The following is a 72,089-nucleotide window of genomic DNA, read 5'->3' as shown; positions in this document are numbered from 1 at the left end:
GACCCACTGGTCGGAAGGTCTGGATCCACCTGCCCATAATTTCAGCATTTTTAGAATGACGAAAATACCCTCCATTTTGGGAAGCATGTCATCATCTTATTTGGACCCGATCTGGGGTTTGGACGCTTCTCCTTCGCTGTCCGATTTGGTTCTCACATGGAGAGTTTTTGTCGCTTTCCGAATCGGGGCCGTGAATTATGGTGGTAGATGCTAACCTACGCATGTGGACAACGTGACCCACGTAGTATCTGTAACGGACTCGAATCCTCGGCAACCACCGTTCTGGAAAGTGCTGGCACCGTCACGACTACATGCGGTCCACCTCGATGCGTGTGTGAAATCCTATCCGTCCATCAGTTTATCCACCTTATTTTCGCCATACATGACAAAAATCGGTCCGAAATTCAGGTAGGCCTTATACCACGGGAAGAATGTAAAAACACGGCTATGTACTGTAATTTATATGGTGTGACCCACGTGAGTTTTTAATCAGGATTATTTTTGCGTTTCTCTTCATCCTGATGGGGATCACCGGATGAACGGGTAGGATCGCATATAAATAAGTCGGTGGGTCACAAGGTTTCTATCATGGGCATCCCCTTCTTCACTGTTCCTTGGGATGTGGACAATCTAAGTTTTGGATCTGCCACATTTTTGGGTTTGGGCAATGGCATGAGGTGTCACAAATGATGGACGGAGTGGATGTAGCACGCATGTCACGGTGGGGCCACGTAGCTCGGTTGTCGCAGTCTTCCTACAGCGGACTCGCACACAGCACCGACTCTGTGCTGGAAAAGCTCTGTGGGACTTACCATCATGTATGTGTATCATCCACGCCGTACACCCATTCTGCCAGCCCATTTTAGACGATGAGCCCAAAAATGAGGCAGACCCAAATCTCAGGTGGACCACACCACAGCAAAACAGCGGCGACTGAACACCCACCCTTAGAAACTTCCCAGGGCCCAAATCTTTATTTTTCATCCAACCTGTAGATTAACTGGATCAACCGATACCTTGGTAGGACCCAAGGGTTGGAAGGTCTGGATCCACTCCCTAAGGTAGGCCCCACTATGAATGGCCTAGCTCAAAATCAATAATACCCACTTATCAACTCCTTCACACGTGCATGAGGAAAAAAAGGGCCAGCCCAGGATTGCACACGTGGGACACATTGACACGTGTGGACCAAACTGTCATTTTTATTTTTGCATGGAAACAACCAAATGCATGAGTTTTGAACCTGACCACTGATTGCATCATACACGTTGGAAATGTAGGGTTACTGCCCAACGGCAACTTCGAGTATGGCCCAAAACCCTCACAGATGAAAGGAACGGTCGTGATTGGCTACAACTCCATACCCCAATGGGAGATCTCAGGCTTCGTTGAGTACATCGAATCAGGCCACAAGCAAGGCGACATGCTGCTGGTGGTGCCGGAAGGAGCCTTCGCCGTCCGGCTGGGGAACGAGGCATCGATCAAACAGAGAGTGAAGGTAGTGAAGGGGATGTACTATTCACTTACATTCAGCGCCGCCCGCACGTGCGCACAAGAGGAGCGGTTGAATGTGTCGGTGGCGCCGGACTCCGGCGTACTTCCCATGCAGACGTTGTACAGCAGTAATGGATGGGACTCGTATGCATGGGCTTTTCAGGCAGATTTTGATGTGGCGGAGGTGGTGATCCATAATCCTGGGGTGGAGGAGGATGCGGCATGTGGGCCCCTCATCGATTCGGTGGCGATGAAGGCTCTCTACCCACCCAGATTAACCAACAGTAAGTTTCATGGCCATTTGCTATTGTGATTAGGGCTGAAAATCCGGCTGGTTGGATAGCCCAACCCAAGTTTTCTATACCTCAACCCAACCTCAGGTTGGAAATTCTCAACCCAAGCCCAACCTAAGTGGGCTCGGTCGAATTGGCCGGGTTGGTATGGTGGATACATGTTAATATTTTCATTACTACATTAGTCTATTATATTTCAATACATGTCGTATTTTTTTACCTATAATTTTATTGATTATTTATAGTAAAGAACTTACATTTTTCTAAATAAACGAGTTAAAATATAGGATAATTATTTCTTTAAAAGTCGTGACGTAATCTATTTGGGAGAGAGAAATCCAGCTTATCTTGTTAGCTTGAGTCATCGGAAATGACATGGACCAATGAGACCCAACGGCATTGGAATTTCCCGTGCCTTCAACATAGATGATCCTTGGGTTGGGTCAGGCAACTGAAGACCTCGACTCGGGCCTGACCCAAGGTTTATTGGGTTGGTGTTTGTATAGCCCAAGCTTGAGACCGAACCCAATACATCCTGCCCGAGCCCAACCCAATGTCAGGTCGGTCGGGTTGAACCCGCCCGACTTTCAGCCTTAATTGTGATGTGATCGACATGTTGATGGGCCTGACCAAGCATTGTTGGCCTTGAATCATAATCAGATCACTAAATAAAGACAATCAATGGTGATCAGAGCTTCATGACCCACTACTGAGTTCCCAACCATTGATTTGGTGATCAGAGACAAAGACCCACCACTAGCTTTCGATTTTTGGTTCCCGCTTAATGAGTTTCATACGTATGATAGATGTTAAGCCCCTGGCCTGGTTTGGGCCCATATGTTGATTTGGGCGGGCTGGCCTTATAAAGCCCACTCTATTCAAATTTCTATTTGGCTTGAGCTGGGTCTGGCACATTGACTGTGATTGATGCCTGGATGGCTGGTAATCCAACACAATACACCATAGTTCGGTGTATAACAGTCAGTGCATATATTTTACTAACTAACACACATTTTAATCCAAATCAACAGAGAATTTGCTCAAAAATGGTGATTTTGAAGAAGGCCCATATTTGTTTCCAAACACAACATGGGGTGTCTTAATCCCACCCAACATAGAGGATGATCACTCCCCACTGCCCGGTTGGATGGTTGAATCACTCAAAGCTGTTAAATACATAGATTCAGACCACTTCACAGTTCCACAAGGCAAGAGAGCAGTTGAACTCGTCGGCGGCAAAGAGAGTGCGATCGCTCAGGTGGCTCGCACCGTCCCAGGAAAGGTTTACACACTCACATTCGCCGTCGGCGACGGAAGTAGCTCATGTGAAGGGACCATGACTGTAGAGGCATTCGCAGGGAGAGACACCGTCAAGATCCCGTACATCTCAACCGGCAAGGGCGGTTACAAGCGAGCAGTGCTTAAGTTCACTGCTGTATCCACACGAACCCGGATCATGTTCCTCAGCACATTCTACACCATGAGAACCGATGGGTCCCTCTGCGGGCCGGTTATCGACGACGTCAAGCTGTTGAGTCTTCGTAGGCCGTAAGAACTTGCACATGTGAGGTATTACTCATGCGAGATGTGTTGTACTTTTTCTTTTCTTTGGCTATATACATATATGGTGTGGTGTAATGCTAGTAAGAGGCTTTGCTTAAGCTTATCATGTCATAAGTATATACAGATGTGATAGAGAATATTGCAAGGAGTGGGATTCTTGTTATATTTCAATGTAACTTTGGGTAGAGAGAAATGCATAAGAGTGAAAGGGAAATTTCTATAAATAACTTCAAATTATTGCTTTGGTGCACCTTTTATACCTTTATAAAGCTCTTATCTCTTTGTAGTGGTTTTGGGGGACTAGGTCTCATGGCCTTTGGGCCCATTCATTGAAGAGGTGTTGTACAATGATAGGGAAACCATTCAGCAAGGTGTGGGTTTCTTTTATTACTGTTAGGTTTTATCTATTATAGTTCAAAAGCCCAAAATCTCGACGCCATTCGACGTTCGGCCGGGTCGGGTCGACCCGAATAATAGATTAGAACTAGTTTTCTCTTATTCTTTTCTTTGTGTATTTTTCATAATATACTGTCTATGATTTTATAACTTCTCTTTTACAATCAATTACTGAGATACGCCTCCCTTTCCTTGGGAGACAAACACGCGTGCAATGATGATGATTGGGATTCCTCAATATCTCAAAATTGGTGGGATATGGTTAACCCTATTACTGATTTTTTTAATGTTGTCTTGATGAGTTGTGAAAGAAGAGCTACCTTGTTTAGCCTTTATTCTTTCTAATGTTGTAGTGTTGTTATCTTCTAAATTGGATGCATTAATAGATGTCGTGATGCTAATCTTACTTTATGTTGGGCGTGGCTCGATGAGTAGGCTTGGCAATGTACATGTCTTGTCAATGAGTCTTGTTGAGTCAAGACCGAGTCTCGATGAATGAATTTATTAGTGACTCAGCTTGATATTTCATTTAGTGACTTGCTAAAGGTTCAAGTTGAGCCACCAAGTTTTAAAATTATAATATTTATTTCCTCCAACCAAGTAAAATTATGTTGGTCCACTACAAGGATGTAGGTAATTCTCTCAAGGTGAAATGAAAATTTGTGAACTGCGGGAAAGTAAATGAGGAATTATTGGGAACTTATTTACTCAACTAAGTGATGGTCCTTTTGGACATGATGCTTGGACCACTCGACGGTTGGCACTTGAATTCAAACTCACATGAATGCACCAGAAAAATAACTCTAGTATTCAGCATGGTACCATGTGTGTGTGTGTGTGTAACAAAAGGCTAACAATGAACTAACCACCAACTTGTACCTTATACTTGTATTGGAACTCAAAATAACAACAATTTCTAATATCAAAAGGCATTGGGAGAAAGCATTTTAGCCTAGCAACTCCCTAAATAATAAGACTCTACACACATCTTATGTGTGTATAACTAGAGGACTTTGCAAGAGACATCTGGTTTGTTAGTTTTATCATTAGCCGCAAAGATAACCAACTGGGTGTGCAGTTTCTTTGTAATTATCGACCACCCTTTTATGCATTGGAGTAAAACATTCAAATTGTATTCACTATAGTGACCCGTCTATGGTTGCTTCCAACATCTCAAACTCATTAGCCATCTTATACATATTGAGGATATAATCACTTACAAAAACATCATGTTTAGCTTCAAGTTATACATTTGTCTTTTTAAAGTTTAGACTTGGGCAACAATTACCAAATTGAACATTAATGGGTTTACTTTTTAAAATAGAATTCGGAACTTTTAAGAGCTTAAATCAGTTGTGAGAGACTAAAATAGTTACTTAAAAATTATTAGAATTGGTAGAAGTGATTAATACACATCAAAAGCCTTCTAAAAATTTTGTAATTGGAAGAATGGAATTGAAATTGTTGAGGTCAAAATCTAGATCACCCTCCACTCAATGCAGAGGACCTTCAACAAACCTTAGTCCTGCACAAAAGGGTAAGCAAAGGAGACCCTGGCTAAGTCGAGGGACCCTCCGATGCCTAAGTCAGACTAGGGAATCTGGGTTTAAGTTGTATGTAGAGAGAGGGTGTGAGATCTTATGTACCCTCTAGCAATGGGGTCCCCTGGTATTTATACCTGGGGGTTGAACAATCCACGTCCGTCAATCTCGGCGTGATTTGCTTAACAACAAGATATTGTGATCGTGGAGATATCATCCGTAATCTTTGGGTCGTACGGCGTATCGTGTCTTAAGGGCACGTATCATTGGGCAATATCTTTGGTCGCGTCCATATTTAAGTTAGTTTTCAGGCTTGACACATGGAGTATCTTCACCTAAGCTAGGCCTCAGACTGTGTAGACCAGAGACCGAATACTTAGTAGTTGGAGTTTGCTGAATGAAACGAAGGGCGAGGATCAGGGCTCTTCTCAGCCATCCTTCTTCAGATGAGGACGAGGGTTCGGATCGGCCAATTAGGACTACAGTCCCGAGTCGGGATCCATTAGTGGAGAGCTTGTCTCAACTAATCTGCAGTCGTAACTTAGGGGTCGGCTCATACTTGAAGTGGTATCCTCCTTCCAAGGCCTTATTAACTGATTCGGGTAGCTCAGACTGACTCCGATTATCCTTGCGCAAATTTCCCCATAACAGAAATTAAATTACCAAGAACTACACATGAAGAAAGAGAGAGAGAGAGAGAGAGAGAGAGAGAGAGAGAGAGAGAGACAGACCAAATGTGGAAATTATGAAAAGCATATTGAAAGGAAAAAGTGTACCTTTATATTTTTTTGGCAAAAGTCGTAGCCAGCGCCAAGTGTGTGTTGAACTGGTATCATACGAAAAGCCTTCATTCTGAGACACTAGGAGAAGTATAAAGTCAGAGAAAATCATATATTTTTTAATCTCTGTGTGTTTAATTTAATTAATAGCGCATAATCCTTTTTTTTTTAAAAGGAAGCTCGATAATAAAGAATTTGCGCGTGTTTTCAATAGAAGGCATAAAAACACTACAATTCGTTTACAAGTAAGGTAATTGTTAGTAAATATATAAAGTTTGATGACAAAACTGCTTAGAATTGAACCGAGAAAGAGAAGCAATCACATGGGATACATATAGATTTCGAATATAATGTGGTAGATCAGGGTAATTCGGTAGCCACTTCTCCAAGTTCATTTTATCAGATGCTCCTTAACCGTTGACATCATCATCTATATTATCTCCACTTACAAATATACTTCCATCTACTTATGTCAACTGTAGAAAAAATCTTCTCCATACATCTAACCAGTCCTCAAATATAAGAGATTTTAAAATTGCCTGTAATGATGATGGTGGTTCGATTAATTGTGTTATTCACAAATAATGATTTTATAAGGTTTATATAAGTGATCAAATGATAGGTGGGTAAGGGTGATGGATGAAGAAAATCAAAGCAAATTAGAAAATATTACACATGAGAGTTGACTAAACACCCAGAGAAGCACAAGGTAATTTGTGTGAGGTGGGTCTATAAGACCAAATACGGGACGGATGGATCCATTGATTGGTGCAAAGCAAGGCCAACAGTGAAAAACCCTAATATTGACTATCATAAGGTATTTATTCCTATTACTTGCATGGAATCAATTCAATTATTAATTACTTTGGCAACACAAAATCGATGAAAAGTCCATTAAATGGATGTGAAATTGATTTTTTAATGGCATCCTTAGAGAATAAGTTTATATTGAGATGACCGTTTGTTACATAAAAAAGAAACAAGATCACTTAATGTACTAACCTAAAAATGGCGCTTTACAATCTCAAGCAAGCTTTAAGAGCATGGTACACTCGCATCGACTCATATATTCACCATAGTGGGTCCATGAATGTCCCAATGAGCATGCTATTTATGTCAAGTGCAATCATTGTGATGATGTATTGCTAATATCCTTATACATTATGGTATAAGTTTCACAAGCAATAATAATGTTATGATTAGTAAATCTAGAAAAGCAATGGTTTGGAAATTCGAGATGACGGACATGTGTCTGATCACAACACATTATCTTGGAATTGAGGTCAATTAGGCAATTGATGGGATTTTTATATCTCAATAGAAGTATACTACTTGTGAAATTCGAGAAAGGTTCGAGATAAAGAATTCTAAGCCCGTACACATTCTTGTGAAAATTAAATTGAAATTGAGAAAAAAAAAGTGTTCTAATAAATCCCAAATACTTCAAATGATTAATCCGAAGTCTTCGATACTTAATCATAATCGGGCTTTAAATCATATGTGGTGTGAGGTTACTTAGTTGCTGCATGATGTCTTCAAGCCAGATTCATCTCCAGAAAAAAATAAAATAAAATTATATACACTACTAAAAATATACATTTGATCACGATATCCTTTATTCGCATGCTCAAGAATTTAAATTTTTTTTCAATTTACAGTTAGTAATTAGACCGGTAATATGAATGGCAAAAAGAGCATGCTAAGCTCCGTGTTTTGTACTAGAAGTGATGCATTTACATTGTCCTCCCGACTGTTGAGGATTAGTTCATTGCAATGACATTTTATACAAGTCAAGCCATTTTAGCTAAGGAGAATACTTGAGGAGATGTACAATATTAAAGATGGTTTCACAATTATTTGTTGTGATAAGAGTTCCATGATCTCTTTTATGAATAATATAGTATTCTATGGACAAAGCACGCACCTCAATATTTGTTATTACTTTATTTGAAGATCGTAAAGAATAATAATATTGAGTTTGAGTATTGTATGAATAGTAATTAAGTTGTCAACATTTTCATGAAGCTAATGAAGTTTGACACATTTGATAGGTTAAAGAAGAAGTTGAGCGCGAGTAACTTGGAAAGTCCAATTTAAAAAAAGACGTTTGAAATTTCAGTTAGCTATGGTGAACATATCATGATATCCATAAAAATTTTAATGCTTATTTATTTCACTTGATAAATATTATGAATCAGCTAATGCATTTCACTTGCTGAACATGACCTATTATTGATTTGTGGCCCATAAATGTTGACGGCATCCTCAATGTGATCTCATAGCTTCCACGGGATAGAAACAATGGAGTCAATCTATGAATTTTCCTTCCTTTTACCGTATTTTTCTAAAGCCTTGTTTAATAGAAACTTCCAATACTAAACACAATGTAAAGAAAAGTTAGTTGACCCATGGGAACCAAGCTCTACATTAATTATAGTGTGACTAAAAATATATATATATACACACACACATACATACCGTTGTTAAAAGGTAAAGTAATCACTCTCCGTATTTATAACTTTTGCAGGATAAAAACACACTTAATAATTGAGTATATTCTTTACTATTTGCAAATATTTAGTTACTTACATTTATTCATCACCTACCTATACACAGTGGAGCTCACCATGTTGCATGTCATTCAAACCGCACATTAAGTGGAGGCCACTATAATGGAAGGATTACCCACAAATCAAACCTATCAAATAATTATGTTAACTGCACCATAGAAAACAACATCCCCCTCCCCCTCCCCCCCAAAGAAACTTCCAAATTCATGTAGTCGTTTTATGATAGTTACATCTGTTGTTGATGTCTTAAATTTGTCAATAACAGGGTCAGTTGATGCCATTGACAAACCATTAGATGCCATCGATAGATGCTCAGTCCCATCGAAAAAATTTCGAAAAAAATCATGTTGGTTGCTGGAACGTTTTAGTATCGCTACTTGATGACATCGAAGGAATTCGATGCCATTGACAAATCCTCGATGTGGTTTCGATGCCATTGAAAGTCTCGTGGAAGATGTACACGGAATTGCATAGTGCATGAGCTGTTTCCTATTCCAGTTTGAATACTATATGTATCAAGTATAATTGAGTTTTTTTTTTTTTGGGGGAGAGAGAGAGAGAGAGAGAGATGTATTAGGGCTTTCTAATTCGTTTTTAAAGGTTTAAGGGCATAGCTAGGGATTGTGAAGTAGATTCGAGGCTTGTTCGAATTAGTAAGACTTTATCTCTTGTAATTTATGCTTTCATGGTGCATCTCTTATAGCTTTATGTCATGGTTTTTTCATGCAATGATTTTTCACATAGGGCCCACATGCAAGGTTGGATGCCATACATGTTACACATAAGGCCCACATGCAATCCTTGTAGAATAAACTTAATTAACTAAAATACCTTTAATAATTATTTTTTAAAAAAATTATTCACCTATTTGCAAATAGTTTTTTACGCATGTAATAATTTTCCATATTCGTCTACTTATAGATTGTTGTTTTCATAAATTTAAGGTGACACCAAATATAGTCAAACCATATCACACGTGTTCAAAAGAAGTCATAGCTATCAAAATCTACGACTAAGATTAATCTCATTACATTCACATGGCTAGTGGATCAGGGCGTGCATTGGTTTTCCAGGGCAAAACACCAACACTACTCGCATCCAACATGTGTTGCCACATATCAGGGTCAGCATCATGAGATGGTGTTGTGTGCCCTATAAAGCCAATGTGTTAATTTTAACTGTTGATTTGATTAATTTGATCATGGATTATTGTGATAAGAGGTCTTGCATAGACATGTCATTGATGTCACAAGTAAGATATGAGTATATCCTAAATCATGTATGTACATGGGTTTAAAAAAGGTCCTCTACGTATTAGAATTCTTTCATCCACACAAGGCACGCTAGATTACTAGATTAGATGGCATATACACACAACCAATGGCACTAAACAAAACCAATGACAGTGTCTCATTCCAACCTTTTATAGCCTATATGAGTTTCAAATGGTCATGATTTTTGGATTCTAAGCTGAACATGAGGCAACCTACCAAATGAAAAGGGTGAATCTCATAAAAGCTCCATCCATAGACTCTTGGCGAGCAAGGTACGATATTCAAAGTACTCTTGGACTTATTGTGTAGAACGTAACATTGACCTCCATGTGTATGCAAAAAAGCTCAATGAGCCTCACCATGATGTATGGTTTTTGTCCCCATTGTTTATCCATTTTTCCAAATAATTTTAGCACGCAAGCTCAAAAATGAGGCCGAGCCAAAGCTCAAGTGGACCACACTGCACAAAACAATGGGGATGAAATTTCTCCCATTTAAAACTTCCTATGGGCTTTGGATCAACTTGGTATTCTTGTTTTCCCTACATTCAGGTCTATGTGAGTTTATCAACAGGTTGGAGGAAAAATAAACATTAGGTGATTGGCCTTAAAAAGGTTTCAATGGACATCATTATCACAATTGCTTTATGCTGCCTAGGATATTTTAGTTTTAGTTTTGCCTCATTCTCAAGTGGACCACACCTTACAAAACAGTAGGGATGAAATGTCTTCCATTTAAAACTTCCTGCTAGCTTTCGATCAACTTGGTAACTTTGTTATCTCGATCAACTTGGTAACTTTGTTATCCCTACATCCAAGTCTATGTGACCTTATCAACTGATAAGATGAAAAATAAACATAAGGTGATTGGCTTAAAAAGTGTTTTAACAGCAGACATCATTATCACATTTGCTTGTTTGCTGCCTAGGTTATTTTAGTTTTAGTTTTAGTTTTGCCTCATTTCCAAGGCTCTCACCCTAAAATGATATAGAAAAGTTATAATTTTGCCTTGTTCTCTTATCTGGCTCATGCCCTAAAATAATATAAAAAGGTTATTTTAGTTTTAGTTTTGCCTCCTCTCCAGCTCATACTCTAAAATAATATAGAAAGATAAATGTATGCCTCGATAAAGGCATACATCATGGTGGAGCCTACAGACCTTTTCGAGTACAAAGGTCGGTTCTACATTCTAACCTTACCAGAAGTCTGGTCCTTTGTTAAAACCCACCCCTGTGGGATGCTGATTGCACGTGGGCCCCACAATAATGTATGTGTTTGGGATCCAAAATGGACAGGAATCAGTCCAAAACCTAGGTATATCCATAAAGGGAATTCCCTTACGGTGGAAAATAGTGGTGAATGAATTACAGCTGTTAAAAACTTATTAGGGCTTGTTGTGATTTTTATTTGCCATCCAACCTGTTGATTAGGTCACACCAATCCGTATAAAGGGAAAATATAAATATCAGCTAGGTCTGAAACTCTTGTGGGCCTGAAGAAGTTTTTAATGGTGGGGTTCAATCATTGTAATTCTTCCGAGTTGTATGAACGATTTGAAAGAGATGAAAGTTACATGGCCCCACAATGATGTATTTATTATATCCACATTGTCCATCCATTTTTGAGACCATTTTAGAGCATTAGACAAAAAATGAATAGTATCCAAAGTTAAAATGGACCACACCGAAAATAGCAACAAGGATAATGATTTTCACCATTAAAAAATTCACAGGGCCCACAAGATGTATTTATTATATCCACATTGTCCATCCATTTTTTGAGGCCATTTTACAGCAAAAACAAATATCATATTGATCCAAAACTTCTGTAACCCCAAAAGGGTTTCAATGGTAGACTTTCAATCTCCCTCTACTTTCTTCAGTGTGATCCACTTGATCTTTAGATCAGTTTTATTTTCTGATCTAAGCCTTGTGACGAGCTCGCCAAATGGATGGACGGTTTGGATATAACACATACCTTACAATGGGACCCGAACTTGCTGACGTCAATACACCATCTATATAGCTGGTGTGTGGTATGCCAACCAATCCGCTTCCTTGGATCTGCCCCAATTTTAATCTCGTACCCTGAACAAGCTGGCAAAGAGAATGGACGGCGTGGATAAAGTACTTACGTCATGGCGGATCACATAGCACCGTCACTCCAGTAGTGTCAGGATGCAATCCCGTCCTCACCTGTTCCATGTAGCAAGTCACCACGCTATAAGGTGTATGCAGCGAGTAACTCACCGTGCTAGCATGGTGAGTAAACTCTGTGGGATCCACCATGACGTTGGTGTTTTATCCACGCCGTCCATCAGTTTTTCCGGTGCATTTTAGGGATCAACCCAAGCTTAAAAGCATATCCAAAGCTCAAATGGATCACACAATAAGAAACAGCGGGGATTAAATGCTTACCGTTGAATGCATCTTGGGCCCACATAAAGTTTGAATCAAGATGATATTTGTGTTTTCCCTTCATCAATGTCTCTTGAACCTGTGAACAGGTTGGATGACAGATAAACATCACCATCGGTCCTAGGAAGGTTTCAACGGTGAACATCATTATCCCCACTTTTTTCTACGGTGTGGTCCACTAAAAACGGATGGACGGCGTAGATAAGACACATACATCACAGTAGGCCACACACAGTTTACTCACGATGCTTCAACGTAATGGGTCACCACACAATCCGCGTCCGTGCTAATGTTGCCAGGGCGGGAGCCGAAATTTTCATCCGACGGTCAACAGCGACGCATCAGAACTGAATCCAACGGCTGAGGTAGTCGCGTCTACTTAAAGCTACATGAAAATCTCTAGGGCCGGGAAATGTCTTCTATAAATACTCAAACTCTCTCTTTTTGCTTTCCCTCTCACTGGCATTTCTACAGAAATCAGCGGAGCAGAGAGAAAGATCTCCTCTGAAAATAGATGGTAGATTCCTTTCTAGGGTTATTTATTTATTTATTTTTATTTATTTAATCAATCTTCTTCTCCATGCAAGCTTTCAGCTCGGGTTGCGGTTTTGGTCTCACCTCTCTCTGTCTATATATCTCTTGTGTAGGCATTGCCGAATCAGCAGCAGGTTGACTATCCGAGCTTCAAGCTCGTGATTGTCGGGGATGGAGGAACAGGTATTTTTCTGAAAAAATTGGCATATTTTTCGATTGCTCGTTTTCTGCTTTAAAGTTCGGTCTTTTGTTATTTTGTAGATTTAGGTTTAGATTTGCGATGAATGGTTTCAGTCGTTGTTTTAGGGTTTTTGATTGTTGTTTTCTTATGATCTTGTATATTTTGGATCTTTTTGTTGATGATGGTGGGGTTACGGATGGTGGGATTCTCTGGTATTAGAGATATCCTCCAGCTGGGCTAATTGATTTCCAGCTGGACCACTGCTAGCTAATTGATTCTCCTATGTCTACAATACATGTATATATACAGCATCCTAATACAGGGAAATACACACAAAAAAGGAGAATAAATTTTACGTATTAGGATGCTGTATATATACATGTATTGTACAATGGGCATGGGAGTCGGGGTCTAAATAGGGATAATTGTATGAGGTGGGGTTGTTGAAAGGAATAGTCATAATGCACATATGAAGATGGGTATGACTCAGGGTGATGTGAGGGTCAGTTGGAATCAAATGGATAAGAAGAATGCGATGGTTATCGATGGGCATGTGAGTCTAAGTAGGGATAATTGTATGAGGTGTATGAACATCTTCCTGTCCACGCTTTAAGAACAAACATTAAAGAATGTGGGTTGAACTGTAGGCTTAAGTTATAGCTTTAAGGGCTTTGGGGTTTGGGATGGATTCTAGGGGGGTAAGCTTGTGGGGAATATTTAAAAAAAAAAAAAAAGAAAAAGAAAAAGAAAAAAAGAAGAAGCTTATGGGGTCATTTGGTTGCAAACATACAATCATAAGGTTTAGCACGTTTGGTATAGCTGGGTTTCTTTGTGGAAGATTGCATTGTAGATTTCAAGGTCGATGTCCTACGAGAGTAGGAAATGTCTTGTTATGTGTTTACATGTGTGAGTGGGTAGGGGATGTAACTTGTTGGGATATTGATATTAGAATGGATTTTTAGTATCTTGGGAGGCCCATCATGGTCTGTTTGGATGCTTATAAAAATTTTAGTTGCAAACACTTTACACATGTAAAGAGTTTCACAGATAAACTGTTTACATTGTCATGTTTGGCTTTTTAGTAGTAAAGTGGTTTACAGGCAAATAGGTTATTGTGTATGGCTAGCTTGTAAAGTGTTTACCATGCAGAAATTGTCATTCACACCATAGAGAGCTTTGAGTGGCATATCCTGCAAAAATATTCAATTGACAAAAAATGTGTTTTTTATTTTTATTTTTTTATGGGCCCTAAGAGTGTTAAAGGACACGCATGATGGACAGATTGGATGTCCTACGCCCATCATAGTTGGCCCCATACAAATTTGGAATGTTTTTAATGGTGGCATCCAATCCCAATTGTTTCTTTTCGTGTGATGCACCTGAGGAATCAATCAACCTCTTTTTGGGGCTAGAGGAGAGCATCAAGGATGCACATGATGGATGGATCGGATGTACTGTGCAGATCCCGGTTGGCCCCACACACGGTGTGCATGTATCAACCATCATGTTGTGCTATGTATCATGTCTTTGCAGGTGTAATCCCCTTCACCTATAATCTAAAACATGGGGTTTCTTTCCTGTAAAAAAAGTGGAGTGTTTACCTGTAAATTTATGGGTAAATTTCACCATCCAAACACTGCTTGTAAACCCTTTGCAACTAAAGGTTTTTATCGGTATATGAATGACCCCTTGGAGATAAACAAGAATAAAGTTCTTGTACTTGCAAAGGAGGATAAAAATAAACAATTCAGTGCATTTGCATCACGGTGGGCTGTTCACCCTTGAAGTGGGTGATTTGTGTTCTTTTTTCTACCCATTTGGAATAAGATACTATCATAGAATAAGGATCAATGTTAACATTTTTTATTTTTGCGACACAGTTTGATCCTTCCCATGCATTCTAGTGGATATGGCATGTGCAGTGCACATGGAGAGGAAGTGGTTTGTATGATGTGCAGGAAGGGGAGGAGAAGTGATTATGAAGAGGATTGACTTATGTAGGTCTAGCTGTATAAGGGATGATTTTTACTAATCAAGTGACATGATGGGGAATTGTGTACGATATCCACCCACTCATCCATCAGGTGCACTGCCTTGTGTTTATGTTCACCTTAGAGCCCCAAATCAAGTCGATCCAAAACTTAAGTGGGCCAGGCCATAAGGTACATCCTCTAAATTCATGTGTGGCCCATGGTAGCATTTCCATTGTGAAAAGATCTCTTTTATGAGGGGCTTGCTTCAATTTCTTGGTAATTGCTATTCTTATGCTAGGATTGTAGTTGTTGAATACCTCTAAAAAAAAGTTGTTGAATGGAGTTAATGTTTCATCCATTGAAACTGTTTACAGGATAGGCCCCCATTATGGGTGGAAGATGCATGAAAAAGAAACTACTAGATTGGGATATTTCAATCCTTGATCACTTAAATCTCTTCCTTTGAATGTAGTATGTCTCCTTGAAATTTCTTTTGTGGGCCATCCGTAGGGGATTTTCAATCTTGAAGATTGTTTATCCACCATCCACTATATGCCAATCATATGAATGGGTCATTGCAAAATGTCTACGGGTTCAAGCATCAGATTCCTAAAGTAAAAATAGCATGATCTTATATTAATGAGGGCTTAGTATGAACTTGAGGCCATTTTTGTGCATAAGTTGAATGCTTAAATCTCTGCCATCCTCGTCTTTTAAAGGAGAGTAGGCTAAATCGTAAACATCAACCATATTTTCTGAAACATATGACTAGACTCATTATACATTACATAAATACCCTCTCCTTAGCTAAAAACCCTTCCCAAATTTGTAAATTCTCAAATAATTCCAAGTCCTTGCTCTCTCAAAAATTAATTGCGAGCAATTTTTGCCCAGTGGTGCTCAATTTATTTGTAGTAGAGATATAAGGTTTTCTTGGTTGCATTAACTGTTTTTTGTAGCTTTTTTGTTCAAGCGACCCTCTTGGACACCTCTCTATGCATGGCTTTCTATTTTGTTGCAATCCAGCTGTTTGGTTTTTGTGTTAGATGTTAGTATGCTTGGTTGCATTTGGACACACAATGTTCATAATGAGGACATCATGTTTAATGAACAGTCAGAACAATTATTGATTTTTCTGCAATGATTATAATGATGAATTGCCAAGTCTCTTTATGTTTCTTCAGCTCCAACTTGAAAGTAGAATAATCTAAAATTTGATGATCTCATATACCGAATACAAATGACGGGGAAGGTCATTGCAATTTACTTGTTCTCACTGACAAATTATTTGTTAGTTAGGTAGTCGCAATCTTTGCTGTATGCATGACACTGAATCGGTCAACCACTTACTGGTTCATTGCCCTTTCATCTCATCTATTCTAGAAGATTTCTGTCAACAGTTCTCGGTCAGTTGGTGCGCCCCTGATTTTGCAGCGAAGATGTTATCCAACCGGAATGGTTTTAATCTCGGAAAAATCAACTCCATCAATTGGCGAATGGCTCTCCTGGCTATTTGGTGGGTGGTTTGGGAAGAAAGGAATAATAGGTGTTTCAATGATCGGTTGTCTTCAGGAAGGATAATAGGATCTAAGGCTAAAAAGCTGGTCATCGAATGGGCTGTTAATGTAAAGGGTTTAAAGAGGGTTGATTTGTCTTTTCTAGGTGTTTAGGTGCTTCCTGCTATCTCAGCAGTTTTCTTCCTTTGTTTCTTTTCTTTTCTTTCTTTTGTTTGTCTCTTTCTTTCAATATAATCGCAGTTACTTTTAATAATAATAAAAAATTGATGGTGCATCAGAAATGTGCAGGCTTCGGCATGCTAGTTTAGGATGTTCACAAAATACCATATGGATATATTGTTGTTTTAGGAAAGATAGAGTGAGATGTATGAGTTTTTTGTTGCATGCTAGTCTAGGATGTTGACAAAATACTATATGGATATATTGTTGCTTTAGGAAAGATGGACTGAGATGTGCGAGTTTTTTGTTACGAACCTGCTTGAAGTTGTGTTATCTACGATTTTCCTTTCAAGACTCATAGAAGTGTTTCTTTTACTGTTCATTGTACGAATTGTCAATGCTACTCTATTTTAGGGGTTTGTGTTGAGCTGAAAATGTTTTTTTTTTCCTTATGATATAGGGAAGACAACCTTTGTTAAGAGGCATCTTACTGGCGAGTTTGAAAAGAAGTATGAACGTAAGTATTTATTGATAGCTCTCTCTATCCTTTTTTTTTTTTTGCTTTTAGTTGATTTGATTTTGATTATTATTATTATTGTTGAAATGTCTCTGTAGCTACAATTGGTGTGGAAGTGCATCCCTTGGACTTCTTCACAAACTGTGGGAAAATCAGATTCTATTGCTGGGATACTGCTGGTCAAGAGAAATTTGGTGGTCTTAGAGATGGATACTAGTAAGTGGCTTATTGGATCATATATGAATGAAATTAGGCTTTATGCATATGAACTTCATATTGATGTAATAAAATCCTTCCTGGTTTTTCCTATTGCATGGCATTGCTCACCCGGGATCTATCTTTTTCTGATTATTTAATGGGGGTCTGGTAGGCAAATTGTATATATTTTTAGTTTTTAGCTTGTGTAATATTAATCGTGCCGTGCTTGCATAATTTTCCTAACCTAACTAGCTGGTACAATGCTATGATAATGATTATTATTTAATGGGTCTCGTTGCTATGTTGTCTGCTTACTATCAGTTTTTGGCTTGTGTGGTCGTGTAATTTTAGTTGTGATGAGTTTGTGTAATTTTCCCAATCCCAATAGGGGCAGTGCTATGATGATCACTACAAGCTTGTGTGATTGTGTCATCTCTATTTGTTTGTGCTAGACTAATTGCTTGATGTGTTTGGCTTATTTGTAACTGACATAAATGCAATGTTGGACTTGATTTCAGCTTATATTGCAAATGCATATGTTGTATGTGTCTTGATAGAAATTGTGGATATGTTTAGTGTGTTGGAGGTATCAAAATTTGCTTTCATATTCTGAAAAAGATAAAGAAGAATCAATGGGGTTATGATCTAATCAATGCCAACCCCAATTAATTGGGACGAGGCTTAGATGATGATGGTGATTGGGGATATTACAAGTGGAGAAAAAGGAAGATTTGGAAAGGTTTCCTTGGAGATCCCTTTCTAATGAATGGGGAATATTGAAAAAGTATTCCTCTCCTTCATATTTTTCAGTAGAAAAATCTGAAGAAAGCCCATGTGCACTTCTAGTTTTGATTGTTGATCATACTAACCGGTTAAGTTTTAGCTTCCAACTGCTAATCACTTTATAAATACACAGGCATATTAATTTTTAGTTCTAACTGCAAATTATTTTATAATGGCCAAATGACATCAAAACTAATAGTGGTGGAAATGTCACTATCTTGTAGCTAAAGCTAAGACCAAATTTGAGGCTATTCATTTTTAATTCCAACTGCTAATTACTTTATAATGGCAAAATAACATTTAAAATAACATTAGTGGAGATGTGAAAGATGGAATGTAGCATCCTTGAAGTAAAAATGTACCATTTGTAAATCTCTAAAACACATTCAAAATGAGAACCTATTTGGTGCTAGAAAAATGAATCCAACTCATGTTTTTCCGAGAGCTGCTACTATAGTTGCTCTCTATGTTGATAATGGTCATGATGTGGTGCACTAGTTTGGCCTCGTCGAAATTGAGGATGGGCTTGATGTTTGAGGTGTATGTCATGGTCCCATCGAAAATGAATTGTAACTCATTTTTTTGTGAACATGTGCCAATGTAGTAGTACCGTCTTTTAGGAATAATTAAGATGTGTGGCACTAGTGTGGCTCCCTAAACTCAGGACGGGCTTGATATTTGGTGCATACATCTTGGTGCAGTACATGGACTAATGCAACTATGGGCTGGAAAGTGTATATTAGGAGAAAACATCACTTGCATGGGCAAAGTTTAGACAATTTGAAAACGGGAAATTGATCGTACTGGCCTCGATGTATGGTCAAATTCTCTAAAGAAATACTACCTTCCAAATATTACGAGGGTGGCCTTCTGACAACTTTTATAAAATGTTTTGGACGAAAATGCCCTTGTCCTTGGATTTGTAGTTGTACGGTTTTAGAGTATGGAAGAAGTTACGTGTTATTTCAATCCCGAGAATGTGACATGGACGAAAGCCTTTTTTAGCGTGGGCAAGGCCCAATTCGTGGGGCCCACATTGCTGGATGTGTAAATTCCATGCTGCCCATCCTTCTTGCCGTGTCATCTTAGGGCTAGGGCCCAAATATCAGCCTGATCCAGAGTTAGTGTGGCCCACATAATAGAAAATAATGGTGATAGTGTCACCCACTGTTGATACTTTCTAGGCTCAATGCGATGTTTGTTAGAAGTGGACACCGCACAAGGCGGGACTTTTTGGGCCCACGGCGAGCTGGCCAACAAGGTGGATGGAACGGATCACCCCATTGTGGGCCTTAGGTTATGGTACCAATGGCTAGGCAGTAAAGGATGTGAACACGTGAAAACTACGACGACAACTATAACCCCATGCAAACCACGACCCATATGGGCCCACATTGATGTATGTGTATAATCCATGCCGCCCATCCTTTTTGCTGTGTCATTTAAGGGCTAGGGCCCAAGTATCAACTTGATCCAGTGCTCGTGTGGGCCACATAATAGAAAATAATGGTGACTATTGAGACTTTCAGGCTCATTGTGATGTTTATTAGAAGTGGACATTGCCCAAGTTAGGATTTTTTGGGTCCACAACGAGCTGACCGACAAGGCGAATGGATGGGATCACCCCATCGTGGGCCTTAGGCTATGGTACCAATGACTAGGTAGTAAAGGAAGTGAATACGTGAAAACCATGATCCATATAACATGACAACCACGACCCATATAACCTGACAACTATGACCCATGCAAACCACGACCCATATGGGCCCACATTGATGTATGTGTATAATCCATGCCGTCCATCCTTTTTGTTGTGTCATTTTAGGGCTAGAGACCAAATATCACCCTGATCCAGTGCTCATGTGGGCCACAAAATAGAAAATAATGGTGACTGTTGAAACTTTCTAGGGCTAGAGACCAAATATCACCCTGTCCTTTTTGTTGTGTCATTTTAGGGCTAGAGACCAAATATCACCCTGATCCAGTGCTCATGTGGGCCACAAAATAGAAAATAATGGTGACTGTTGAAACTTTCTAGGCTCACTGTGATGTTTGTTAGAAGTGGACACTGCCTAAGGCAAACTTTTTGGGCCCACAACGAGCTGGCCGACAAGGTGGATGGATCAGATCACCCCATTGTGAGCCTTAGGCTACGGTAACAATGGCTAGGTGGTAAAGGAAGTGAACACAGGAAAACCACGATCCATATAACATGACAACCACGACCCATATAACATGACAATTACAAGCCATGCAAATCATGACCTATATGGACCCACATTGATGCATGTGTATAATCCATGCCACCCATCCTTTTGGCCGTGTCATTTTAGGGCTAGGGCCCAAATATCAGCCTGATCCAGTGCTCATGTGGGCCACAAAATAGAAAATAGTGGTCTATGCTCACTGTGATGTTTGTTAGAAGTGGACACTGCCCAAGTCAGGACTTTTTGGGCCCACGGCGAGCTGGCCGACAAGGCGGATGGATCGGATCACCCCACTTTAGTAAAGGAAGTGAACATGTGAAAATCACGATCCATATAACATGACAATCACGATCCATGCAAACCAAGACCCATATGGGCCCACATTGATGTATGTGTAGAAGATCCTCTCGGTGCGTTTGATAAAGGTCATAGACAAGCTCATCTCAGCTAATCAGAGTGCGTTCATCCCAAGGAGATGGATCATCGATTGCGCCTTTATCGCCAACGAAGTGCTGCATTCTAGCCATCTGTCTGGCTTGAAACATATTTTCTGCAAGCTGGATGTGGAAAAAGCATACGACCACATTGAATGGGGATTCCTGTAGTACCTGATGAAAAGGATGGGATTTAGCGAAAAATGGAGACAGTGGATAGGGGAATGTATTGGTTCTACGCGTCTGTCGATCCTTCTCAATGGCTCGCCGAGTGGTTTTTTTCGAAGTTCTAGAGGGCTGAGGCAAGGGGACCCTCTATCCCCGTTTCTGTTCCTTCTGGTTGGGGAGGCCCTTTCCAGGATGCTCCATCAGGGCTAGCGCGCAGGTATTCTTAAAGGAATTGACGTTAAAGGCCTCCCTACCCTTATATCTCACATTTAGTACGTCGACAATACCCTTGTTTTCAGTGTGGCTTCTCAGGAATATGTGGACAACCTGCGCATGACTCTTCGCTGCTTCGAGGCAGTTTCAGGCCAATCGATCAATCTGTCTGAGTTTAAACTCATTGGGATAAACATGAAGCAAGAAGAATATGAATGTTGGGCCTCCTCTCTCCAATGCGCGGCTGCTAACCTTCCCTCCTTCGTCGACCTCCCCTTATGCATTGGTTCTCCTCCTAAGTCTGCTTGGGAGAAGGTTTTACTCAGAATAGGTATATATCTGGCCAAATGGAAGTGCAGATTTCTCTCATTGGGGGGTCGCCTCACCCTCATAAAAGCAGCCCTCTCCAACCTCCCCCTCTATATGATGTCTCTTTTTTGCTGCCCCTCTTCAATTGTTAAGTCCATTGACAAGCTGAGAAGGGATTTTCTCTGGCATGGGAAACCCGAGAGATCCAAATTTCACCTGATGGATTGGAAGATTGTTTGCAACCAGATTCAGCATGGGGGTGCAGGGGTTAAAAATCTTCATCTTATGAATCAGGTGCTGTTGGGGAAATGGATCTGGAGGTTAGGGGTAGATGATGGGAGCCTTTGGAACTCCCTTATCAAGGGCAAATATGGCAGATTGGTCTGTGGCTGGTGGACGAAGGAGTCCTCCCGATATCGGTCTTCCGCCCTGTGGAGAGGGATCCTCTCCATGAAGGAAAAGGTTCTCTCGACGATCAGATTTCAGATCGAAAAAGGTGATAAGATCAAATTTTGGGAGGACACATGGCTGGAGGATGCCCTCCTCAAAGTCAGTTTCCCGAACATCTTTCGGTTGACTCCCAACAAAAACGTCCTTGTTGCTGATTGTTATTCTATCTTTGCTGATCAAACAGTGTGGCACGTGGAGTGTAGGCGCAATCTGCAAGACTAGGAAATCCAGGAATATGCCAATCTCCTGGCCTGCGTTCAGAAAGTAGCCCCGGACCCCTTAGCCGCAGACTCCATTCTGTGGAACCTGGATAAAACCAGTGTATTCATGGTTAAAACTCTCTACAGGGCTCTGGAGACCCAAGTTTCTGTTCAAGCGCCCCTCTTTAATCAGATTTGGAAATATTCGGCCCCTCCTAAAATCATCGTCTTCGGTTGGCTGGTGGGAAATAAGCAAATTCTGACTGTGGATAACCTGCGCAAAAGAGGGATGGCCCTGCCTAATATCTATATGTGCTGCATGAGGAACGCAGAGTCTGTCGATCATCTCCTCATTCACTGCCCCTTCATCTACCCAATTTGGACCGAGCTTTGTTCTCGCTTTAATGTCAGTTGGTGCTTCCCTTCTTCGGCGGATCTCCTTCTCAAGGCCTGGCATGGAGTTCGACTTTGACAAAAGCAGAACTCATCTGCGGAGAATGGTGATTGTTGCCGTGTGGTGGGCGGTGTGGAATGAGAGGAATAACAGATGTTTTCGGGACATCGCTCTTTCCTCTTCCGTGCTGGCTTCTAAAGCTAAGGGTTTCATTGTAGAATGGGCGGAGGGTTAGTTTGGCTGCCGTCTTGGCAATCTGGGTAGCCCTCCCCCCCTTTTCCTTTTGTATCTTTTTCCTTTTTTAAATGCAATCGTGATTTCTCAAAAAAACAAAAAAAAATAAAAAATCCATACAACCCATCCTTTTTGCCGTGTCATTTGAGGGCTAGGAACCAAATATTAGCCTGATCCAGTGCTCACGTGGGCCACAAAAATAGAAAATAGTGGTGACTGTTGAAGCTTTCCAGGCTCACCGTGATGTTTGTTAGAAGTGGACATTGCCTAAGTTAGGACTTTTTGGGCCCACGTCGAGCTGGCCAACAAGGTGGATGGATCGGATCTCCGCACTTTGGGCCTTAGGCTATGGTACCAATGGCTAGGTAGTAAATAAAGTGAACGCGTGAAAATCATGATCCATATAACATGACAACCACGACCTATATAACATGACAACTACGACTCATGCAAACCATGACCCACATTGATGTATGTGTATAATCCATGCCACCCATCCTTTTGGCCGTGTCATTTTAGAGCCAGGGCTCAAATATCAGCCTGATCCGGTGCTCATGTGGGCCACAAAATAGAAAACAGTGGTCCATGCTCACTGTGATGTTTGTTAGAAGTGGACACTGCCCAAGTCAGGACTTTTTGGGCCCACGACGAGCTGGCCTACAAGGTGGATGGATCGGATCACCCCACCTTCGGCCTTAGGCTATGGTACTAATGGCTAGGTAGTAAAGGAAGTGAACACGTGAAAATCACAATCCATATAACGTGACAATCACGACTAGGGGTGCACACGGTTCGGTTCCGGTTTCGAAACTGGAACCGAATAGTTAAGGAGATAGATGAATTGGTCACTGCCAGCTGTTGATATGGACCATTCATGTGAAGGGGGCCACCTTTAGTTCTCATCCCTTTTGAAACCGGATCCGAACCGTGTGCACCCCTAATCACGACCTATATAACGTGACAACTACGACCCTTACAAACCATGACCCATATGGGCCCACATTGATGTATGTGTATAATCCATACTGCTCATCCTTTTTACCATGTCATTTGAGGGCTAGGAACCAAATATTAGCTTGATCCAGTGCTCATGTGGGCCACAAAATAGAAAATAGTGGTGATTGTTGAAGCTTTCCAAGCTCACCGTGATGTTTGTTATAAGTGGACACTGCCTAAGTCACGACTTTTTGGGCCCACGGCGAGCTGGCCGACAAGATGGATGGATCGGATCATCCCACTTTGGGCCTTAGGCTATGGTACCAATGGCTAGGTAGTAAAGGAAGCGAACACGTGAAAATCACGATCCATATAATATGACAACCACGACCCATGCAAACCACGACCCATATGGGTCCACATTGATGTATGTGTATAATCCATACCGCCCATCCTTTTTGCTGTGTCATTTTAGGGCTAAGGACCAAATATCACCTTGATCCAGTGCTCATGTGGGCCACAAAATAGAAAATAATGGTGACTGTTGAAACTTTCCAGGCTCAATGCGATGTTTGTTAGAAGTAGACACCGCACAAGGCGGGACTTTTTGGGCCCACGGCGAGCTGGCCGACAAGGTGGATGGAACAGATCACCCCATTGTGAGCCTTGGGTTATGATACCAATGGCTAGGTAGTAAAGGACGTGAACACGTGAAAACCACGACCCATATAACATGACAACCACGGCCCATATAACATAACAACTATGACCTATGCAAACCACGACCCATATGGGCCCACATTGATGTATGTGTATAATCCATGCCGCCCATCCTTTTTGCCGTGTCATTTTAGGGCTAGGGCCCAAGTATTAGCCTGATCTAGTGCTCATGTGGGCCATATAAAAGAAAATAATGGTGACTGTTGAAACTTTTCAGGCTCACTGTGATGTTTGTTAGAAGTGGACATTGCCCAAGTCATGACTTTTTTGGCCCACGGCGAGTTGGCCGACAAGGTGGATGGATCGGATCACCCATTGTGTGCCTTAGGCTACGGTACCAATGGCTAGGTTGTAAAGGAAGTGAACACGTGAAATCCACAATCCATATAACATGACAATCACGACTCATATAACATGACAATTATGACCCGTGCAAACCACGACCCATATGGGCCCACATTGATGTTTGTGTATAATCTATATTGGTTCGGCCAAATATGGGTCTCATAAGTAGGACCATCTTGATGTATATATTTGATCTGATCCATCCACCAACTTCTCCATATCATTTTAGTCCATGGGATAAAATATGAGGCGTATTCGAGAATGGAGTGGAACTCACGGAGGGGAACGATTTTTGTATGTTAAAACATTCCTAGGCATACAATGGGGTCTTTGTTCATTCAAACCAGTCCCAGTCAAAGCCTATTGGCCCCTTCTCAAGCTGGTCTACTCGGTGAACAAAGTAGATTATGTAAGTGGGGCCCCCTTTAACATTATAACCATGGCCCATGACAACCACGACCCATATAACATTGCAACCAAAACCAATGATAACCACGACCCATATAACATGACAAGCATGACTCATATAACATGACCACCATGACCCGCATAACATGATAACCACGACCCATAACAACCAGGACCCATATAACACAACAACTATGACCCATATGGGGTGATTCGTTCGGTCCACCTTGTCGGCCAGCTCGCCATGGGGCCAAAAAGTCCTGACTTAGGTAGTGTCCACTTCTAACAAACATCATAGTGAGCTTGGAAAGTTTGAACAGTTACCATTATTTTCTTTTATGTGGCCCACACGAGCACTGGATCAGGCTGATACTTGGGCCTAGTCCTAAAATGACACGGCAAATGGGATGGGCGGCATGGATTATACACATACAACAATGTGGGCCCATATGGGTCGTGGTTTGCATGGGTCGTAGTTGTCATGTTATATGGGTCGTGGTTATCATGTTATATGGATCGTGGATTTCACGTGTTCACTTCCTTTACTACCTAGCCATTGGTACCATAGCCTAAGGCCCACAATGGGGTGATTCGATCCATCCACCTTGTCGGCCAGCTCGTTGTGGGCCCAAAAAGTCCTGACTTAGGCAGTGTCCACTTCTAACAAACATCACAGTGAGCTTGAAAAGTTTCAGCAGTCACCATTATTGTCTATTTTGTGGCCCATAAGCACTGGATCAGGGTGATATTTGGTCCCTAGCCCTAAAATAACACGGCGAAAAGGATGGGCGACATGGATTATACACATACATTAATGTGGGCCCATATGGGTCGTGGTTTGCATGGGTCGTAGTTGTCATGTTATATGGGTCGTGGTTGCCATGTTATATGGATCGTAGTTTTCATGTGTTCACTTCCTTTACTACCTAGCCATTGGTACCATAGCCTAAGGCCCAGAATGAGGTGATTCGATCCATTCACTGTGTCGGCCAACTCGTCGTGGGCCCAAAAAGTCCTGACTTGGGCAGTGTTCACTTCTAACAAACATTACAGTGAGCCTGGAAAGTTTCAACAGTCACTACTATTTTCTATTTTGTGGCCCACATGAGCACTAGATTGGGCTGATATTTGGGCCTTAGCCTTAAAATGACACAGCAAAAAGGATGGGCGACATGGATTATACACATACATCAATGTGGGCCCATATGGGTCGTGGTTTGCATGAGTCGTAGTTGTCATGTTATATTGGTCGTGGTTGTCATGTTATATGGATCGTGGTTTTCACGTGTTCACTTCCTTTACTACCTAGCCATTGGTATCATAGCCTAAGGCCCACAATGGGGTGATCCGATCCATCCACCTTGTCGGCTAGCTCGCTGTGGGCCCAAAAAGTCCTGACTTGGGCAATGTCCACTTCTAACAAACATCACAGTGAGCCTGGAAAGTTTCAACAGTCACCACTATTTTCTATTTTGTGGCCCACGTGAGCATGGATTATACACATACATCGGTGTGGGCCCCACGAGTTGGACCTTGCCCACGCCCAAAAAAAGGGTTCTGTACACGTCATTAGATACGACGTAACTTCTTATTCAAAAAACCGTACAACTACTTGACCAAGGACAAAGGGCATTTTGGTCCAAGTAATTTTCGGAAGCTTGTCAGAAGGCCACCCTCGGAATATTTGAAAGGTTGAATCTCTTTAGGGAATTTGACCATACATTGAGGCCAGTATAGTCAATTTCCCTTTGAAAACTTTAACTTTGTGGTCAAAGTCAACCCTTTGACCATTGGCCAAGTAGTCATATGGGCAATATTAGTCTCATTTGATAGGTCATGTAATATGTGCTCCCTATCTATTTTTATTTTCTAATTTGGATATGTAGTTTAATAATTATGAGTGTTTAAGTGTTAGTTTTATTGCGAGGGGTATTTATGTAATTATGGGGAAGTAGGGCCTCTCTTGGTGTGTGGGTTTACATTGTCTATAAACGATACTTATTTTAGCTTGCTATTTGTTTTTCTCTCAATAAGAGAACTTCAAGTTCTGAATCTTCGTATGCTTGAGTGTGTAATATCTCAGCACAAGAAGGCTGCTAATCTTTGGGTGAGTAACATCCTAGAGGAATATTTACTATTTGCTGTTTTTTTTTTAAATTTTTTGCTAGTTATTTCCAAGACCCTCATCTAGAACTGCACCAATTGGTACCAAAGCCCAGGTTTACCCCACAATGACTACTAGGAGCGGGAGATCCTTCAAAAAGCAAATTGATGAGGGCCGGTTGGAGAATTTGTTGTTTGAGATTGCAGCTGGATAACATCAATGGACGATTGGCTGATGTGGAATCTAGATTAGCGGGCACGTCAAAACAACTAGGAATAGATGAAGGGGGGCCCTCGCACAATCCTGACTATAACAAAGAGCCACCAGAAAGTCAGGGTTTGTGGGACAATGATGAGCATCCTCAATGTAGAGGAGAGACATCCTGGGGTGCATAGATTACCAACTCCTTGCAATGAACATAGAGGGCCATATGTTCCAAGGGAAGGAATGCAAGATTGGGTACACAATTTCAGCCACATAACTGGTGGTTACCATTTTCATGCTGATGATATCATGCGAAAGGTGGAGGTAGATGTTCCGGACTTTGAAGGCAATCTCAATCCAAATCTCTTTCTTAACTTGTAATTTGCTATAGAATATGATTTTGATTGGTATGATTAGTGTTCGAATTGTCGGTATCGCTACAAGTTTCATTAGCTAGGGATACAAAAACAATATCAATATCGTTGATAATTGGAAATGCGGGAAAACATGGGGAAAACATTGGATTTTTTCAATGCAACTTCATTCGAGGTTACAATACACATATTTGCATATTTAGGAATAAAAAACTTGCAAAAAGAATGCATACATTTCCATTACTAAGGGCCTAAAAGCATGTGTTTTGTAAGAAATCAGTCCAACCATCTCATCCATCCCATTTATCCATCCAACCTCCAACCTTCCATCCAAACATGTATTAATATTTTAGAATATCGGCAACACATGATATTACCCAACAAATTGTTGATAACTGGAAAAAAAATGAAAGATTGTGGTCTCGATATCAACATGTAGTGATAATGATCATATCGTGATATTATCAATAGCATCGTTGACAAATTGAATACTGCATACAACCATGTGCTCACAATATATATATATATATATATATATATATATATATATATATATATATATATATATATATATATATATATATATATATATATATATATATATATTGAAATGGGATTTTTTTTGAAGATATAGATTTTTGGTGATATTTATACATTGGTGCTATTATCAAAATATCGCATATACATTGGCGATACAAGGGACACCTAGAATTTACACAGTTAAAAATATTGGTGATACACCGGCAGTATCGATGCTTTGGCAATACAAGCGATTTTTGGAATTTACACAGTTGAAAATATTAATAATATCAATACATTAGCAATATTTAGTGATACATTGCCGATACCTAGAATTTCTGATACTAGCATTGTTATCGATATCGCTACCAGTGTTATCAGTACCGCCGAGCTAGAGATACAAATAATATCGGGGATATTTTGATAATATCGGAGATAATTCAAATAGTGGGTATGATATGGAGGATGAAAGAAGTATTATAGGTTTGCGAAGATGAAGCTCAAAAGCCATACTTGAATATGTTGGAGGGGTGTTGAGGAGAGAATAAACTTACTAATGGGGCATTGGGATGAGATGAAAACATGGTTGAAAGAAAAATACCTCCCCATGGATTATAGAGAGATGTTGTATGACCAACTTCTTACTTTGAAGCAAGGTGGGCTGAGTGTAGAAGCATACATGTAGAAATTCAATGAGGCCACTATTAGATGTCATCTCACAAGACGAAGACAAACCATCTTGTCACGCCCCAGACTCGATAATCTGACTCACAAGGAACCCGATGGCCGGTTCTGGCCGTAACAGCCTCTGTAGTACCCCATTCTCGGCTCCTGAGATAGGTTCCGATCATGGGATCCTACAAGAAGGATTTTCCATAGTAGTATAATCATTCCAACACGAGCATACCCAAGATTACAACAAGTACATCTGAGAATAACAAGGGACACATCACAAAATCCACTAAGAATTTGAACTTTTACAAGCTTACATCAGGTCCGAAAGGACATACATAAGATAATGGGAAAAGAGAGAAAGGTCAGCAACACTGGAGTCCTCAACTCAACTCTACTCCATGCTCTGCTGCTACGACGCCTGCCTACAGTCTCCTGCACGCATCAATCGTGCATGAGCTTATAGAAGCTTAGAGGGTGGTGAAAGTGTGTGACAATGGTGCACAGAAGAATAGCAGGAGATGCAAGAAAGGAAACATGCTCAATGAGGATATCACCAGCCTTACCAAGGCTTATAATGAATACGATGCAACAAGTACTGAGCGCCATACCAAGGCGATGCATGAAGGGGCTTACACAACCAATGCTAATGCGATGCAAGTAATGCCAGTGTTCATATCTAAACCACCTGTCAAGTACATTTCCAATCATAAGGAAATCACCGGGGTCTATTACACTGCCGAATGACTGCCGCTCTGCAGACCCCGCACAGTCAAACGAGCGTAAGAGACCTCACTACCCGCTTGTGGACAGCCAATCATCAATAAAGCCTGAAGGTAGCGGACCCATTTATGAGCTGGTCAGACTCAACCTAGCAACGCCTCCTCACACTAGGCAGATAAGGCCACACCCCTATCCAATTGACTATATGACATTGGGAGTCGCGGCCTAATGGTATAAGGCCCTCGTGCTCTCATAGTTTTCACTCGGTCACGGCGTTGGAGCAGATTTTTGGTACCATGGAAGTTTTGGGAATTTCACCCATGGGCATCCTATGTACCCGGTATGCTCAAGTAACATTTTCGATGTCCACACATATGGCCATCCACGAATATCCCTGTGGAGGCGAGTCCCTGATGAAGCAAGAGCGGTATCATCATGAAATGTTATGCCAATGCATGAGTCACACACACAGATCATGCACTAGCTGCAGGCACACAATGTGCATAAGGGGAGAAACTTCGTCCCTCAATGACCACCACACAATGCAATCAATTCATACAGGTGATGCATATGGGTCGTAAGAATGTAAGTGTGCTTCCTGTGGAAAAATGGAATCCTCCGTCCCAAGGAGGGTCAAGGTGTAAGCACATAAACAAGTGTCCTAGGGAGAAGAAAAATCCTCTAGTGGGGGCCCAGTACTTCGTGATGACCCACAAGCTAAGAGAGAGTCATGATCTTAAAAAGGAATGGTCCTAGCCAGGCCCAAGGTGGATCTTCAACCACTTATAAGGGCCTCTATGGGCCTACCTTAGGGCCACCAAGGAAGACATCCAACCTCAACTGGGTCTCAAAAGGTAGCCCACTACGCATATAATGTAAGGTCTAAGGCCTAAGCAATGTATGGTCTAATGGGCCATACACTAGGCCCAATCTCATAGACCATATAGTGGGCCCTCAAGTGAGGTTTGGGCCCAACCATAAGGGTCATAAACCCATGTGTTGTGGTGGGCTTCATGGGCAGCCCGATAGTTCATTTACATGGGCAATTCTCACATTTAACACAAGTGAGTTGGGCCTCACTTTTTAGCCCAAGTATAGGGCCAATTTTAATGGGCAGCCAAGGGCCCAACTTGCATATTCTTGCCCCTAAGCCCATCACAATAGATGGGAGAGTATAGGTCTAAGATCAATGGGCCTATCCAAAAGGACTAAGTCCACAAGGCCTAATCATCAACAAAAAAGGGCGACCATGCATATATATAATATCACATAATGGGCCTTGAGGAAATAGCTAAAAAACAAAAGCCATTCAATTCATGCTTTATGGTGGACTTAGAGGGCAGCTCATAAACCCAAAAATACACGTGGGCGGGGCTTAAACTGACAGTGTGGGCCTTGCCATACCAGCCTAAAGACTTAGCAAGACCCTCCACACTATGCATTAATGTGGGCCTTGCAAGTCAGCCCATAATTAAGTACTTCATAAGGGCATCAAGGCCCATAATACATGATCAGCTTATAGACAGCCCATTAGGCCATGCCGTTGGAATGCAGGCCCAGCAACCCAAGGTAGGGGCGTCCCATGGTGGTTAGTCCTACGGGCCTGGGTATTCGGCCCAAAACTGATCCAAATTGCAGGCCACACCACGGTCGGTATAGGGGCCCGAAGGCCCTGGAAATTTCAGGGTGGTCCTTCCATGGGTGGACCACACCTCCACAAATTTTTAGAATTTTTGGACATCAAGAAATATTTTTATTCATTTAAAGAAATCAATCTGTCCTGAAATTTTTCCTGATCTGGACACCACATTATAGTGGGCTGGTCCAGCCACCACCATGGTGTGTACCAGTGTCCATTGGCCCCAAAATTTTGTAGGTGGGTCCTACCATGGGTGAGCCACCTCTCTACAAAATTTTAGAATTTTTGAGGTAGTATAAGTATTTTATTTAATAATAAATTGGGCCGGTCTAGCCACCACCATGGTGTGTGCAAGTATCCATTGGCCCCAAAATTTTGTAGGTGGGTCCTACCATGGGTGAGCCACCTCTCTACAAAATTTTAGAATTTTTGAGGTAGTATAAGTATTTTATTTAATTCATACAAATTATGGATAACAAGGTCCAGAAATGATTCCTGCTGCAGCAATGCTGTTGTCCCTGACTTTTGCACCCCATCTGAGTGGGCGCAGGTCTGTGTAAATTTGGAAAAATGTAAGGCCAACCTTCCTATACAAGTATACAGCAAGGTGAGGTCCCCAAAGGTGGCCCACCATTTCAAGATCAAGCTGATATTTATGTTTTTCCAGCAAACACTGTGGCTGGACAGTCCAGAAAAATCTAGACCGTCCACCCTCCTTGGCCCACCCTTTTGGGTGATCAAACAGGGACATTTGAAGGTGAGGTTTAATATACTTTCAGGTGGGGTCCACACCTTAAAGAAAAGTTTAGGAAATCAGGGAAGAAGAAGCTACAAACAAGGCCTACAATCCATACATTACAGCATAAAAACAATTTCAGCAATCTGGACAGCAACATGTTGCTGTCTAGATCAGCCCATAAAATTAATAAATGGGAAATAAATCACAGATTCCACAAGGTGGGGTCCACCCTAATGTGTCACACAATCCTCAGGCCCAAATCCCTTCCAAAATAATCCTTAAAATCAGGCCCAAAGGCCTTCCAATATCTAGCAACAAAACTAGGCAGCACAGTTGGGCCTGGGCGTCCAACAACTTGGGCTTGGAAGTCTCAAAAATCTGAAAATCTTAGTTACATGGCACATCAGGTGGGTCACACAATCATCACATCCAAACCACAGAAGGGGGAGAAGAGAAGAAGAAAGGAAACATGCCGGCCATAGGGAGGGCTCCGCTACTACGAACCCTCCACAATGAAGGAAACAACATGTACATGCAAGATCAAAGAGGATCCCATACATGCATGGGCCCTACAACTAGGAATCTAAGGTCTAGATGACCCATGATGCATAGGTGAAAAGAAATCTCATTAAGATGGGGTCCATGGAGAATGGCCCCATCAAGATCACATGCATGCAAGTGGTGGCTAAAAACCACATCCAAGGAGTGGTGTAGGACCTCCATCATTGATGTGGTGAGTCCTACACTCTCCATATGAAACAATAAAAAATCTATGAAGAAAAACAATGTAATCTATTTTACATGCTCACCCACTTGATGGATCTTCAAGATTTTTCAACCACCATACTCCTCAAGCTTCAAGGAAGAGGATTCTATGGTGATGATGTGATTTAGAGGGTTGGATTAAGGGGGAAGAGAGAGGAAAGAGGGCTAGAAATTTTAGCAATGGTGGACGTCCAAAGCTTAGCAAGGAGAAGAAGAGAGAAATGAAGAACGAGGGAGAGAGATGGGAGAGTTGTAGCCATGGGAGGAAATGATTGTTTAAAAGAAATGATGGGTTTTGAGAAGAGCAAAATACTCATTGCTCATGGGGTAGGGTGAGTCATAATTGCCTTGAAAAAAAACATAACTCGTGATTATTTTGTTGGAGAAAGAAATCTCATGCTTGCTTGGTGGCTATAAGTCCATAGACTAGGCCATAGGTGATCATGGAAATGGTGATGTCATCACCATTAGCAAACATGCACATGGGGAAATGTGTAAATCATGTGGCTCCCACAAAAAATGCGATCAACGGTCCAAATGATGCACAACCCATAACTTTTGATGGACATATCGGATTTATGCATGAGATGCGGCGTTGGAACTGTGACGATGATGCGGTCGCAATAGCATGTCTTGGGTCAATTCGAGTCAGGTCTATGTGACCGAACTCAAAGGTGATTGCAATCAATATCTGAAGGCCGCGGGTCGCCGGAATTTGACCGGTAGGATTGCGAGATTAAAAATAAACGAAATGCATACTCACACACACACACATGCGAACTCGGGTTGGGTCTCACAATCCTCCCCACCAACAAAGAAATTTCGTCCTCGAAATTGACAAAATCGGAACAACAAAATGCATCAACATCATCATCGTATATATATCTCAATCATCAACACAAGAGAAGGCAATGCAAGAAATACAAGCAATCAATCATCGAATAAATGGGGATAACGCTCTCTAATCTCGGCCTCGCGTTCCTAAGACGCCTTGGCCTTCGAATGATGACCCCATTGCACCTTCACCAAGGGAATGACCTTGGTCCTGAGGACTTGCTCCTTTCGATCAAGAATACGAATCGGTTGCTCAATGCAGGAAGCATCCTCACGGATCTCAAGTGGCTGCCAATCAATCACAGGAATAGTGTTCGACCCACATTTCCGCAACATGGAAACATGGAACACGTCGTGGATCGTGGACAACTCAACAGGAAAGACAAGCCTATAGGCCACAGCGCATACGCGCTCGGTAATATCAAAAGGTCCAATGAATCTCGGGGCGAGCTTGCCCTTCACACCAAAACGAACCACGCCATTCATAGGCGAGACCTTGAGATATACCATGTCCCCGACTGCGAACTCGAGGGGTCGACGCTGATAATCAGCAAAACTCTTGTGTCGGCTCTGAGCTATGCGCATCCTCTGCCTGATAACATCAATAGCCTCTGACGTCTGCTGCACAAGCTCGGGACCTAAGAGACGACGCTCTCCTACCTCGGTCCAACAACTAGGAGATCTGCATGGTCTACCATAAAGTGCCTCAAAAGGAGCCATGCCGATAGTTGCCTGATAGCTGTTGTTGTACGCGAACTCGGCGAGGCGCATATGCTCATCCCAACTGCCCGCAAAGTCGATCACATGCTCTGAGCATATCCTCAAGGATCTGGTTGACCCTTTCGGTCTACGGATGATAAGCGGTGCTGAGACGCAAAGTGACCCATAACGCCTGTTGGAAACTCCTCCAAAACTGAGACGTAAATCTGGAGTCTCGGTTTGAAACAATCGAAACATTATAGTGAGCTAGAAATACTTTAATTCATTTAAAGAAATCAATCTGTCCTGAAATTTTTCCTGATCTGGACACTACATTATAGTGGGCCAGTCCTGACATCAAACGATCGTGAAGAAGGATGGTTCGTTGCGGTTCCGTGTGGACTATCGTGAGCTCAACAGAGTCATCATCAAGAACCGATACTCGCTTCCCCGTATTGATGATCTGTTCGATCAGTTGCAGGGTGCACAATATTTTTTCAAGATAGACTTGCGCTCCGGTTACCACCAGATTTAGGTCCGAGAGGAGGACATTCCGAAGACGGCTTTTCGGACGCGCTATGGTCACTTTGAGTTCCTGGTCATGTCGTTTGGACTGACCAATGCGCCCGCCGTATTCATGCAGCTGATGAACGAGGTTTTCTGGCCGTTCTTCGATTAGTTCGTGGTGGTATTCATTGATGATATTCTTGTATTTTCGAGGACCCGAGAGGACCATGCTGAGCACCTGCGAATTGTGCTTGAGACCCTTCGTGTCCACCAGCTGTATGCGAAGCTAGAGAAGTGCGAGTTTTGGCGGGAGGAGATAAAGTTCCTCGACCGAGGGAGGGTGTTGCCATGGACCTCTCGAAGGTTGATGCAGTGCTTTAGTAGGGCCAGCCTACGAACGTGTTCGAGATCTGTAGCTTCCTTGGTCTAGCGGGATATTATCGACGGTTTATCGAGGGTTTCTCCCGTATTACTGCACTGCTAACCAAGTTGACGCGAAAGGGCGTCGAGTTCGTCTGGAGTGACGCCTGCGAGGTGGCATTAACAAAGTTGAAGGACTGTCTCACATCCGCTCCTGTTTTCATTCTTCCTGATGGGAGAGAGTTTTGTTGTTTTCACCGATGCCTCTAGAGTTGGCTTGGGTGCTGTACTGATGTAGCACGGGAAGCTAGTGGCGTATGCCTCGTGCCAGCTCAAGGTCCATGAGCTAAACCACCCCACTCATGATTTAGAGCTTGCAGCAGTCGTCTTCGCACTGAAGGTGTGGAGGCATTATCTATATGGGATAAGGTTTGAGCTCTTCTCGGATCATAAGAGCTTGAAGTACCTATTTTCGCAGTTTGAGTTGAACCTGCGTCAGAGGCAATGGATGGAGCTGTTGAAGGACTATGATTTTGATTTTCAGTACCACCCGGGCAAGGCAAACGTGGTGGCGGACGCACTCAGCCGTCAGCCACGAGGCCTGGTGGCACATGATGGTTCGACGGTGGCAGATGCTCAAGGATGTTTCAGAGTATGACTTTGAGTTCGGTATGCAGTCTTTTATTGTTCAGCTTTCGAGCTTGTCGATTCAACCCTCTCTGGTGGATAGGGTGATCGAGGCTCAGTAGACGGACGAGTCACTTCAGGAGTACCGAGCAGAGGCTGCATCCGTGGAGCAGTCAGACTAGCAGATTGGTTCTGATGGTGGATTACGCTTCAGAGGCCGATTGTGTGTCTCGGACGTGCTAGATTTGCGTCGTGATCTGATGACCGAGGCACACTGATTGAGACTTACTATTCACCCGGGCTCCACGAAGATGTATCGTGATATGAGGATGCATTACTTCTGACAGGGGATGAAGCGACAAATTGCTAGTTTTGTGGCCGAGTGTGACACATGCCAGCATATCAAGGCCGATCACCAGAGACCTCCTGGTCCCTTACAGCCGTTGAGCATTCCAAGGTGGAAGTAGGAGCACATATCGATGGACTTCATCGCAGGTTTGCCGAGGACTCAGCGCGGTCACGATACCATCTGGGTTATCGTCGATCGTCTGACGAAGTCGGCTCATTTCATTCCAGTACGTGCTTTCTGGTCTATGGACCGGCTTGCAAAGGTGTTCATTGAGGAGATAGTGAGACTGCATGGGGTCCCAGTTTCGATCGTTTCAGACCGAGACTCCAAATTTACGTCTCAGTTTTGGAGGAGTTTTCAGCAGGCGTTGGGGGTCACTTTGCATCTTAGCACCGCTTTTGATCCGCGGACGGATGTGCAGACCGAAAGGGTCAACCAGATCCTTGAGGATATGCTCATGGCTTGTGTGATTGACTTTGTGGGCAGTTGGGATGGGCATATGCGCCTCAGGGAGTTCGCGTACAACAACAGCTATCAGGCGACTATCGGCATGGCTCCTTTTGAGGCACTTTATGGTAGATCGTGCAGATCTCCTAGTTGTTGGACCGAGGTAAGAGAGCGTCGTCTCTTAGGTCCCGAGCTTGTGCAGCAGATGTCAGAGGCTATTGATGTTATCAGGCAGAGGATGCACACAACTCAGAGCCGGCAGAAGAGTTTTGCTGATTATCGGCGTCGACCCCTCGAGTTCGCAGTCGGGGACATGGTATATCTCAAGGTCTCACCTATGAAGGGCGTGATTCGTTTTGGTGCGAAGGGTAAGCTCGCCCCGAGATTCATTAGACCTTTTGAGATTACCGAGAGCGTAGGCGTTGTGGCCTATAGGTTTGTCTTACCTCCTGAGTTGTCCGCGATCCACGACGTGTTCCATGTTTTTATGTTGCGGAAATGTGGGTCGGACACTATTCCCGTGATTGATTGGCAGCCACTCGAGGTCTGTGAGGATGCTTTTTACATTGAGCAGCCGATTCGTATTCTTGATCGAAAGGATCAAGTGTCCTCAGAACCAAGGTCATTCCCTTCGTGAAGGTGCAATGATGTCATCATTTGGAGGCCAAGGCGTCTTTGGAACGAGATGCCGAGATTAGAAAGCGTTATCCCCATTTATTCGATGATTGATTGTTTGTATTGCTTGCATTGCCTTCTCTTTTGATAATTGTTATATGATGATGGTGTTTGCTTTTCATTTTCCTGCATTGGTAAATTTCGGGGACAATTTCTTTGTTGGTAGGGAGGGTTGTGAGATCAGACTCGAGTTCGCATGTGTGCATGTGTGTGTGTGTGAGTATGCATTCCGTCCATTTTGGTCCCGTGGTCCTACTGGTCAAATTCCGGTGACCCGCGACTCACGACCAGCGGATAGTGTTTGTGGTTTTCCTTGAGTTCAGTCACATAGACCCAACTCAAATTGACCCAAGACCTATGCCATTGCGACTGCATCGTCGCCGCGGTTCCAACGCTGTCTCATGCGTAAATCCGATATGTCCATCAAAAGTTATGGGCCGTGCATCATTTGGGCCGTTGATCGCATTTTGTGGGATCCACATGATTTACACGTTTCCCCATGTGCACGTTTGCCAATGGTGATGACATCACCATTTCCATGATGACCTATGATCTAGTCTATGGACCTATAGCCACCAAGCAAGCATGAGATTTCTTTCTCCAACAAAATAATCATGAGTTATATTTTTTTTCAAGGCAATTATGACTCACCTACCCCATGAGCAATGAGTATTTTGCTCTTCTCAAAACCCATCATTTCTTTTAAACAATCATTTCCTCCCATGGCTACAACTCTCCCATCTCTCTCCCTCTTTCTTCATTTCTCTCTTCTTCTCCTTGCTAAGCTTTGGACGTCCACTATTGTTGAAATTTTCAGCCCTCTTTCTTCTCTCTCCCCCCTTAATCCAACCTTCTAAATCACATCATCACCATAGAATCCTCTTCCTTGAAGCTTGAGGAGTATGGTGGTTGAAGAATCTTGAAGATCCGTCATGTGGGTGAGCATGTAGAATGGATTACGTTGCTTTTCTTCATAGATCTTTTATTGTTTCATATGGAGTGTAGGACTCACCACATCAATGGTGGAGGTCCTACACCACTCCTTGGATATGGTCTTTAGCCACCACTTGCATGCATGTGATCTTGATGGGGCCATTCTCCATGGACCCCATCTTGATGAGATTTTCCCCTTCATCTATGCACCATGGGTCATCTAGACCTTAGATTCCTATCTAGGTCCCATGCATGTATGGGACCCTTTTTGATCTTGCATGTACATGTTGATTTCTTCATTGTGGAGGATTCCTAGCTATGGCCGGCATGTTTCTTTTCTTCTTCTCTCCTTCCCTTTCTGTGATTTGGATGTGATGAATTGTGTGGCCCACCTGATGTGCCATGCAACTAGGTTCTTCAGATTTTTGGGACATCCAGGCCCAAGTTGATGGACGCCCAGGCCCAACTATGTTGCCTAGTTTAGTTGCTTGATTTGAAAGGCCTTTGGGCCTAATTTCTTAGATTATCTTGGAAGGGGCTTAGGCCTGAGAGTTGTGTGACACATCATGGTGGACCCCACCTTGTGGAATCTATGATTTATTTCCCAATTATTTATTTTATGGGCTGATCTAAACAACGACAAGTTGTTGTCCAAATTTCTGAAATTTTATAATGCGGTAATGTATGGGTTGTAGGCCTTGTTTGTGGTCTCTTTTTTCCTGATTTCCTAGACTTTTCTTTGAGGTGTGGACCCCACCTCGAAGTATGATAAATTTCACCTTCATCCGTCCCTGTTTGATCACCCAAAAGAGTGGGCCAATGAGGGTGGATAGTCCATTTTTTCTGGACTGTCTAGCCACTCTGCTTGCTGTACAAACTTAATTATCAGTTTGTTTCTGAAATGGTGGGCCACCTTTGTAGACCCCACCTCATAGTATACTTGTACAGGGATGTTGGCCTCGTATTTTTCCAAATTTTGGCATACTTGGGTCCACTCAAATAGGGTGCACAAGTCAGGGGCAACAACATGTTTCAACAGGAATCATTTCTGGACCTTGCTGTCCATAATTTGTATGAATTAAATAAAATACTTATACTACCTCAAAAATTCTAAAATTTTGTAGAGAGGTGACCCACCCATGGTAGGACCCACCTACAAAATTTTGGGGCCAATGGACACTTGTACACATCATGGTGGTGGCTGGACAGACCCACTATAATGTGGTGTCCAGATCAGGAAAAAATTCAGGACTGATTGATTTCTTTAAATGAATTAAAATATTTCTAGATGTCCAAAAATCCTAAAATTTTGTGGAGGTGTGTTCCACCCATGGTGGGACCCACCTACAAATTTTTGAGGCCAATGGACCCTTGTGCACACCCTCGCAAGGGCCGGACTGGCCCACCAAGTTGGGACGTCCAGGTCAGTCCGATTTTCTGGATAGACTGAATTCTATAAATTAATTAAAATACTACTACTTATCCAAAAATCACAAAATTTTGTGCAAGTGTGGCCCACCCATGGAAGGACCACTTCGTAAATTTTTAGGGCCATTGGGCCCCTATACCGACCATGATGTAGCCTGTAATTTGGATCAGTTTCGGGCCAAATACCCAGGCCCGTAGGACTAACCACCATGGGACGCACCTACCTTAGGTTGCTGGGCCTGCATTCCAATGGCATGGCCCACTTGAAGTGTTGTATACCCCCCTTCTTATCTGGCGGGGCCTGCTGTGATATGTGTGGGTCATCATGGGTCAGTAACCCATCTAGATTAAATAAATTTCTGAACCCAGCAGGCCCAGGAAATGGGTGGGTTGGAATTTCAGCAAGGGGCCCAAATTTGCTGCATGGTTGATTGTTTTGGAGCTGTTGTGGCCCACCAGATTTAAGGGAGTGTTGCACACACTCTTTGCCTTCTTTTCTTAGACATTTTTTTGGGCTTAATTAGTGCCTCTTAAGGCCCACTTTTGTGGTGATATTGTAGGCTAACCTTAACTAGATTTTTAAGTAGTTTTATAGGCCCAATGGATTGTAAACCTCTTCCATGAGCCCAACATTGTGCAAGGGCTAACCTTATTGAATTGTGAGCCCAATGGGCTGTCTATAAGCTGATCATGTATTATGGGCCTTGATGCCCTCATGAAGTACTTAATTATGGGCTGACTTGCAAGGCCCACATTGATGCATATTGTGGAGGGTCTTGCTAAGTCTTTGGGTTGATATGGCAAACATTGTTGGTTTAGGCCCTGCCCACGTGTATTTTTGGGTTTATGGGCTGCCCTCTAAGTCCATCATAAAGCATGAATTGAATGACTTTTGTTTTTGAACTATTTCCTCAAGGCCCATTATGTGATATTATATATATGCATGGCCGCCCTTTTGTGTTGATAATTAGGCCTTGTGGACTAAGTCCTTTTGGATAGGCCCATTGATCTTGGACCTATACTCTCCCATCTATTGTGATGGGCTTAGGGGCAAGAATATGCAAGAAGTTGGGCCCTTGGCCGCCCATTAAAATTGACCCTATACGTGGGCTAAAAAGTGAGGCCCAATTCACTTGTGTTAAATGTGAGAATTGCCCATGTAAATGAACTACCGGGCTGCCCATGAAGCCCACCACAACACATGAGTTTATGACCCTTATGGTTGGGCCGAAACCTCACTTGAGGGCCCACTATATGGTCTATGAGATTGGGCTTGGTGTATGACCCATTAGACCATACATTGCTTAGGCCTTAGACCTTACATTATATGCGTAGTGGGCTACCTTTTGGGACCCAGTTGAGGTTGGATGTCCTCCTTGTGGCCCTAAGGTAGGCCCTTATAGGTGGTTGAAGGTCTACCTTGGGCTTGACTAGGACCATTCCTTTTTAAGATCATGACTCTCTCTTAGCTTGTGGGTCATCCCAAAGTACTGGGCCCCCACTAGAGGATTTTTCTTCTCCCTAGGACACCTGTTTATATGCTTAGACCTTGACCCTCCTTAGGACGGAGGATTCCATTTTCCACAGGAAGCACACTTACATTCCTGTGACCCATATGCATCATCTGTATGAATTGATTGCATTGTGTGGTGGTCATTGAGGTATAGAGTTACTCCCTTATGCACATTGTGTGCCTGTAGCTAGTGCATGATCTGTGTGTGTGACTCATGCATCAGCATAGCATTTTATGATGATACTGCCCTTGCTTCATCAGGGCCTCGCCTCCACAGGGATATTCGTGGATGACTGCATGAGTGGACACCGGAAATATTACTTGAGCATACTGAGTGCATAGGATGCCTATGGGTGAAATTTCCAAAACTTCCATGGTACCAAGGATTTGCTCCAACGCCGTGACCGAGTGGAAACTATAAGCGCACGAGGGCCTTATACCGTTAGGCCGCGACTCCCACTGTCGTGTAGTCGGTTGGATAAGGGTGTGGCCTTACCTGCCTGGTGTGAGGAGGCGTTGCTAGGCTGAGTCTGACCTGCTCGTAAATGGGTCCGCTACTTTCAGGCTTTGTTGGTTATTGGCTGTCCACAGGCGGGTAGTGAGGTCTCTTACGATCGTTTGACTGTGTGGGGTCTATAGAGTGGCAATCATTCAGCAGTGTAATGGACCCCGATGATTTCCTTATGATTGGAAATGTACTTGACATATGGTTTGGATATGAGCACTGACATTACTTGCATCGCATTAGCATTGGCTGTGTAAGCCCATTCATGCATCGCCTTGGTATGGTGCCCAGTGCTCGTTGTATTGTATTCATGATAAGCCTTGGTAAGGCTGGTGATATCCTCATTGAGCATGTTTCCCTTCTTGCATCTCCTACTATTCTTTTGTGCAACATTGTCACACACTTTCACCACCCTCTAAGCTTCTATAAGCTCATGCACGATTGATGCGTGCAGAAGACTCTAGGCAGGCGTCGTAGTAGCAGAGCGTGGAGTAGAGTTGAGTTGAGGACTCTAGTGTTGTTGACCCTTTCCTTTTTCCCATTATCTTATGTATGTCTTTTCGGACCTGATGTAAGCTTGTAAAAGTTCAAATTCTTAGTGGATTTTGTAATGTGTGCCCCTTGTTATTCTCAGATGTACTTGTTGTAATCTTGGGTATGTTCGTGTTGGAATGATTATACTACTATGGAAAATCGTCCTTATAGGATCCTAGGATCGGAACCTGTCTCAGGAGTCGATAATGGGGTATTACGGAGGCTGTTGCGGTCAGAACCGGCCATCGGGTTCCTTGTGAGTCCGGTTACCGAGTCTGGGCCTGACGGCCCACCACGTTGGGACATCCAGGTCAGTCCGATTTTTTGGACAGATTGATTTCTATAAATTAATTAAAATACTTCTACTTATCCAAAAATTACAAAATTTTGTAGAGGTGTGGCCCACCCATGGAAGGACCACCCTGCAAATTTCCAGGGCCATCAGGCCCCTGTACCGACCATGGTGTGGCCTGCAATTTGGATCAATTTTGGGCCAAATACCCAAGCCCGTAGGACTAACTATCATGAGACGCCCCTACCTTGGGTTGCTGGGCTTGCATTCCAACGGCATGACCCACTTAAAGTAAGCGTTAAGTCATAATTGCCTGGAAAAAAAATAACTCATGATTATTTGTTGGAGAAAGAAATCTCATGGTTACTTGGTGGCTATAGGTCCATAGACTAGGCCATAAGTCATCATGGAAATGGTGATGTCATCACCATTGGCAAACGTGTAAATCATGTGGGTCCCACCAAAAATGCGATCAACGGTCCAAATGATGCGCGGCTCATAACTTTTGATGGACATATCGGATTTATGCATGAGACGCGGCGTTGGAACCGCGGCGACGATGCGGTCACAATGACATAGGTCTTGGGTCAATTCAAGTCGGGTCTACGTGACCGAACTCAAGGGTGGCTGCAATCACTATCTGAAGGCCGCAAGTCGATGGAATTTGACCGATAGGACCGCGGGACTAAAAATAAACGAAATGCATACTCACACACACACATGCGAACTCGGGTCGGGTCTCACACATCTCCCAATGAAAAATGGTCTAAGATCCAACATTCGATTTGAAATCGACACTTATCGGGTTGATAGCCTGGAGAGTGCTTTCACCCGTCTCTAAAGGTGGAACAAAAGTTGAAGGGATAACACCCTATATGTCTTTTTCTCAAGCTGGGGAGAGTGGGCAACGAAAAGTTGTTGAATATAATAGGCCGCCCAAGCCTAGTTATAACCCTACCTTTTAGCCTAGAATCATTAACAATAAGCCCACACTATCCATTGATCCAAAAGCAAATCCACCAACCCAAATAGAAATAAAAGAACAAATGTCTTTTTCTCAAGTTGGGGAGAGTGGGCAACAGAAAGTTGTTGAATATAATAGGCCGCCCAAGCTAGTTATAACCCTAGCTTTTAGCCTAGAATCAATAGTAATAAGCCCACACTATCCACTGATCCAAAAGGCAAATCCACCAACCCAAATACAAATAAAAGAACAAATAAGGTAGTTAGTAATGAATCAATAACAATATTGCCACTTAAAGAATAATGAAGAGGAGACTGAAACTAAGAATATGAATCAACTTTTGTTTATGCCTTTAGTTTGAGGCTGAAGTAAAGGGTGAAGATTTATTATTTGCTCATGTTTCTAAGGAAGCAAAGGATGGACAACAAGCAAATCATCTTCCTAAAGTACAAAAATTATTGTTTGATTTTTCTAACTTAGTTCCATAATAACTTCCAAATGAATTACCTCCCATGAGTGATGTGCGGCATGCCATTGATTTGATTGTGGGTGCATCTTTACCAAACCATCCGACATATCATTTGAATCCTACGGAAGCAGCTGAACTCAAGGTAGGTTGACGAGTTACTAAAGAAAGGCTTCATTAGGGAGAGACTAAGTCTGTGCGTAGTGCCTGCTCTCTTGAACTCCTAAGAAGGATGAGAGTTGGGATGATGTGTGTTGACAATTGAGCTATCAACAATATCACTATCAAATATAGGTTTTCCATACATAGATTAGAAAATATGGTTGGCATGTTGGTCGGATCGACTGTCTTTTCCATGATTGATCTTAGAAGCGGTTGCCACCAAATTCGAATTAGATTAGGAGATGAGTGTAAGACAACTTTTAAGACCAAAGATGGTATATATGAGTTGGTTATTGCCCTTTGGGTTGACAAATGGTCCGAGCACTTTCGCCTGGGTTATGACCCAAGTACTCCAACCATTCCTTGGCAAATTTGTCGTGTTTATTTTGATAATATTTTGATATATAGCTGACAACATGAGGATCATTTATGACAACTAAGGCTTGTTATTCATCCTTGTTTGGTAGCGTGGATTTGAAATACCCTATATTTGAAATACTCTGGTTGTGTTTGGCACCTTGGATTTGGAGTTTGTTTTTTTGGTAACGACAGGGTATCCACACCCTTTAAGGCGAGACTATTCCCTGCGGATGCACACAATTGCCCGCCAACCACGTGCATTGGGTAATCCATGGGGAGGGGAATCAAACTCGTGTTTGTGGGGAGCAAACAAACGACGAAAGTCATTTGCCCAAACTCATGATGAGTATTGTTAATATTCTATTAGGCCGTAGATTTGGAATCCATTCGATTTTTATGGTATATTCGCATGGATCTTTAGGAGTCATTTGGCACTGTGGATTTGAGGGCATTGGAGGGTTATTTGGCTGTGTAGATTAGGGCGGGATTTCGAATCTAGGGGGGTTTGAAATCCCGTTGAAGAAAGGATTTGCAATCCTCAATGGTAGCTAAGGTTCACATTTTAAATCCCTTACAACGGTTCAAAATCTGTTCCCTACTGCCTTCTCTAACTTTTAAAATATTTTCCAAGCTTTTACAAAGGTAACTTTCAAACAATGAAAAACTTTTTATTTTTATTTTTGTTTTAAATGTATAACATTGATGCTAGGCAGAGCTTGGGTGACCCATTGTAATGTTTACGTGAAATCCACTCCGATCATACAATAAGTTATCCAAAGTTATGTTTATGGCAAAAAAAAAAGAGGCTGATCTGGGCTTTAGGTGGGCCACGCCAAATAAAACAGTGAAAGGAAATATGTCTACCCTTTGTTTTTACATTGCTTGCTGTAATGCTTGTATGAAATCTAGTCCAACCATTACATAGCCCACCAAAACTTGTGTCGGAAAAAAATAGGCCCAACTGTCATTCAGATGGGCTACATGAATGGAAACAATTTTGATAGGTAAGGTTGTTGTGTACACTGTTTTCAATCGTGTGATCCACTTAATTCATTGTTGGGCCTGGAATTTAGGCCTTTGGCTTAAAGGATACACCCGCTACCTGGTTAAGTGGGTAGCACCTAACCTATAAAGGATTACTTAGTACACTATAGCATATTGAGTAATCTCCGTGGGGTCCACCATGATGTATACGTCTTATCCACGCCGTCCATCCTTTTTTGCAAGTTCGTTTTAGGGCATGAGTCATGTACATTGATTTCAACCATGTGATCCACTTGATTCATGGTTGGGCCTGGAATTTAGGCCCTTGGCCTAAAGGATACACCTGCTACCTGGTTAAGCGGGTAACACCTAACCTATAAAGGATTACTTAGTACACTTTTAGCATATATCCACTCCGTCCATCCTTTTTTTCTAGTTCATTTTAGGGCATGAGTCGTGTACACTGTTTTCAATCGTGTGATCCACTTGATTCATGGTTGGGCTTGGAATTTAGGCCCTTGGCCTAAAGGATACACCTGCTACCTGGTTAAGTGGGTAGCACCTAATCTATAAAGGATTGCTTGGTACACTATAGCATATTGAGTAACCTCTGTGGGGTCCACCATGATGTCTGTGTCTTATCCACATCGTCTATCCTTTTTTGCTAGTTCATTTTAGGGCATGAGTCGTTTACACTGTTTTCAATCGTGTGATCCACTTGATTCATGGTTGGGCCTGGAATTTAGGTCCTTGGCCTAAAGGATACACCCGCTACTTGGCTAAGTGGGTAACACCTAACCTATGAAGGATTACTTAGTACACCTTAGCATATTGAGTAACCTCTGTGGGTTCCACCATGATGTATGCGTCTTATCCACATTTTCCATCCTTTTTTGCCAATTCATTTTAGGGCATGAGCCCAAAATTGAAGCATATCGTGGAGCACACCACAGGAAACAGTGGGGATAATGATTAATGACGTCCATTGTTGAAATTTTCCTAGGGCCCATAGTGATGTTTATTCTTCATCCAACCTGTTCATGAGGTCACACAGACATGAGTGAAGGGAAAACAAATATCAACTCGATCCAAAACTTTTGAGGCCCCCAAGAAGTTTTCAACGGTTTTGGATCAAGCTCTTTGGGGGCCACAAAAGTTTTTAACAGTAACCCTAACTGTCGAAATTGTTTCCGTTCATGTGGCCTACCTAAATGACGGTTGGGCCTGATTTTTATTTTTATTTTCAACGCATGAGTTTTAGTGGGCTATGTAATGGTTGTACTAGATTTCATATAACTATCACGGTGGGTCATCTAAGAATAAATGGTGGACGTCTTTCCTTTCATTGTTTCATTTGGTGTGACCCACTTGAAGCCCATATTAGCCTAATCTTTTGGCCGTACATATGGCTTTGGATGACTCATCGTATGGGTGGAGTGGATTTCACATAAACATTATAGTAGGCCACCTGAGCTCGGCCCAGCATCAATGTCATACCTTTTATAAAAAAAAAAAAAAAAACGGGAGTTTTCCATTGTTTGAGAGTTACCTTTGTAAAATCTTAGAGAATGTTTGATAAAGTTGGAGAAGGCAACAAGGAGCGAGTGGGAAGACAGATTTTGCCACCAGTTCTTTTCTGATTCTCTCACAGCTCCACCAAAAATAGATAGGGAGAGGAACTCCGAAATAGATGGGAAAAGGCATGGAGAGAGGGAGTTGCAAGAGAAGAAATGAGGAGAGGTGTGAATACTGTTTATAAAGGAGTTCCTTCTAACGGTCAGATTTCGAACTGTTGGAAGGATTTGAAATGTGAATTTTAGCTACCACCGAGAATTGCAAATCCTCTCTCGGAGGGGATTTAAAACCCCATAGATTTGGAATTCCTACCTTAATCTACACTGCCAAACAACCCTTGAATTTGGAATACCATCCAATGCCCTCAAATCCACAATGCCAAATGACCCATAAGAAGTGCAGTTTCATGTTTTCAAAAGTCTTCTTTGGTTTTGTTGTCACTTCGCAAGTAGTAGAAGCTGACTCGTCTAAGGTCCAGGCGATATTGGAGTTGCTAGTTCTAAAACGTGAATGATGTTTGTAGTTTTCACGGCTTGGTGATGTTTTATAGGTGGTTTATTCGAAATTATAGTGTCAGCCAATGTTATCAAAATTGTTATCGTATCGCAAATCGTGACATGGGTTGAATCGTATTGAATCGCAAATCGTGTCATAAATCATAGGATTTTTAATGAGTTTCTTAAAAATATGAAAAATATAAATAAATCAGTAAAAATTAAAATCTCAGCGATCACCTTGTTGCCATCAATATTCACCAAGTAATACCATGTCATGATAGTGTTAAAGGATTCTTATCTTTCATTTTTTCTGTTAAGAAATCTTCCATAAAAAACATACAGGGATCCGTGTACTGTGTGTGCGCGTGCGTGTCTTTATATATATATATATATATATATTTGGAATAAAAAAAACTTTACTCTGGCTTGATGAAGAGAAAGTGAGAGAAGGATCTATGTAACCGAGTTCTCCCAAATTTGAAAGCTCCTGCTTTGCAGAATCCTTCCATGTGCCACTTGAAATCCCCGCTTCCAACTCTTATTGTCATTCCTGCTTCCCACCTATTTATAGTTGTTTACATTTTGAAGGAGATGCTTCCCTGCTTCCGCAGCAGAATTTGTTGCTGCTTCATGCTTTGTACAAGAACAATAGAAACTGGTAGAGAGATATTTAGATTGGGAAAGTGGGGCTGTTTTTGGTTAGAGGAGGAATGCTTTGGTGTGTACTTCTGCTTGTATTTTGTTGGGGGTTTTGGAAGGAGAGGAATAGCTGCATATTTAACATTCTGTGCCCTCCTATGATAGTGATGAGAGAATCAGAAGCAACCTCATCAGAAAATGGTCACTCATAAAAAAGGAATGCACTGAATCATGGTATTGGACATGCTTAGGGGTGGGATGTTGTTTTCAATGGTGGGTTGGGAAGAGAGATGATTGTTCGCAACTGGACTATCCCCTCTAATTGAACGGTGAGGATCAAGGGTAGAGTACTAATCACAAAGGTGTTTGTTATTAAGGGAATTCTTCCCTGCTTTGATAATTTATTTAATAAAAGTTTAGCTATCACTGCAACATTCTAATGGAAATAAGTAAATTAGTTAACTAAATCAAGTATTAGAGAACTTCACTTAAGCTGATTTTATTTCCTTTTAATTGATGGGTGGCAATTATTTCTTAAGCATGTGCATTCTTTTACATATGTATATACCAAGCATCTGTTGGAGCCCAACCCTCATGAAATATACCTACAAACTAGCCCAAGGAGCCCCGTAGGCTTGTAGGTTGGGCCCAGTTTATATATTTCCATGTTGATTTCCAAAAGTACCCAGATGAAAGTTCAGATGGTTTTTACTCAGGTTTTCAGTAAATCCAAGGCCAACTACAATGCATTTAATCATCATTCAACTATCATTTCCACTTGGGATTTAATTGTCAATCAAACGTTGGCCATCCACGTGGAACTTTTAGAGGATGTCGTTTCTGGAAATTCACATGTTTTCAAATTCTTATTTTTTTTCAAAAAACAACTTGGGAATAATTGTGAATCAAAGCCATGGGAGTAACCTCATGTGCCAAGTTTCCATAGTAGAACCATAGAAGAACTTTCCTTGATTCCAACACTTTGATATAGTGGCTGCCAAACGATTGAAACTTGGGCATTGAAAAGTCAGTTGCAGTGAACAACTCTCAAGAAATCTTTGCTGACCATGTTGGCTACTTTGACCTAATTTATCATATTAAGCCTCCTGTTTTGCTCCACTTGGAAGTACTGGATGGTTCCTAAGACCAGTCCTAATATCAACAGTGTGATTATCTCATACTGTTTCATATGTTTGTGATGATGCTCTTCTGTCCTGATCTAATTATGAAGCTTACAAGATTTGTTATTAATTACTCTAGTTTAATACTGGTTGCTTGTCTTGGGTGTATTCTCTATGTTCTTTGTAAAGCACAATTCTTTTGACATGCAGTTCATGCTTTTGGGTGGTACATAATGCCTAATTTTCATGCTTGTATTTCTAGAAATTCGATGCATCTCCTTGCAAGTTTAGATGTGTTAGTCATGAAAATCACCTTGCATGGGGGAGCATGGGGGAGACTGTCTCACTCAAATGTATCATGTGTAGTAATTTTACTGCAATAGGAAATTTTACTGGATTGTGCGTCTTTTTTCCTGTCAGTTTCTTATATCGAAACTGAGTTCCACTGAAACTGGACTTATTTCCTGCAGTATTCATGGCCAATGTGCGATCATCATGTTCGATGTCACTGCCCGTTTAACATACAAAAATGTTCCTACATGGCATCGGGATCTCTGCCGGTGCGTTTTGTTGAATCCCCAAGAAAACCCAACTTCCTTTCTTATTCTTCTTTTTTTTCCCCCTTTAGCTTTTCCATTCCAATATTATCATCAGTATGCTTTGGTAGCACATCTAACATTGTCGCATGGTTTACACAATCAGGGTTTGTGAGAATATCCCCATTGTTCTATGTGGCAACAAGGTTGATGTCAAGAACAGGCAGGTGAAAGCAAAGCAGGTTACTTTCCACAGAAAGAAGAATCTCCAATATTATGAGATTTCTGCCAAGAGCAATTACAATTTTGAGAAGCCTTTCCTCTATCTTGCTAGGAAGCTTGCTGGGTAATGGAAAATCTTTTCCTTCTATCAGTCAATTGCTATTAAGAAAACCAGTTTTCTCATAATATTGAATGGAATGCTAATATGAAAATCGGTTTTGTCAGAGACCCCAATCTCCACTTCGTTGAATCACCTGCTCTTGCCCCTCCGGAAGTACATATCGACATGGTTGCACAACAACAGTAAGTCTTTCATTCTTTTTATTTCGAAAGTGCATTTCATACTCTTCCTTCCTCATTTGTTGTAATTGAGCAGGGCATTCCTCTTCTTGGGAATTTCCTCCTTTTTTCAAAATTTTTCCCCATGGGCAAATGACTCGGTCATTTTTGTTGAGTCATTTGTCCTTGGGGGCATCAATGACCCAGTTCCAGGCTGAGAAAAAGAACACACACACAGGCTGATCTTACAAACCCTGGCAGTGTGTTTCTTTAGTATTTTTATGTTTGTGAATCGTCCATCTTCTATTAGTACAATATTTATATCAGATGATTTCCTTAAAATCTTAATCGCCTTTCCTGTATCGAGAGTTCCTATCCTGTCTCTTCCTTTCTGGTTTTTTGGCTATATAGTGATTGCCACTAACATTGTGTGTTTGGATTTTCTACAGGCATGAGGCAGAGCTTGCTGCAGCTGCTGCACAGCCATTGCCAGATGATGATGATGATGCTTTTGATTAGAGAGAGAGAGAGAGAGGACTTCTACTGGAAGTCCATGGTTTTCCCCCTTTTTTCTGATTTCTTCCCTTTTTCCTTACAAATTTTCTGCAGCATACTAAAAAGATTTTCTTAAAACCAAGTCAGTGTTGTCGCGTGTCACAGTTTGAACCATTTGGTATATTACTTGTAAACATTGTGGTTTTTCTTCTTTGTATTGGAGAATCTGAGTTTGGTATTTTTGATGAAAAACGTAATTTGGTATTCTTATGTAGGATTAGAATGACTGGGGGTGTCCTTATGTGTCCATATTCCCTTGTCATTACAAATGGGATCCATGTTTTGGTGATCTATAGACAACAGCTTTTGTCTGGGCTGCTGCATCTATAGTATCCCACCCTCTGGAGTTTCTGAACCTTTTATCAGTTGCCCTCTGGATACACCTGTGATCTGCTGGCATTGATGGTTATTGTCTAATATTGGCAATTTCTTGGATCAATACCTGTCTCTCAATTGAACTGTATAGATCTGTGCCAAATGGGCCAGTCCGTACTAAATGTGCAGACACTGTCTATATGTTGATAGCTTTCTCTTCAGTTATTGTGGCTGGCCTGTAAGTGGGAACTGTTTGATGTGCTAGGGCGTGGCATGGTTCAATTGTTGGGTGCCTAGGGCTGGGTGGTTTTCAGGTCTAGACAAGGGATATGGTAAGGTTGAGGAATGCATGCTTGTTAAAACCTCTCCACATCATAAATGGCCTGCTGCCCCAATATTATTGGGGTTTGGAGAGATGCTTCTGGGTGGCGATTCGGATTTCCAGTCTGTGGATTTTTGGTGCATGGGCCAATTCAGCAAGACCGCCACTGTACTGATGATCGGTTTGGATGATTGAAGCATGGGCTCATTTGTACAAACCGACAACCTCAATGCACAGTAGAATTTAGCACGTCCATGACCATTTTGAAAGCAAGCAATCATCTGGTGTTACAATATACAGTTGGAAAGCTATTGGTGAGCTCCATGCCTTGGCTAATACCAAAGTTTCATTGACTAAAGTTGTTGGTGCAAAAAACTGGTGCGTCCTTCCTCCTTTCGATCACCTGCACGAAAAGAAAACAAAGGAGACCTTGACTAGAGACGGGGACCCCTCCGATGCTAAAGTTAAAGGCAGGATCGAGAAGAGGAGTTTTCAGTAGAGTTTTTTGCGTACCTTTCATCGTAGAGATTTTCTGTTTTTATAGGAACGGAAGGGTCTCGTTGCGCAGGGATTCTCTTTCGAGTATCTCGGAGATTTGATTTAGTTGTAATTTGTTTATGGATTTTGGCCGATCCCGAGATCTTCGGGGTCGGAAATTCTTTTCACAAGATTTTCGGGACGATATTTATGTTTACACCGTCTTTTTCTCGCTCGACTCGGCCTTAACCGGCCCCAGTAATAAATGAGTCTTGGCTGGCTGTAAGGATGAGGGTTTTTGCCTATGGCGGATGAAATAGAATCGGTCTATAATTGATATCCTTTCTTAATTCGATAACCGATACTGTAACCGACTTAATATGAGGCGGTTTTATGGTAGGTCCATTTAGACGTTGCTGCTTCGTTATCCGAGTCAACTTTATGTGTCTTATAAATTTTGCCTATGACTCATGACTTTGTAAGCCTCGGTCGAGGTTCATTCCTCATTGTCCGAGCCAAGTTTTTCCTTGAAGCATTTGATTCTTTTAACTTGGTCGGGCTTATTGCCTCGGAATCCCGGGCAGTGTCAATAGAGTTAGTCCATTCCATATCTGGGCTTCCTGACTTTTCATATTTTTCCCCAACAGTAAGCCCTCTTACTCCTTGTGTCAAGCGTGTTGATGCTAAGGAGTAAAGAATTTTTGAGTCGCCTTGAACTGGAGACCGATGTTATGATGGAGTATTTAATGCTCCTTGCATCGTCCATAACATGCATCAATTTTTTACCCGAGGCTACGCGTGTGGAGAGTCGTCAGAGTGTTCTTTCGGCTTACCAGAATTGGACGCGTGGCGAAGGCAACGTCTCTGTCAGTTGGCGTGCGCCACGTGTCGGTCGGGGGAGTTGAAACGACCGTCGATTCGATTCCTCCTTAAATTCCCCTGCCACATGGCCGGGCTAAAAAGGATGAGCGGGGCGCCCTTTTCTCATTTTCGCTTGCTCGCCTATTTTCCTCTTTCCTGTCCCGTTTTCACTTCTCTCGTTTCTTCCGCCATTTCCACTTCAGTTTTTAGTTTTGCGCTCACGTCCGCGTGCCTTTCGCCTCTCCAGTGAGTTTTAACTCTCTCCCTCCCTCTCATTTTTATTTTTCATAGCAATGCGAGGTTCTCAGAGCCCCCAGGAGGAAGCTTTCGGTGACAAGGGCGGAACGAGGCACCTCTGGGACGTTTCAGAATCGCCCTCGCTGCTGGCGGAGATGGCGGTCGATGCTAACGCAGCTTTCCGGTATTCGGAAAGAACGACGGGATCCTCAGCGGAGCGCCCTTCTTCTAGTGGAGAGGCATCGCTGACAACTGCCCATGGCAGACCCAATCCTCCTGGGGAGGAAGTGGAGGAGGATGAGGAGGTCGAGGAGGCAAAAGGGGTCAGTGAGTCGGTCTTCATGCGGAGGTCGGCGAGGACCATTGAGTCGGTCTCCACTCGGAGATCGGCGAAGGCTATAGAATCAGTAACTGAGGAAGGGGAGGCCAAGGATGAGCAGAAGGGTCTGATTCCCTCGGTTTTAACTAAGGCGGATCTGGACAGGATTAGAGTCGGGTATCATATCCCAGACTCGGTCATCCTTTGTCTTTCTCTGTTGAGTAAATTACCCGACCATCCCCCTCCTGGGATGGTCGCAATTTTTCAAGTCACTTTACAATGCGGCTTGCGTCTGCCCCTCCAACCAGTTGCTCGAGATTTTCTTTCCCGACTCCAAATTGCTCCTGGGCAGATAGTGCCGAGTGGGTGGAAGAACTTGTTCGGGTGCTCGGTGTTGTTTGCTGAGACAAAGTAGCCCCCATTAACTATCGATGAGTTCTTCTATCTGTTCCAAGTACGGCCAAACCTACAACAGCCCGACTGGTACTTTTTATGCGCTTGGCGGAACAAGGGTAGTCCTTTGATAACCGACCCTCTTACCTCCAATAAGCACTGGAGAGAGAGATGGTTTTGGGCATATGGTCGCTGGGAGACTGCCGAGCCAGGGCTCTTCGAGCCTCGATTTCTTCGGGCGTTCTCTGAAGCAGATGACTCGGTATGTCCTTTCTCTGTCTTTCTTTGTTATGATACTTTCGAGTCTGACTAAATGTGTCTTTGTAGATATCCCCAAGAAAATGTAGAAGCTAGAAGCCGGCGCTCTAACTCGGATCAAGGATTTGAAGGCGCTGAGTCCGGAGGATCGGTCTTAGAAGGTTCTTCTTCAACAGGAGAGCCTTCTTCTTTCGGGTTTAGACTCAGCCGTAACAAGTACTTTCTGTAGTGTTAATGCATTTCTTTGAATTTTGTCTAATTTCGTGCTTCTCTGATGCAGAGATGGTCGAGGCTCGGCCCCTTCTAAAATCTGCTTTCAAAATGAAGGCCCCTCCGAGATTGGCGATTCTATCGGAGACTCGGCCTTCGAAGAAGCTGAAGGCAGCTCCAAAGGCCAAGGGGCCAGCCGCCCCGGTCATCCCGACCGTGGTCGTACTCTCAGACGCGGAAGAAAGGACGGAAGCGGCGGACGCGGTAGCTGCCGAGGCCCAGATGGCTCCTGAGCTAGGACCTGTTGCCGAGGAGGTCTCGGAGCAGAGGGAGGAGCAGAGAGGAGAGACCTCCGGAGGGGAGATGACTCAGCAGGAGTCTTCGCTCTTCCAGCGGGCTGTGTCGGACATGGTCCCTTGGGCCGTCTCTCATGGAGGTGAAAGAGACTTTGCTGACCTCTTCACCTCTCACTCGAGGTGGACTCTCGCTCATGCGGCGAAGGTGCTGCTCGAGGTAATGTCTTTGATCTCGTGCTTTGTCTTGAACCTCGCGCTTGTCTCAGCGACCTAATTCTGACCTCAAGTTTTCCTTTCGCAGTTTGCCTCTTGTGTGCTTAGGGGTAGCTCGGATCTTGCTGACGCTGAAAAGCGAGTTACGGAAGTGGAGGTACAGCTTGAAGCTGCCATGGCTTGGGTTGGCTTACTATCGGGCGACTTAGGGCTTGCCAGGAAGGCCACCGACAATGCCAAGGCTGAGTGTGCCCATGTAACCTCGTTATTGAAAGAGGCTCAGGAGGAGAGTTGGCGACTCCGTGAGGCTCATACCTCTTGCGAGGATAGGCTGACTCGGGTCAAGGCCAAGGCCAAGGGAGTCATTGAGCAAGCCAAGGACCAAGCCACAAAGGCTTTTCTTGAGTCCCGAGAGTTCTCGGAAGAGAGGGATCGCTTATATCAGGAAGGGTACGCTGAATGTATCCGACTGATGAAGCAATCTTTTCCCGATCTCGATCTCTCGGGATTCGATGACGATGCCTCTGGATCTGAGGGTCCAGAGGCTAAGGCTGCTGGGTCTGCTAACGCTGCGGCTGGTATTGCGGTCGAGTCTGAGGCAACTCCAGGGGTCGCTCCAAGCAGAGGCAGCAGCTGAGTCTGGGCCACCTCCTGAGTTAGCTCCTGATGAACCTTGGAGCTTCATTCTGGGTATTAAACACTTCAAGCACACCAACCTTCAAACACTTTAAGCATACCAAGCCTTAAGGCGGGCTCAAGAGCATATGCAACCGAGAGGGGATTTCGCATTTGTATGTCGCGGCCAACTGTTTTTGCCTTTATTTCTATTATTCCTTCAATATAATGTTAAAGTATAATCAAATGTAATTCGATGCAACATTTACACTGATGAATGAATATATTTGGTTTTTTCTTATTCACTCGACTCAGTTTACATGTTTTTTTTTTGAGTCTTCCCAAACGCTTCAATCGGCTGACCTAAGGGTAGTAGATTTTTACATGCTCGGCATTTCAAGGATGAGGTAGTAATTACCCAGTTAGGTCTTCCAATCGATACGTCCCAGGTCGGATGGTGCTTGAGACAACATAGGGTCCTTGCCAATTGGGTCTCAGTGTGCCCGCTCCAAGCTCCTTAGTGTTTAGGAACGTTTTTCGGAGGACCATGTCCCCGACTCGAAAACGTCTGATCTTGACTTAGGTATTGTAGAACTGAGCCACTTGCCGCTGCCGAGCTATCATTCGCAGTCAAGCTCTTTCCCTCTGTTCTTCTACGATTCGAGTCCGAGAGCTAGGAGTTCTCATTATCTTCCTTATTAAACAAGTTGACTCGAGTTAAAGGCAATCCTATCTCGATCGGGGTGACAGCTTCCGATCCATACGCAAGGGAAAAATGAGTTTCTCCCATGACGGTTCGAGCAGTGATTCGGTATGCCCATAGTATCTTTGGGAGTTCTTCAGCTCATGCCCCTTTGGCTCGGTCGAGCTTGGTTCGGAGATTCTGTTTAATGACTTTGTTGACTGCCTCAACTTGTCCGTTCATCTGAGGGTGAGGGGGCGATGAGTAAACATTTCTGACCTCGAGATTATCGCACATCTCTCGATAGCGCCTGTTGTCGAATTGCTTCCCATTGTCAGTAACGATAGTCTGAGGTATCCCAAACAAACAGACGATATTTTTCCATACAAAGTTCATGATTTTCTATTCGGTTATCTTTGCCAATGGCTTGGCCTTGGCCCACTTTGTGAAGTAGTCCACTGCTACGACAACAAACTTAGTCTGGCCTTTTTCCCTAAGGGAGTGGTCTGATGATGTCGATCTCCCACTGCGCGACTCGTCAAGGGCCAGTCATGGGAGTCAGTTCTTCGAGAGGTTATCTTGGAACGGTCGCAAATCGTTGGCATTTATCGCAGCTCTGGACGAGTTTGCGCCCGTCGTGCTAAATGGTCGGCCAATAATATCCTTGACGTAGGACCCTGTACGCGAGTGATTGTCCCCCTGAGTGATTTTCGTGTCTGATACACACTAGTGACCTGATTGACAACCAATTGCGAATCGCTGAAGATGTTGAGATGAGTCACGCCCAGACTGGCTGCTAATCGGAGGCTGAGCAACAAGGCTTCGTATTCTGTTATATTATTCGAGGCTTGGAATCCAAGTCTTAAGACATACTGCATGTGGGTCTGATCAGGAGTTTCTAAGACGACTCCTGCCCCACTTGCCTTAGAGTTGGAAGAGCCATCGACATACAACTTTCAGGGTTTTGGGTCGGGCGAGAACTCGAGAGAAGCTGTTGTCGGTTGATTAATTAATTCATCTCCAAGCTCAGTAGGTAGATCGACCGGTGGTGTTACTTCGGCTATGAAGTCGGCTACAGCTTGTCCCTTAATAACTGCTCTCGGCTTGTATTGAACGTCAAATTCACTGAGCTCGATCGCCCACTTTGTTAGTCAGCCTGATACTTCTGGTTTCTGAAGGATCTGGTGCAGTGGGAGGTCGGTCAAAACGATGATCGTGTGAGCTTAAAAGTATAGCCGAAGTCGTCGCGAAGAGATGATTAAGACTAAGGCCACCTTCTCTAAAGGCGAGTATCTTGTCTTTGCCGGTAACAGTGCTTTGCTGACGTAATAGACCGGCAGTTGCTTTCCTTCGTGTTCGCGTATCAGAGCCGAGCTAATAGCTGCGTCGGACATGGCCAGGTATAGTAGTAGAGTTTCCCCTGGCTCGGGTTTTGACAAGAGAGGCGGGGATCCGAAATAAGACTTCAATTGCTGGAATGCTGCTTTATACTCTTCCGTCCAATCTAACATTTGTCGTCCCTTCAATTGTTTGAAGAATGGGAGGCATTTGTCGGTAGCTCGGGAGAGGAAACGGTTGAGTGCAGCTACCCGTCTGGTTAGCCTTTGTACGTTTTCTATTGTTCTCGGGGACTGCATATCGAGTAGTGCTTTGATTTTCGCTGGGTTCGCCTCTATCCCTCATTGACTAACAAGGAATTCGAAGAACTTTTCCGAGCTTACGCAAAAGACACATTTGCTCGGATTTAACTTCATTTGGAACTTGCGAAGGATTAAAAGCATCTCTTCTAGGTCAGCTACATGATCGACCGCATGTATATTTTTGACAAGCATGTCATTAATGTATACTTCCATGGTTTGGCCGATCTGCCGAGCAAACATTTTGTTCACTAATCGTTTATAGGTCGCTCCAGCGTTCTTTAAGCCAAATGACATCACACAGTAAAAATAAAGTCCTTTGTTAGTGACAAATGTAGTCTTAGATTTATCAGATTGATGCATTATAATTTGATTGTATCCAGAATAAGCATTCATAAAGCTAAGGAGTTCATGCCCTGCCGTGTTATTTACCAGCTGATCGATTCTCGGAAGAAGGAAGCTGTCCTTTGGGCAGGCTTTGTTTAGGTCGGTATAGTCAATACAGATTCGCTACTTCCCATTGGGATTTTTCACAAGTACGACATTAGCTACCCATTCCGGATAGTATATTTCTTCTATGAATTTGGCCTTAAGGAACTTATTGACCTCTTCTTCAATGATAGCGTTCCTTTCAGGTTTGAGGGGACATCGCTTCTGTCGAATCGGCCAGTAGGTGGGATCGATGTTGAGTCGGTGGGTCATCACTGAAGGATCAATTCTTGACATGTCTTCGTGACTTCATGCGAACACATCAGTATATCGTCGGAGTAGAGCTATCAGCTTGTCTTTCAGGGAAGACTGCAGAGACGAGCCAATCTGTACTGTTTTGGACTCGTCTATCTCGACCAAAGGTACTGAGATAAGGTCCTCTACCGGTTGTCCTCGCTCATGAGTTTCGGTACGAAGATCCAATGATTCGATAGTGGATACCTCGGCTGGGGCTTTTACGGTCGTTGCATAGTAACGCCTCGTATCTTGTTGATCACCTTTGATGACTTCTACTCTCGACTCAGTCGGAAATTTCATGGAGAGATGATATGTAGATACCACGGCTTGGAGGAGACACAGAGAAGGTCGGCCGATTATCACATTGTAAACTGATGATTGATCGACTATCAGAAAGTCGACCATTACTGTTGATTGATGAGGAGGGTTCTCCGCAGTGAGAGGCAATGAAATGACTCCTTCGGGGAGTGTTCGTCCTCCCAAGAATGCGGTCAATGGGGGGTGAATCGGCCATAAAGCTGATCGTTAGATTCCCATTTTATCGAATGCTTGAGTGAACAGTACATCTATAGACGACCCTGTATCAACGAGAATGCGAAATACCTTGTGGTTTGCTATAGTCAACGTGACGACCAAAGCATCATCGTGCAGATGATAGATGCCTCGGACGTCTTCGTCGGTGAAGGATATGCAATACCTCTCTCTTTTCTTTTCCTTCGGAGGCTGAGCCAAGATCAAGATCTCAGATTTAGCCGAGTGATACTCCTGACATGATTTTTCCGAGCATTGTTTGAGTCGCCCCCTCCTCGGGGGCCACCTACAATTGTTCGGATTTCCTCGGTGGGCCGTAGTCCCGGTCCTTTCGACATGCTCTCTGAGTCAGCCTTCTCGGGTGAGCCTCTCGATTTCTTCTTTTAAGCGATAACAATCACTTGTATTGTGGCCATGATTTCGATGGTAATTGCAGTATTTGTCCTTATTCCGTCGGTTCGGATTGCCTCGGAGTTTATTCGATCAATTGACGAATCATTCGCCCTTAATTTCCATCAACACCTGCTCTTGTGGTTTATTGAGTGGAGTGTATGTCGAAAATTTGTGATCAAGTCGCTTACCCGACCTACGCTCATCATGTGCCCGATTTTCCAAATGTTTCTTTCTACTGGCTAAGTCAACTTCTTTTTTTTGTTGATTATTTGGCCGAAATTTTTGTGTTCTGGGCAGCTTTGTGTATGATCCGGGTTTCCTCGACATCTGCATACTTATCTGACCAGGCCATGAATTCAGCCAGAGTCAGAGGTGGATTTTTGTCCAGGGACGCTAGAACGGCTTGTCCCTAACGCCTTACATGATCGAGTTAAGGGCTGTTTCGTCTGGATGCTTCCGGACTTAGAACGACTCAAAGTTGAAATGCTTGATATAATCTTTCAGCAACTCTCCCTCCTTTTGTACAATGTTGTTCAGGTGTGCAGGTGGCTTCAACTTTTTCTTCCCTTTGATGAAGTTGGCGAGAAAAACGTCGCTGAGGTCTGCAAACGAACTGATGGACTTCGGTTTCAACTGTTTGAACCAAAGTCAGGCTACATCGGTTAAAGTGAGTGAGAAGGCTTGGCACATCACAGCCTCCGAGGCATCGTGTAGTTCTATAGACGTCCGAAAAGATTCGATATGCTCTGTTGGGTCGGTTTTGCCGGTGAAGGGTGTAATCTGCGAAAGACGAAACCGTTTTGGTAACCAAGCTTACATTATCTCCTTTACGAATGCGGATGTTCTTGCTTCCGACCTTACTTGATGTGTATCTCGACCTTGCTTCATATCTGCAATTTCTTCTCGCACTTTCCTCCTGAAGTCCTGGAGGTTGACTTTCTAGGGTACATCATTTTCTGTCGTTCCTTCAACTGGAGGCCTGCCGCGCCTTCTTGGATCTATTTCGTGTCGAAGGTTGGTGTCGGGCAGCGGGGCAGTCACGGATTGAGCGGGTGCCGGCTAGGACGGACCATGGTGTTGACTCTGTTGAGGAACAGATCACGGAGCAACAGGCTGAGGGTTGGTGAATTGCTGTATAGCGTTCGTCGCCTGACCTTCTGAGCGCTAAGGTAACGAGACTTGCTGACGATGAATTTGTTCCAACATTTGCTTCATGACGTTTATATCAGATATGAGTTCCTGAACCTCCCTGTCCAACTGTCCATTGTCACGGTTCTACTGGGTATTCCTAGTCGCAGCATAGGTTGTCGAACCAGCAGCAAAACCCTGCCGGTGGTCGGGTCAATTCTGAGCACCTTGGGCTCCATTCGTACCCGGTGGTCCTTCGGTTGCAGGCGGTCCAGTGACAGCGACCTCATTTGGTTTATCTTGAACAGTCCTTCTGGTTCTTGCCATTAAAACTCGTTTGAAGCTTCTGGATAGAGCCAAGAAAACGACTTTTCGTATCGCTTCCCACAGATGGTGCCAAACTGTTGATGCAAAAAACTAGTGCATCCTCCCTCCTTCCGATCACCTGCAAAAAAAGGAGACCCTGACTCGAGTCGGGGACCCTCCGATGCTAAAGTTAGAGGCATGATTGAGAAGAGGAGTTTTCAGTAGAGTTTTCTGCGTACCTTTCATCGTAAAGATTTCTTGTTTTTATAGGAATGAGAGGGTCCCGTTGCACAGGGATTATCTTCCGAGTATCTCAGAGATTTGATTTAGTTGTAATCTGTTTATGGATTCTGCCCGATCCTGAGATCTTTGAGGTCGGGAATCCTTTTCACAAGATTTTCGGGACAATATTTATGTTTACACTGTCTCTTCCTCGCTCGGCTCGACCTTAACCGACCCCGGTAATAAATGAGTCTCGGATGGCTGCAAGAATGATGCTTTTTGCCTTCTGTCGGATGAAATAGAGTCGGTCTATAACCTATATCCTTTCTTAATCCGATAACCGACACTGTAACTAACCTAATATGAGACGGTTTTATGGTAGGTCAGGAGACTTCTAGTATTCGGGCCTTAATCGGTCCATTTAGACGTTGTTGCTTCGTTATCCAAGTCAACTTTATATGTCTTATATATTTTGTCTATGACTCATGACTTTGTAAGCCTCGGTCGAGGTTCATTCCTCATCGTCCGAGCTAAGTTTTTCCTTAAGGCATTTGATTCTTTTGACTCGGTCGGGCTTATTGCCTCAAAATCCCGGGCAGTGTCAATAGAGTTGGTCCATTCCATATCCGGGCTTCCGGACTTGTCATATTTTTTCCCAACAAAAGTCAATCATTTTTAGCGGTTAAATTGGGTGTTTTAAGTTGAAACTTGTAATTATGGTGAGTTTTGATTTTGTTATTTTTAGTATTTATAGTGAAATACTTAGTTATAGCTGGATATGTTTATTTGAAGCAATAAAGTGATGTGACAACAGATTCAAGGTGGGGCTTACTCACCAACAAATATAACTAGAATAGAACATGTGGTGCTTAGATAAGATGGGATTTTCATGGCATATGTTAGAGCTTGTAGAGACACAAGGAGGGAAATTAATGCACGAGTTGTGTTGAAATGTGGAGGCGCTTGGCAGCTAAAGTTGAAGGCCCAACTAAGCTAAGAACATTCGTGTCTCTGATGTTAATGGGGGGGCGCTTGCAGTTACTTAATGGTCTGGGATTAGTAATCAGGCCCAAACTGCCCAGCTACGATCCCACCAATGGTGGCACTATGATGGGTTACTCGTCTGGTCTGATGAGCCCAACCTAGCTTTGGACCTATTAGCTTGGACCGTTGGCCGTTCTTAGGGCCTAGCATACATGGCCTGATCAATTGCTGGGTTGAGCCTGGATCAAGTAATTTTGGTCTGGCCCAGCCCCCCGACTTCACATGGACATCTCTTATATCCTCCAAATACGCCTCTTTAATCCTTCATTAAGCAATCCATGCATGTTAAATTTAGAGTGTGGCCCACTTTTTCAACGGATGGATTAGGAATATTCAATTGGAAATTAGGGATTTGACCGAACGTCGGACCCGGTGGTCTCGGGTCTCTGCTGTGCAGGACCATGATGTGATTAGACCTTGGACTTTAAGTGAAGGGCTGGGTCCCGGTCCAGCCTGGCCAACATAAACCTGACCCATTGCCACACTGGACTCCACTACGCCGTGAGAACGCGGTAGAAGAGAATAAGGAATTTCCCAGGGTCAGAACCGAGTGGATTATAGTTATACAACATAGTGGGCCCACCCCAGGTATTCGAGGCCCACCATGCTGTATTAAGTAGCCAGAGTCTGTGGTCCACCATGCTGTACAGGTTAAATCCTGTCCGTCCATCAGGTTCTTTCCTCGATGTTAGGACCTGAGACGAAAAATCAGCCAGATACAAAGCTCAGATGTGCCACGTCACATGAAGTAGTGGGGATGGAATGCCAAACATAGGTTTGTGTGAGTGGCCACCGTGGTGTCTATCTTTCATCATGCCCGTTAATCAGGCGCAAATTGCAAGTTAATACACAAAACTCAGCTCGGTACAGAATTCCAGTGGGCCATAATATCCGAACTTGTTGATTTTGGGAGCAATTTTACATTGTTCCAATTGGTGTGAGCCACTCGAGTTTTTAATTTGTAGTGACTTTTGTCTGTACGGTCAGAAAAGTGGTTATCACCTGATGGACAGAGTGGATTTCACATATAGAATAGGTGGGCCTCACATGGCACGTGTGTTTTAGGTGTTGTAGACTAACAATTACGGTTCGTTGATGCAGAAGATTCCAGTCCCAGGACCGAGCATTGTCATTTTAAAACGTGGCAGACCAGATGTGGCTTACCTTGTTACGCCACCCGGATGCGACTTGCGTGGAACGGACGCGCGGATTGCGTGGGTGGCCCTCTCACCACATACTCGTAATCCGACGTGGCTGAATTTGGCTGGGCCGCTGCTGTCCGAGATGGGCCCACTTAAAGCATGTTTGAAAGTTGTCAAATCAGGGCAGGTCTTTTGAGGTTCCACCATGATCTTTTTGTTAGATCCACATGGTCCATCCGTTTCCTAAGCTGGTCTTAGAACATGGGCCTCAGCATAGGTTGATCTAAAACTCAAGTGGGCCATATTACAAGAAACATATAAGAACGGAGGCACCGACCGTTGAAACCTTCTTAAGGCCGACTAGCATGTTTAAATGCCATGCAACCCATTCACTAGGCGATTCCTCCCTGATTAAGGAAAACGCAAATATAACTAACTCTACTCAAAACTTTCCTAATCCCGCTAAGGTTTCAACGGCCGGTGTTCAATCCTCACTCATATTCCTCACTTGTATTTTGAATTTCTCTCGTGCTTGCCTCATCAGCTGAAGAAGTGGATGGACGGAGTGGAATGGATTTAACACAAAAATTGCAGTTGGCCCGCTTAGCTTTGGGTTACAAAAGCAGATTCTGTGGGCCCATAGAGATGTCTGTGACAAATCCAGTACGTTCATCTGTTTTGAAAGACATGATAGGATGGGATTCTAAAAATCAGGTGGAACATGTTTGGTAACAAAAATGCCAACATTGAAACCTTCCCGTCAGCGGTTATGAACAAATATCAATACAAAACTTCTGTCACCCCCCAGGCCTTTAACGCCCACTCTTTCGTATGGCATGGCCCACAAGAGTTTTGGATCTGCCTAAAATTTAAAATCCTCTCCCATTATGGTCTTTCAAACCAGATGGACGGATTAGATTGGTCACGGACATCTCTATGGGCCCACGCAGCCCCTGCCTACAGGAATATCTCTCTGCTGGGTTCACAGGCAAACCACCTCGTGACCCCGGTTCACACGCAAGTCGCGTCCACGCGACGCCATGGCTTATGTCTCCGCCTCTTTTGCTACTCACGTCCAGTATCTTCCGCCACCTTGTGGGCCTACATCCGAGATGATCAGATGATCTGAACCATCTATATTCTCTTTGCTATCATAGAAAAGCTATTACGCCATTATCTTGCTTCATTAATGGTCCAAAACTTTGATTCTTAGATTGAAGCCTGAGATGTTCTTATCATTGTTCTTAATTAATCCCTGCGTGCATGGTTAAAGTAATACAATTAGCTCAATATTCAAAATTTAGCCCTTACATCATAGATTTCACAACATGGACGGTTGAGATCATCATACCATCTCACAAAGTTGCCACCAATGGGCCGCGACGCAAGCTGCCTCTGTGTCTCGATGGAGGCGGAAACCGCTGGGGTACTTTGGGAATTCTAAGAAGTTAAACCTACACGTGCCACTATTCCGGGGGCGGGAGCCGAAATTTTCATCCGACGGCCAACAACGGCGCATCTGAGCTGAATCCAACGGCCGAGGTAGTCGCGTCAACTTGAAGCTACAAGAAAATCTTAGGGCCCGGAAATGTTTTCTATAAATACCCAACAACTTCCCTCGCATTCGCATTCCTACGGAATTTCTCGTAGCAGAGAAAGATCTCTCCCGAAAATCGATGGTAGATTCCTCCCTCTTTCGTTTTTCTTCTATCATTTCCTTGTATTCTTAGGGTTTTTGATCGATCTTCTTCTCGATTCCAGCTTTCTAGCTAAGATTAGGGTTTTGATCTCATCGCTCTCTTTCTCTCTCTTTCTCAATCTATGTATGTCGTGTAGGCCTTGCCGAATCAGCAGCAAGTTGACTATCCGAGCTTCAAGCTCGTGATCGTCGGGGATGGAGGAACAGGTAATTTTTATTTATTTATTATTATTTTTTGTAATTTTCTATGTGATTTTGGATTGGTTCATTTTCTGCTGTAAGTTTCGGATTTTTCTGCTGGTTTTTTTTTTTTTGTAGATTTAGGGTTTGACTTGCAAAGATTGGTTTTAGTCGGTGTTTGAATTCTGTTTGTTTGTTTTTGATCTTGTTAATTTTTTTACTTTTGTTGATGTTTGTGGACCATCTTTTCATGCATTGCCCTTTCTTGATTCCGATCTGATTGGATAATCTGAGACTGGTTCCAAATCTGGTGGGTCATGCCGAACTCGGTGGATTGCTGTTTGCTAGATTGGCATGGTGTCCGCCTTCCCATGCATAAGAAGACTCTTTGGAGAATGACCCTGCTTGTGTTATGGTGGGTGATTTGGGAAGAGCGGAATGCTAGGTGCTTCAACAATTCCATCGAGTCGGCGGAGGGTGTTTCTTGTTGGATTAGATTGCTAGTTTGTCAATGGGTTGTAGCTGCTCCCAATTAATAGGGATGCAATTTGGCTTTCTTTGGGGAATAGTTGGGTCGCTGTCTCGCGCCCTTGCTTTCCCTGTTTTTTGTTGTTGTCTTTTGCGTTTTTGCTTTTTAATGAAATTCGTCATCTTAAAAAAAAATGGTGAGGTTAGGGTTGGTGGAATTTTCTGGGGGGTTTGAATCTTTTCCTTTGACTGGGTTTTGTAAAATTGGATACTTTTGTTGATCTGATGGATTTAGCTCATCTGTCGACAATAGTTTTGATGCAATTGTGCCACATCCCACATGAGTACTCCCGACACTTAGTGTACAAGAAAAGTTCCAATTGCCTTTTTAAAAAAGCTTATTTCTAATTTCCCTTTCTTTCATATTTCTATTTTAGGAAGACATCTTTATGTTAGGAAATATGTATTGTTAGATTTTCATGTTTAAGGGTGTTCTTGTTTTAGAGATATTGGCTTGCAAGGAATTCTAATTTTAGGTTCCTTAATAGTATGTTTGAGATTTCTCAAGGTGGAAACCTTGTAAACACTCGTTATAAATAAGGCATAGGTCCAATGGAATAAGACAATTGAATGATATTTTCTTTGTTTCTCTATGGTAGTGTGTTGATGGGGGAGTAGTGATCTCTAGTATAAGACTAGAGGACTGTTGAGCTTGCTCACTATCATTGCATCTTTTCTCTCGTGTGATTCAAACTTTCATTCTAGTATGCTGAACTTCATTGCAATTAGCTTATTCCTTGATCTAGCTGCATTATCTTGGTATTAGAGCATGTTCTGCTATTTTGAAGTTTTTTTCCTCTTCCACATCTTCTTTCCACAAATTCTGCCCTAGTATTCAACCCAAACTCACCTTCAATTCTTATTTCAGCCCTGGACCATATGCCATATGCGGGTTGCACCGTACCTAAATCATCACCCAATTTCCATTCAAAATAATACCAAAATCTGCCTATCGTTCAATCAGTAAACAACTCATAATCTACCATACACAACCTTCCCAAAACATTTCCATTTCTAATATAAAAGAAATCTATCCAACTCTACCAAAGTCATCCTCATTCCAAAAAGAAGAGCATTAAATTCAAACCATTTCATTTTTTTCATTAAAAAAAAAAAAATCAAGCCATTCGTTCTCATATATTTTATGTAGATATGTTGTCATATCTGTACTAGAAGAGAAACGACTTGCAATTGTCGGATGACTACTGAACCTCATAATGGGACTATCAACTTTGCAGCAAGTGTTTGATTTGATCACGAAATGGTTGGATGCTATGGAGGCTTGTTTCACAACTAGAGTAGATGCTTTGTATGGGTTGCTCTTCTTGAAGAAGTAAGAAAAGGGACCTAATTTGAACTTTTCAAGCATTTACGGGATGGCCTTGAGGGAGATTTAGAATTTAAGGATGTTGACCCAACGTATCTTGGTTGAAATGATGATTTCCATGAGTATGAGCTGGACTATAGTATCCAACAATAACACTACATATAGTCGGGAACAAGAGAAATGAACAACCTTCTATAGGATTGCCCAAATTATCCTGAAGGAGGGCGGAATGGTTGCACTGGATCCCACTATGCATGTGAAGAATGAGATTTTGGATTATGATGGTAATTTGGATCTTAAGCTTTTCAATGATCGGATAAGGTCAAATGCTATATTTTTGCTGGTACAAAATTGAAGAAGCTATGAAGCTATGTTTTGCTATCCATTGGTATGATGTTGAAGAAGACTTGCAACAAATTTGCTTTCTTCTTGTAGGCAATTGATAGGAAATAAGCAATTATTTCTATTATTTGATTATGAGACGACTTTTGTTCAGGAGCTCTTCACATTGTGGCAAGACAATCTGGTTGGGAATGCACATGATGTTATTATGAATTGGTGATACGTTGTTCTCCTAATGGAGACAAAAAAGCAACGAGTGACGCGTTACTATAATGGATTACAGTTGGGCATTTAAAGAGAATTGGTGACTGCTTGGCTCAATAGTGAGCGCCATGCATATCATATGGCTTGAAAAGCACACGAGCAAAGTTGATGGCAAGACGCAACAATCTTGATGTTGGGGGCTATACGTCCACCTGTCCTATTGCCAGTGACTCTACATTGTGTTTGCAACTAGTTATGCTTCATAGTAATGTTCTTCAGGAATACAAAAAATGGCCAGAATTCTACTTTCACTCCTTTTCTTGAAATGTTAATGCAAGAGGATAGTCTGTTAGTGGAGGTTTATTAACACTTGTTTCAAGTGCGGTGGTCGTGAACATTATATGCGAGGAGGGTGAATAGTACAAAGAGAACTTAATTGAAGATCGAGAGGAAGGTTATGACGTAAATTATTTGGCCACTTATATGCAAGTTTGTTGTCATGTATTTTTACGACATCTCTGTCTATAGCCTTTCACAAGGAGATGATTTGATCCATCCTTTTACGAGAATTTGATCCATCTTTATTAGGTGATGAATGTAATATGCCATGAGAAACTCTACATCAATTTGAAGAAATGTTTTTATAAGTTTTAACATGAGTCTTTTGTGGGGTTCTTTGTTTTAACAAAAGGTGTGGGGGTCAAAGTTGTACACAAGTTGAGTTACCTTAGTCAGCTTGCTCGACTTGACTTGCCTCGGCTCAAAATTGGATTCGGACCGAGTCGAGTTGGATTTTAGAGCTCGAAAAAATTTCGAGCCGAGTTCGAGCTTGCCCAAGCTCATCTCGACTTGGATCGAACCTCAACTCGAATTGAATCAGCTCAGTGACTTGGTTAATTTGATATTGATGCTGCTCGCCCAGTGTTTGATGAAATGACTCAATGTGCTTACATTCTCCACAAGATCAACTGGTGGCGAGGAAGGAATGGATACGAAACAAATTACTACAAAAAAAACTTTGCATCATAAGACCATCCTCATATCTTGATTTTGATGTTGCTTGTTGAGGGTTTGACGAAATACCTATAAAGTGTTGTTACTGTTTTGCATTCTGTGAGAAATTAAACATGCATTCTATATATTTGAGAAAATATTGCATATGTTCGGACTGGCCCAAGCTACTGGCTGAACCAAGCCGAGTTGGCCAGACAGGCTTGAGGACCGAGCCGAGCTTAGTTTGTGCTGGGGTTAGCTAGTTGAGTTGAGCCAAGCCATGCCAAGCTCGACTCGATTCGATTCGTGTACAACTCTAGTGGGGGTTGATCCTGAAAAGATAAGAGCTATTTTTAATTGGCCTAGTAATGATTATTCATGACGTTCGTAGTTTTGTGAGTTAGCAATGTTATATCAAGGTTTGTCCCAAACTTTAGTTTTGTTAGGACATCTAATACTAAATATATAAAGGCCAGTCCATTTGAAAGTAGTAGCAAATGCATTTTGAGAAATTAAGTGAATAATGACAGAAGTTCCAGTTTTGAGGCTTGCTAATTTTGCTGAAGTATTTGAATTCGTTTATAACGCATCCTTCATAGTTGTAGTTTATGATGCATCCTTCATAGTTGTAGGATGTGTCTTTAGTCAGGAAGGACATTTAGTTGTCGTCTTCAAAAAAATTCAATGAGGCACAAAAGAAGTATTCTACAGGCAATGTGGAGTTTTATGCTGTTTGTACAAGCCTTTTGAAACATTGGTATCATTACCTTATCCATTAGGAGTTTGTGCAACATTTTAATCATGACGTGTTGTGTTATTTGAATTCTTAGGAGCTGAGCACAAAGGCATGTTAAACATAGTGTTTATATTCAAGAGTTCATATTTAACCTGAAGCATTAGGACAACCTAGAGAATAGGTAGTAGATACCATCGTTGAAAATGACATCTATTGTCTACTTATTACTCTCCATTGTTGGATTCGAGAAACTTAGTAGAGTAACAAATGATGGTTTGGAAAGGTATTTTTAACACTTTGCTGGCTCAGGCATTGAGTACATGCGATATAGCTTGCATGATATGTATTTGTTCTATGATATGAGGTTGTGTGTTATTAAAAGCTTTGTGAGAGCTCCTTAAAGTGGCCTTGGTGGTCACTTTGGAATCCACAAAACTATAGTCCTAGTTAAGGACTTTTTATTAGTTGGGTTTGTTGAAAGATGGTGGAATCGACATTTAATAGAATTGAGTGTGCAATCTAGGCAAGTTTAACACGTGGAATACTAGTCTTTTTGCTCCATTTCTTGTGCTAGATACTCCATAAGGGAACATCTACATGGATTTCATTCTATGATTACGTAAGACTTAATGTGGTTTTGACTTCATTTACATTGTGGTTGACGAATTTTATAAGATGGCCCAATTCATCCTTTGTAATAAGAAATTGGATGCTCTCTACATTGTCAATGTTTTCTTCAACAAGGTGGTTTGTCCACACAGTGTACTAAAGATAATTGTGTTTGATCATGATGTTAAGTTTATGAGCTACTTTTAATGAACTTTGTGGGTTAAGGTGGACATATTGAGATTGCCAACCGTAGTCTTGGGAATATGCTTCGTTGTTTGGTTGTTGATAATATCAATTCATGGTACATTGTATTATTACAACTTGAATGTGTATATTGGTTTTGTGAACCGTGCTATGAGACTCCTGTTGAAATCACAACAATTATGACCTTGACAACTTATTAGTTTAGTCCCACTCCTATTGTGACTTGAGTGAGCTAGGATGTTGAAGCTTTTGCACATCATATTAATGAAATGCATGAAGAAGTCTGACAGAAGATTATCTTTAGTAATGAAAATTACAAGGTGCATGCAGATGTTTGACGATGTTTGGCAGAATTTCAAGAAGGGGATAGGGTCATGGGGTGGCTCAAGCCCCGAGTGGGTTCTAGCAAGCTATTATACTAAGCTTTTATGCATAAGGGTGGGTCCTTGTCATATTTTGTGTTAGGCAATAATGCATACCTGATCGAGCTTCCACTTGAAATAAAGATCAACCTCATTTTTAATGTGGAAGACTTTATATACTTTATGTTAGACACCATGAAGATAAGAGCACAAAAGAATGAGCTGTCTAGATATCTAAGGTATCATGCTAATTGGAAGAAATTATTGAAGATGTGTTTGATGATCAAATAGTTTTCACACGCCAAGAGAGTATCCGAAGTTTTTTGTAGAGTGGAAGGGCCAATTGATATTCTATAGTACATGGATCTCATTGAATGATTTCAAGTGCAATACTCGAAGCTCTTTGAGTATATTGCATCCTTAATACAAAGTTAAAAGGACTGTTGAATTTGCTCGTGGTCATTGCTGTTTTTCTCATGTGATTTTAACTTTCATTCAAGTATGCTAAACTTCATTGTGTCTTTTCTCTTGCATTAGGTTTGTTTGTTGTTGATCTCTACTATAAGATCAAAGGATTGTTGAGCTTGCTTACTCTCATGGCATCTTTTCTCTTGTGATTATAACTTTCAATCTGGTATGTGGAACTTCATTGCAATTAGTTTCTTCCTTGATCAAGTTGCACTAGGTTTGTTGGTTGTTTTTTGTTTTGATCTTTTTCTTTATTGAGGTGTGGATTTTAGATTGTGATTTTAATGGTACCATTGTGATTTTAGTTGGGGGTTTTGTTGGATTACTATTTTGATTTTGATAGTTTGGTCCTTCCGGATGTCATCCTTCTATGATTGTGGAGTGCATGTAAGAGAAAAAAATGTCCTGATGCGTTGTCATTGGTCAAGTAGGTTGAGTAGAAAGGTTGATTAAGGTTGGTGTAGGTGGGTTTCTCTTTCTTTAAGGGGTTGTTTGGTACCGTGGATTTGAGGGATTTGTGGGGATTTCAATTTCAAGGGATTTGTGCTTGGTACAAGGATTTTGATTTTGATTTTGATTCTCCCAATATCCCTCAAAAGCAACCCCCCCCCCCCTTCTTTTTTTTATTTGCATTTACACCCCGAAGTTGATTTGCAAATTCCATTTGATTCTACAGTTTTCAAATCCACTAGATTCCACAGGATTTTAAATCCACGATGACTAATGACCCTTAATACTTTGATGGTTATGGATGATTTCATTTTAGATTTCAAGTTAGTTTTTGCCATAAGAGTAGGAAATGTTCAATTGCATGTGTCTACATGTGTAAGTGTATGATTTTTGTGCTGAATAAGGATTTATGTTAACATTTTTTAATGGTTTCAACACAATTGGATCTTTATATGCATTCTAGTCATGGTATCCCAAATTGGTTAACGACCGATACGTAACGATAACGGTGGGACCCGTTACGTGATACGGGGTCGAAACGGCCGTTACGGGCCATAACGGTTGTTACGGATCCGTAACGGCTGTTACGGGCCTTGGAAAAAATAAATACTTACCTTTTTATCCTTTCTTTTCTTCTTCTTCTCTTTCTTCT

General features: G+C 42.4%; 3 protein-coding genes across 3 annotated transcripts in view; all 3 read left to right on the top strand.

Moving 5' to 3' along the window:
* LOC131223253 (protein DUF642 L-GALACTONO-1,4-LACTONE-RESPONSIVE GENE 2-like) overlaps positions 1–3,600 on the top strand; it is a 6,546-nt gene extending 2,946 nt beyond the window's left edge. Inside the window, exons 2-3 of the mRNA XM_058218598.1 lie at positions 1,281–1,778; positions 2,819–3,600. Of these exons, the coding sequence (XP_058074581.1) occupies positions 1,281–1,778; positions 2,819–3,339 (1,019 nt within the window). The 3' untranslated portion in view covers positions 3,340–3,600. The remainder of the gene's footprint in view (positions 1–1,280; positions 1,779–2,818) is intronic.
* A 9,100-nt stretch (positions 3,601–12,700) lies between these two features.
* LOC131223252 (GTP-binding nuclear protein Ran1B) lies at positions 12,701–51,212 on the top strand. Its single transcript, XM_058218597.1, has 8 exons — positions 12,701–12,843; positions 12,974–13,043; positions 17,151–17,207; positions 17,306–17,423; positions 49,887–49,976; positions 50,119–50,298; positions 50,400–50,477; positions 50,903–51,212. Exons 1-8 carry the CDS (start codon positions 12,841–12,843, stop codon positions 50,970–50,972), a joined length of 666 nt encoding a protein of 221 aa, XP_058074580.1. The 5' UTR covers positions 12,701–12,840; the 3' UTR covers positions 50,973–51,212.
* A 13,659-nt stretch (positions 51,213–64,871) lies between these two features.
* The window catches only part of LOC131223251 (GTP-binding nuclear protein Ran1B-like), an 18,078-nt gene continuing 10,860 nt past the window's right edge, over positions 64,872–72,089 (top strand). The window contains exons 1-2 of the mRNA XM_058218596.1: positions 64,872–65,014; positions 65,172–65,241. Coding sequence (XP_058074579.1) covers positions 65,012–65,014; positions 65,172–65,241 — 73 coding nt within the window. The 5' untranslated portion in view covers positions 64,872–65,011. The remainder of the gene's footprint in view (positions 65,015–65,171; positions 65,242–72,089) is intronic.

This window comes from Magnolia sinica, chromosome 13 (genome assembly GCF_029962835.1).
Source record: "Magnolia sinica isolate HGM2019 chromosome 13, MsV1, whole genome shotgun sequence".
NCBI lineage: Eukaryota > Viridiplantae > Streptophyta > Magnoliopsida > Magnoliales > Magnoliaceae > Magnolia > Magnolia sinica.
This window is presented reverse-complemented; position numbering and strand designations above follow the sequence as displayed.

Bases quoted from the DNA above. Each gene is read 5' to 3' on its own strand.
- LOC131223252 (XM_058218597.1), top strand. The intron at 13,044-17,150 runs GTATTTTTCTGA...CTTATGATATAG, and splicing joins TGTCGGGGATGGAGGAACAG to GGAAGACAACCTTTGTTAAG. The intron at 50,478-50,902 runs GTAAGTCTTTCA...GATTTTCTACAG, and splicing joins GACATGGTTGCACAACAACA to GCATGAGGCAGAGCTTGCTG.